The 63,492-nt window shown below is 37.2% G+C and overlaps 2 protein-coding genes and 1 pseudogene across 7 annotated transcripts; 2 read left to right on the top strand and 1 right to left on the bottom strand.

Annotated features, from left to right (window-relative positions):
- The first annotated feature begins 8,600 nt into the window (after nucleotides 1-8,600).
- Nucleotides 8,601-15,073, top strand: LOC110793832 (guanylate kinase 3, chloroplastic). 6 transcript variants are annotated; one of them, XR_002534815.2, is made up of 4 exons: nucleotides 8,601-9,709; nucleotides 10,457-11,295; nucleotides 11,590-11,667; nucleotides 14,689-15,073. XR_002534815.2 is itself a non-coding variant. In XM_021998761.2 (2 exons), the coding sequence occupies exon 1, from the start codon at nucleotides 8,762-8,764 to the stop codon at nucleotides 9,671-9,673; it is 912 nt and encodes a 303-aa protein (XP_021854453.1). In that variant the 5' UTR covers nucleotides 8,602-8,761; the 3' UTR covers nucleotides 9,674-9,709; nucleotides 14,689-15,073. The 6 variants fall into 6 exon arrangements, 1 of the variants encoding a protein (XP_021854453.1); XR_008930191.1 differs by lacking the exon at nucleotides 14,689-15,073 and adding an exon at nucleotides 12,360-14,679; XR_008930192.1 differs by lacking the exon at nucleotides 11,590-11,667.
- A 2,950-nt stretch (nucleotides 15,074-18,023) lies between these two features.
- On the top strand, nucleotides 18,024-21,216 carry LOC110793834 (uncharacterized). Its single transcript, XM_021998762.2, has 2 exons — nucleotides 18,024-20,424; nucleotides 20,641-21,216. The coding sequence occupies exons 1-2, from the start codon at nucleotides 18,376-18,378 to the stop codon at nucleotides 21,064-21,066; spliced, it is 2,475 nt and encodes an 824-aa protein (XP_021854454.1). The 5' UTR covers nucleotides 18,024-18,375; the 3' UTR covers nucleotides 21,067-21,216.
- A 25,091-nt stretch (nucleotides 21,217-46,307) lies between these two features.
- LOC110778658 (L-gulonolactone oxidase 5-like) lies at nucleotides 46,308-61,393 on the bottom strand (annotated as a pseudogene).
- Nucleotides 61,394-63,492: the final 2,099 nt, after the last annotated feature.

Below are 63,492 nucleotides of genomic sequence, written 5' to 3'. Positions count from 1 at the left end.
GAAGAAAACATAAAATTTTAATAGTTGATTATTATGAATATGATTAATTAATTATAATCTTGATTACTAAGTTTAATGATTATTTGATTGTAGTTAAAATGGGAGATTTGATGAAAAGACAATTCAATGTGCTAGAATTGTCTGGGCACAATTTTCTGGAATGGAATGTTGATGCACAGATGAACTTAAAGGCCCAAGGACTGGATCATACCATAAAAGATATAATGGTTCCAGGCACCACAGAAATCAAAACTGCCACCGAGCAGGAAAAGGCCAAAGCCACAGTCCTCATAAGGCATCATTTACATGATAGCCTGAAAACTGAATATCTGATGGTGGAGAATCCCAAAGAGTTGTGGGATAGTCTTAAAGAAAGATATGGACACCATAAAAGGGTGCTCCTGCCAAAGGCTCAATTTGACTGGACTAATCTGAGGTTCCAGGATTTTAAATGTGTTAGTGAATATAATTCCACGTTATTCAAAATTGTATCATTGCTGAGATACTGTGATCAAGCGGTCACAGAAGATCAAATGATAGAGAAAACCCTCTTCACCTTTCATGCGAATAATATTCTATTGCAACAACAATACCGAGAGAGGGGCTTTAAGAGATATTCTGAGCTGATTTCTCTATTGTTGGTTGCTGAACAGAATAATGATCTTTTGTTAAAGAACCATAATCTTAGACCAACTGGGTCTATGGCATTCAATGAAGCGAATGCCGTTGAAAGCTCAAACCCACCTGAGGCAAATGTTGCCCATAGAGGTGGACGTGGAAGATTTAACCACCGCGGTAGAGGACGCGGAAACCACCGTGGCCGTGGTCGTGGTCGTGGCAGGGGTTATCTGGGCCCTAGAAATAATAATCACAAAGGGCATCAACAAAGAAATCAAAAGCACACCCCCTCAAAAGAGAAAGACACATGTTTTAGATGTGGCATGACTGGCCATTGGGGGAAAACATGCCGTACTGCAAAACATTTGGTAGATCTGTACCAAGCCTCCATAAAAGGCAAAGGAAAAGTTGCTGAGGCAAATTATGTAGATGAGGAAAATCCCTCAGGGTCAAGCTTTGATGTATCTGATTTCTTCAATGATTAACCCTGACAGTGTTAATGATCTGATATTTGGGGATAATAGTAACATATAAATACCCCATCTAAACTATGTCATGTATCGTTTTTTTTATATATTTTTCGATTACCTTGTTATGAATTTCTAATTTTCATGAATAAAGTATTTCATTATAATCGTTTCTCTAAACTAATTGCATATTTATTTATGAAGATATGAATCTACCTGAAGTTGATTCAAAGTACCAATGTCTTTTGGACAGTGCAGCAACACATACTATCTTAAAAGATAGGAAGTATTTTTCAAAACTAACAATGTACCAAGCAAATGTCAATACAATTTCCGGGACAACAAAGCTAATAGAAGGATCCGGAAAAGCTTGCATTGTGCTCACAAATGGAACAAAATTGACTATTAATGACGCTTTATATTCGAGTAAATCTCAAAGAAATCTCTTAAGTTTCAAAGATGTGCGTCAAAATGGATATCATCTAGAAACAATGACAGTGGATCAAAAAGAATATTTATGCCTCACGGCAGAAAAATGTGGCAAGAAACATATTTATGAGAAATTGCCAGCATACTCTTCAGGGCTATATCGTATGGATATACGACCAATTGAAATATATATGATATCTAACAAGAAGTTAGATAACAAGAATTTGCTTACATTATGGCATGACCGTTTCGGTCATCCTGGAACAGGAATGGTGCACAAGATTGTAGCAAATTCAATCGGGCATTCAATAAGGAATGTTAAAATACCCCGATCAAATGAATTAACATGCTCTGCATGCTCGCTTGGCAAACTGATTATAAGGCCATCCAAAAACAAAATTGCCACTGAATCTCCATCATTTTTAGAAAGAATTCAGGGAGACATCTGCGGGCCAATTAATCCTGCAAGTGGACCATTCAGAGATTTTATGGTATTGATCGATGCTTCAACACGATGGTCACATGTGAGTCTCTTGTCAAGTAGAAATGTTGCATTTGCAATTCTACTTGCCCAGATCACCAAATTACGAAATCAATTCCCAGACCACACAATAAAGAAAATAAGACTCGACAATGCTGGGGAATTTACATCCCAAACTTTTAACGATTATTGCATGTCGATTGGGATTGTTGTTGAACATCCAGTGGCTCATGTACATACACAAAATGGTATCGCTGAGTCACTGATCAAGAGGCTACAATGGATTGCAAGACCATTGTTAATGCAATCAAAATTACCATCATATGCTTGGGGCCATGCTATTTTACACGCGGCAGCATTAATAAGATTGAGACCGACAGCTTATCATGAGTTCTCACCTCACAGTTGGTATATGGCCGAGAACCAAATGTCTCACATCTAAAAATATTTGGTTGTGCCGTGTATGTTCCCATTGCTCCACCCCAACGCACAAAAATGGGTCCACAAAGAAGGTTGGGTATGAGTCCCCATCCTTAATTAGATACCTTGAGCCAATGACTGGCGATTTATTTAAAGCAAGGTTTGCTGACTGTCATTTTAATGAGTCAGTATTCCCAGCCTTAGGGGAGATAAAGTGGACCAACGGAAAAAGGAGATTGAAATCACATGGAATGCAACACAACTGTCAATATTTGATCCACGAACAAATTCATGTGAACAAGAAGTCGAGAAAATTATTCATTTACAAAGTGTTGCAAATCAATTGCCTGATGCATTCACGGACACAAAGAAGGTGACAAAGTCACATATACCAGCAGAGAATGCACCTGCACGCATTGAAATTCCCACTGATAATAAGGCCATTGAAAATGAGTCTATGGCACGACGAAAACGTGGAAGGCCATTTGGTTCAAAAGATTCTAAGCCAAGAAAAGTAAAGAGGCCTGATGGAGTAACAAATAAAATCAATATTGATCCTCCAAAAGAAGGTCATGAAAGACCAGATGAAGAGGAAAATAAAGATAAAGATGATCCTCCTAAAGAGGAGGAAGAAAAACATAAAGAAATCGATAACGATGAAATTTCAATAAACTATGTTTCAACCAAGAAACATTACAACCGGAAAAATGTTATCGTTGATCAAATATTTGCTTACTCCATTGCAATTGAATTGATATCTGATAATGATGACCCTGAACCAAAAACAGTGGATGAATGTCGTCGCAGACATGATTGGCCAAATTGGAAAGAGGCAATTCAGGCAGAACTGAAATCCCTTGAAAAACGAGAAGTTTTTGGGAAAATATCCACTACACCAAAGGGTGTAAAACCTGTCGGACACAAATGGGTATTTGTGAGAAAAAGAAATGAGAACAATAAGGTCACAAGATACAAGGCAAGGCTAGTTGCCCAAGGTTTTTCTCAAATACCAGGGATTGATTATGAGGAGACATATTCTCCAGTAGTTGATGCAACTACACTAAGATTTCTGGTAAGCTTGACAGTTTCGAAAGAACTGCAAATGCGATTAATGGACGTTGTGACCGCATATTTGTATGGGTCACTTGATGCAGACATTTATATGAAAGTCCCTGAAGGACTAAAATTACCAGAAAACCACAAGGCTAAAGAAATGCTTTCCATAAAGCTGAAAAGGTCACTTTATGAACTAAAACAATCTGGAAGAATGTGGTATAATCGTCTTAGTGAATACCTTGTGAAAGAAGGATTAAAAAACAACCAAATCAGTCCCTGCGTTTTCATTAAGCGATCCCAGTCAGGATTCGCTATCATTGCAGTATATGTGGATGATTTAAATATCATTGGAACTCCACGAGAACTTGAACAAACTGCAAAATACTTGATGAAAGAATTTGAAATGAAAGATCTTGGAAAAACCAAATTTTGTCTTGGACTACAAATTGAGCACTTGAAAGAGGGAATTTTTGTCCATCAATCAAATTACACAGAAAGGGTACTAAAACGCTTTTACATGGACAAATCACATCCAATGAATTCCCCTATGATCGTTCAATCTTTGAATATGAAAGATGATCCATTCAGACCTCGAGAAGAAAATGAAGAAATTCTTGGTCCTGAAGTACCATATCTAAGTGCAATTGGCGCTTTAATGTATTTAGCTAACAATACTAGACCCGATATTGCTTTTTCTGTGAACTTGTTAGCCAGGTATAGCAATTCGCCAACAAATAGACATTGGAATGGAATAAGGCATCTATTCCGTTATCTACGAGGAAAATCAGATCTTGGTCTACTATATCAGTCAAGAAAAGACGCCACCCTCATTGGATATGCAGATGCTGGATACTTATCAGATCCACAGAAGGCCAAGTCACAAACTGGATATCTGTTCACTTATGGAGGTACTGCAATATCCTGGAAATCAACGAAACAAACATTGACCGCTACATCATCAAACCATGCGGAATTGATTGCTCTTTATGAAGCTGGACGAGAATGTGTATGGCTAAGGTCAATGATCAGTAATATCCAAGAAGGATGTGGAATGAACTCAGTAACAGAAAATCCTACCATCATCTACGAAGACAATACTGCATGTATCGCACAAGTAACTGAAGGGTACATCAAGGGTGATCGGACAAAACACATATCTCCAAAGTTGTTCTTCACACACGATCTCCAGAAAGAAGGAACGATAAACGTCCAACAGATTCAATCGTGTGACAATCTTGCTGATTTGTTTACCAAATCTCTTCCTTCAAAGAGGTTTGAGCAGTTGGTACACAAAATTGGAAAGCGTCGTCTTCGTGAGCTATATTAAATTGAGGGGGAGTATTATATGCACTGCACTCTTTTTCCCTTAGATCAGGTTTTTATCCCACTAGGTTTTTTCTGACAAGGTTTTTAATGAGGCAGTATATAAAAGCATATAATCACAAAACTAGTACATCGTTAAAGATGGACATTCAAGGGGGAGTGTTAAGAGTCAAACATTTACACTACAAAATGTGAATGTCCAACCTTGCATTTAATGAATTGGCAAAATTTCTTGCCTCCTACTCTAGGTAAACTAGGTAGTAGACATTGAATAGTGGAATTCACCACTATAAATACCAATGTAAATCATTTGTAACAAATCAATACAAGCAACACATTTTGCATACCGAGAGTTTGTATCATATCAGATATAAACTTTGCTTATTTCCTATTACCTCACAACACTTTCATGTTTTTCTTATTGGATGATAAGAGAATATTGTCTCAACATTTGAGAATGAGTTTCAAATTTTAACTAGTAAAGTAATACTTCTTAAATATTAAAGGCAATTCATTCCATCTCTCCATGTGTCGCGATGACTTGCCAAGTGACATGGTATCGTTGCACCCAGAGGCGGATTTTCCAGGGGGGCCAACTGGGGCCTGGCCCCCCATAAGCCCAAAAGGTTCAGTTCTATATGGAAATCCAAAGCCCAATAATTTTAAACCAAAAAAAAAGGTTCAATACTATATGAAAGTCCAAAGCCCAATAATTTTAAACCAAAAAATCAACATTCTTCCAACTTGTAACATCTCTGCCAAATTTGATTTCCCAGAAGCAGGCCCACTTCAACTTTTTATTTTTTTCAATTACTTTATGACTCTATATGAGGATGTGTTGCGGCTTTGCCGGCTTGTGCCTGTATGGTACATTGCTACCCAATTCAAGACGTTCGAAAATCAATTTTTTAATATAATTTTATTTTTTCTTATACATTGTTAAGTATTGTTACTATATTTCTTTATCGGCAAGTAATGCACAAAATGCATAATTTGTGAAAAAAAATACTTTGGTACTACGTATTTAAGGCAGTTACTGGGGATTATATTTATTAGAGAAATGCTTATATAAATATATTTTTATTATTTAGGATGGTGTGTAGAATTGAGGATTTAAGGTTTGTAAGGCTGTGATTAAAAGTTGAAAAAAATAGATTGGAGGATTGGATCGGAGTACAAATTTAATATTAATGGTTTAAAGTAGTAAGAACGAGTATTACAATAATGATTTTCTTAAGCATGATTTAGTGACCCTAATTTTTTCCACATGAGATATTTTTCTATATTATAATACATACGATGAATTTTGAAATAATATTCTTATGCTATACGAAGTATATTTTTTTCTCTAGTTATGGAGTATTGTTATCTTATAGCACTACAAGAAATTGTACTATTAACGACAGGAAATCCCGTCGCGAAAGGCCAATAATCGTTGATTAACGACGGGATTTCCTGTCGCGAACCCGTCATAAAAGGGGGCCGTCGTTAATAGGAATCCCGTCGTAAATCCGCCGTAAAACCGTCGTAAAAGACATTTGCGACGGTTATTCCCGTCAGTGTTTGGTTGTTAGCCCCGTCGCAAAAGCCTTTTGCGATGGGATTTTCGACCCGTCGTAAATAGGTTGTCGTTAAAGATACAAATTCTTGTAGTGTAGTTATGTTACATCATTTACGTTTCAAAATTTCGTTGGCCCCCCCAAGAAAAATGTTGAAGATCCGCCACTGGTCGCACCATGTTATACACACAAATAATTGATTATTTGTCCTCACATAAAAAACATTTTGGTGGGAAAAAACTGCACCAGGAAGTGACATGCATCATTCATGGTGTCTGTTTTATCCAAGGCAAAACATGCCATCTCTCCATGTGTCGCGATGACTTGGCAAGTGACATGGCATCGTCACACCATGTCATACGCACAAATAATTGATTATTTGTCCTCACCAAAAAAATATTGTTATCCATCTTCGAACCCATGACCTCTCATATGTAAATGCAAAGTTTTATCCATCACTCTAACAATACAACTTATAACTCTAAAACAATTAAAAATAGAAAAATCATTGTTTTGATGTATACAAATTTAATGCCCAAATTTACGTATTTGAGTAACAATTTACGATAACAATGTTTTTTCCTTAATTTTCATTCTTTACTAATCATATCATATATATATGTTATAGAAAATTATTTAGATCAAACATAAACCATTATATTAACAAAGATAAAATAGAAAAAAATAATGTCGGGCTTTATTTCAGCTAATCAAATGCGTTTTTCCCCCTCTAATATGTATTTTACAAACTTTCATATAAGGCGATCTTATACAAAAGACCACATTAGTGTCATATAAGTTAATCACTAGAATTAATTAGTTAATCACTGAAACAAATTAGTTAAATACTTAAACCAAATAGTTAAGCAATGCAACTAATTAGTTAAGCACTAAAATTAGTTAGTTAAGCAATGAAACAAATTAGTTAAGTAATGGAACCAATTAGTTAACCAATGAAAGTGGTATTACCGGTAAGACGGTCGTCTTACACAAAAGTTGCCGTATGTATTATGACAGTGTAACTCAATAAAAAAATGTAACTTAAAAAATTTCTAAAGTTGTAAGTAAAGTACAAAAAAAAAAGTTTTACACAAATAAAGAAAATTAATCAAAATTTTAGTTTACCAATTGTTGGTTAACCAATTTTATTCTTATACTGCCAAACTATATGCAACACTCCGGGATATCGCTGGGGCCACTAACTAGTCTATACTAATATATTAAAAGGCGTTGAGAATAAAGTTTATATGCCATGTAGGATCTCTTGTTTATGCCACATCATATACTCACCAAGGTTATGTGATGTTATTGACAACCAAAAATCAATACAATAAGGTTCAAACACAAGGCCTCAATTTTGGAGAATAACTCTCATTACCATCTTAGCCAACCACTAATTGTTGTTTATCCATGCACATTAATTTATAAACACATGTTCTGAATCATCATAAACTGTGTTAAAACAGCTATCCATCTCTTGTAGGTGGGTAATTTATAAACACATGTTAACATGAAATCTAAAACAATCAAATTTTTATGTTACCTTTTATTTCTTTTGGACTATATTGGAATAAAAATAACAACTAAAGCAATACGAAAACCACAAACTAAACATGATATCATAGTTCTCATACGCATCACCTACATGTATTTTGATAAAATATATATTGAGATGAAAAAGAATCTCGAATTTTAATTATTCAAATAGCAAGGGGCATCGCTCGAGCCACAAACTAGTTTAGTGTTGAAAAGTGTTTGGGACTTGGGAGATTCACCTACTCATGAAAGGAATCTCCTACTTCGTACTCCCTCCGTCCTTTAATACTCGCACCGCTTTCCTTTTCGGGTCGTCCCTTAATACTTGCACCGCTTCTATAAATGAAATTTTTTACCAATATAATATTATTTCTCACACTTACGTACTACCACACATACACCCCTACTACCTACAAAAAATCATTTAAAAATCCACATCCCCCACTCACCATTCCCCACTCCCCACCCCTTACACATTTCCCACCAACTATATTAGAAAAATACCCTACTATCAACAAACAACTATTAAATTAATAAGTCAATTTAAATGTCTTAAACTCCGCACCGGTCTTAACCGGTGCGAGTATTAAGGGACGGAGGGAGTATATGTCTCTGGATATGTTGGATTTAGTAAAATGCATTAACCAATTTCCAAAAATAAAATATAAATAAAATATAAATAAAATAATAACAGAATGAGGCATGCTGTTTACTTGTTTAGGTTCTTCTGAAATTTCCAAATTGCAAATTGATTGGTCTCGAAACTTGGCAGCTCAACCCAGACTCTGGCTCCCATTTCTCTCTCTCTCCTGTCGATGCTAAAAGTTGTTACATATCCTCAGTAATTTCCGTCACACATATACATAAATTCGATGCTCGTTAGAAGATTCTGTGTCTCTTTATCTCGTTCAGAGATCAACCCAATTTGCAACCCCAGCAAATTGTTCAATTTCCGCACAAACCCTCAAAAAATTCGCATTTTTTCTTGCCAAAATCCGGCGAAATTGGCCCTTCAAGCGGCTAATATCATAACCCACAAATCCTACTCCTCAAATTCCCAAATGGGTGATGCCCGGCGACCCCTTTCGGTGCCGATACCGGACATCGAGAAGGCAGACCGGTCTGAGCTGCTTCGAGCCCTTGAAACGTCGTTGGGGTCGTCGTTCAGTTCGGCGCCATTGGTGCCGAATCCAAACCCTTTGATTATAGTCATTAGCGGGCCGAGCGGGGTAGGGAAAGATGCAGTAATCAAGAGATTGAGGGAGGTGAGAGAGAACATACATTTTGTTGTTACTGCCACTAGTAGGCCTATGAGGCCTGGGGAGGTTGATGGGAGAGATTATTTCTTCGTTTCTAAAGACGAGTTTCTGGGAATGGTGGAGAAGGGTGAGTTATTGGAGCATGCTTTGGTGTATGGGGATTATAAGGGCATCCCAAAGCAGCAGATTAGGGAGTTTATGGCGAAAGGGAGTGACATTGTGTTGAGGGTTGATATTCAAGGGGCAGCTACATTGAGGAGGATTCTTGGGAATTCGGCAGTTTTTATATTTGTGGTGGCAGAGAGTGAGTATGCAATGGTGAATAGGTTGATTGGGAGGAAGACTGAAACGAGGGAGATGTTGTTGGTGAGGATTGCCACGGCTCGGGAGGAGGTTAAGCATGCTAACAATTTTGATTATGTGGTTGTTAATGCGGATGGGCAGCTTGAGAGTGCAGTGAAGCTTGTAGAGTCTGTGATTGATGCTGAGAAGGCTAGAGTTAGTCCGAGGAATGTGAGGATATAACATTTGTTGAGCTAGTTTTTTGTTGTTCTTGGTGAGGTAATAGCTTTTTCACTACTTTTATGTAATTGTGATTTTCCAATTTCAATGTTTGATGTTGTAAATAGTTTGTGAAAGCGTGCTTCAGTTTTTATGATGGCTGTTGACTTTTACTTTTATATACAACATAATTTAAGCAAGTGGTGGAACTTATTCTTGTCACTAATTCGGTTTTCTGTATGTGAGATAATTTGTTTGCTCTTTGCACTGTGAGAAATTTGTTGAATTGATTTTTCTTCCTCACAAAACAAAAAAGCTCTTAATTATTATCAGTGTTACCTGGATTCTGGTACATTTTGGAATTCAGAACAGTGCCAGGAATGCCACAATTTAGTACTTGGTTATGGCAAATTAGTCCACAATTGTATTACTGCAACACATACTAGTTCGTATCTCCTAGAATGTTGTTTGCCGTAGGGAAGGGGGTTTAGTGAATCAGGTAAGAATGACAATTGTTATGATACATGAATCAACTTCTTGCTGTTACGCGTTTCTTATTTGGTCTCCAAGTTCCTAGGAAACGCACGTGGTTCAAGCCTTAAGATATTTAATAGATTTCTTCTTTTGGGATTCTTTTAACCTTTCGCTGAAAAGGGATTGGTTTGTGTGTCGTTCATAGTTTTTGTCAATTTTAGTTGTGGGCCTCTCACTAAAAACCTTGTGGATACAAGATTCAGTTGAATTCCTAAAAGTTTTTTTCTGGATCGGTTGAGATACACCTGACATTCTGCAGTTTTCAATTGCTAGGTTATCTGAGAAAATTAGCTGGAGTTAGTTTCTCGTAATTGTTCTTTGACTTCATGGGGCTGTTAGGTTTGAGGTATTCAAGAAAGGAAATGAAGTTAGTAACTTGTCAGTAATTATTCAATGCTCTTCCACAATTTTATCCATCAACTTTCTTTAATCTTCCAATTTGCCTTTTTGGTTTATCCTAAACATCTCCTCACCATTTCCCTGTTCCCCATCTACTCCTGATGGACCTTATTTCATAGGAAGGTTGCAAATAGAAAACTCAGAATTAAAATATAAAATAAAAAGGTTCTATCCTTCACCATAAATACCCAACCATCACTTCATGCCCAGCCCCACCATCCTTTCACCACACTTCCCAGTCCCTGCCATCCTACCGTTGCCCCAAAATGCCTTTTGCCTGCATCCTGTTCTCCTTTTCCCGCCACCCCTGACTCACTGCTCCATTGGCCTTTGTTGGGCCTCTCTACCACTGTCATGATTGTCAGGGGTGGCATCATGTTAGAAACTTGTCTTCATGACTTCTGGCCCATAGTGGAATGTGTGAAATTGTGCTGGCCACAAGCAAGAAGAGCATGACGGTGCATAGTCAGGACGTTGGAATAAGAAACACTATCAGCCAAGGAATGGTCTCAGAGAACCTGGTTTAATCGTGTACAAAGATGGGCTTGGAAAACACTTGGGTAGCAGGATGGAGAACCTGCGTCATATGTTCATATCGTCGAGGACCTAAGTTAGTCGAGCAAAGTGGGCCATATATTTTACATCGTAGGAAATCATATCTCATTTCCTGTGTGTAAGCCTTCTTTGTACGGAGTAATCAGAAACAGTGTTTGGTAAGTTGAGTTTTTACTAGTTAGATTAATTCATCCAGAAATTATTGTCTTTGGTAATAACTTAATAAGTTTGAAGTTAAACTAAATTTCTTCTTGATTTTAATTTAATTGATCCTTGAAGATTGAATTAGAATGGTTACTTTGTGTAAGGAGATCAGCTAGTACTTGTTTCTAATCGGATTTGCAGATCATATCCCTTTTTTCAGTTTCAACTTACAAAATTACAAAACCTAATAGAATGTACCATTTTTTTAGACTTTATATATGTATCCAACCTATTACTACTGTGTTCAGGAACCTGTTTCCTAGCTTGTTTCCTGGACCTCTACTGTTGCATCCAGCTGCATTGAAGTAGTACCTGAGCACAATTTGGTGAGTCTTTTTGGCTTTCCAATGATGTTGTAGTGGGTTAAGCTCATGTTTTTCCCCCTTAAAAATTGCTGTGGGCTTTCTTTGTGATTTAGAGAGTGATGGGGACACATTGAAAAAGACTAGAAGCTATAAGTGAAATTTATTGCAGCTGTAAAGATAAATATGCAACTTGTGTTGGTTGAAATGAATATGGAAGAGAGATTTCGTGATGTAGAGCTTTCTTGACACACGAAAGTAGAAATACTAGAATTTGAGAATTTCGGTTGACAGGAGTCAACCTCTGGAGAGCTGGAGACAGACAGCTTAAGGAAAAAAAAACTGCTTAAGAAGATGCAAGAAGTGAGCTTCATAAGTTTGTTGGAGAAAATAATGAGATTTTTTGAGGAAAAGAAAGCGAAGAGGTTTTTGGATTAATGGAAAATTTCAAGTCTTAACTTTATGATCAGTGTTCAAGTTTTTAGAAAGGTGGATTTAACTGCAGTCAAGAGAGATGTAAATATTCTGCGGAGGTTGAACATCCAGAGATTTAGGTAGCTCTGGGGAAAGTGAGCCAATTGCAGAGGGGAGGGCAGGTTTTGGAATGATATTTTTTACATTATAAATCAAACAGAAGATGAGATAATAGGTTTTTATTTCTCAGTTGAATTAAGTATGTTATTCAGTTTCACTTTGTTGATTAAATTCCTTCCCAGTTGTTGATTCCTTTTCCTCAGCCTTCCATGAACCAAATGAGCTAATAATGTTTTTGAAAGGCATCAGAGTGGTCCAATAAATGCACCATCTAATTTTGTAAGTGCTATCTGTTTACTGCATTTTCTTGCTTTATTTGCTTCCCCTCCTCAGTGTCCAGTCGTTTTAATAGACAACATCTATGATTCCTAGTTTCTGAGACAGAAGGGTTTGTCACTTTTCCTCAAAGTGGTGGTTGGCTCTTTCTCTACAGTTCTCTGAGAATTATATCTTACACCAGGCTTCAAATTTTGTTTGACTACCTATCTAAAAGCATTAAGTTTTTACGACTTCATCTAGAAAGACAGGAGAATAGGATGCAGGGGATATGGATTGTCTTGGTAAAATGAGTCACAGGAGGATTGACCACAAGCAAATTAGCAATAAGTAGGCGAGGGTGTTTTTTTGGTGTGTGTATACAGTTATACACTAGCTAATGTGATCTATTATGCTATGTAATTCTGTGGTTTTGCCCCAATCATGTAGTAACTGTTTTAGACTACAATTTTCTTTCCTATTTTAACTTTTTACAGTGATTTTATTATGGTAAGTTTATATTAGTAACAACCCTGTTTTTTCTGACTTGGATGACCTAAACCCTAGTCAAATACAGAGTAGCTCTTAATGGCCTATGCTCTCCGATTTATCATGTTGACCAATAGGAGGGTTGTGTGATGTTATAATTGTCCGAATATGATTATTTCATACTTTGTTTCAATGTCTGCTTGATTTATGAGTTCATATGTTTTTTTTTTGTTTCAGTTTTTCTCATTGGTTTATGATTCACCAAGGAAGTTTAGATGACCAATGAGAGTCTATGTTAATTTGTACATTTTCAGTTAGCCATTTTAACCAATATCAACCGCCTTTGTGGGAGTAAATTAAACCCAACCTTTGAAGGAATGTTTATACTTCATCTGTTTTATAATTGCACCATTTGGATTTTAGACTATTTAAGCATTTCCTTTGACCATTTTTTGGGGATTCATATGTAAGAAAAAATATAGTCATCTGACATCGTGGTAGATTCGTCTCAATATATAATTCTTAAATATAATTTTTACAAAAGATAAGTGAAGATATCTATGGTTTAATTTGTGCATTGGTATGCTTGAAATCTCCAAACGTTGCAATTGTCGGAAACGGAGGAAGTATTTTTTCCGGACCACTAGAATGGTTTTACAAGTTCAGAAGCTTGTTACATCTCTGAGTGCATTTGAGATTAATTTGTCTAAGCTGCTTTTCAGGTTGCGTAAAGGCTGGCTTTTAGAGGTTTAAACCTTTTCCTCTTCATAGAATTAGCTAGTGGAATTCACATGGGATATTCTTAGACCTCTTAGCTACTTTAATCAAATGTTAATTAGCCCTTACCCTTAGAGCCATTTTTTTGGTGAACCTTTTGATAATTAGTTCATGACCCTGCCAGTTTATGAGCAGTTGTGAGAGTATAACTTTATGGTGAGTTGGCGAGGGACTAAACATGTCACTTGGTTCTCAGAAGATTGAGTTTTTAGAGTAAAAAAAAAAGCATAAATCCAGAAAAAAAGAGTATTAGCGAGCTACCCAAAAGGCTGAAAAGCTCACAATTCCTCCCATATATCTCCAGAGACCTGCCAGTAGGAGAAGCAGGACTTCTGCAGGGTTTTTCTTCCATTTTTCTCCAAGCACATGGCCTTCAAACCTGCAGTCGTCTTCTAGAGCTAGACAAAGTCTCCCAGATTGACTTCTCGAAGCAGTTGTAGATATTCCTCATTATTTTCTTAAAGACAAGGGTAAATGGTATTGGTTGGTGGACTTGCTAAACCCTTGAGTTGCATAGGAAGGTGTTCTAAGCTACTATAGCCAAGTCTTTCAAAATGTTGGTAGGTATTAATATATGATTAGAATATTGTTAACTTGTTCATTTTGATGATGGCTTATATGTTTACGACGTATGTTATATTGGTGAGAACGTCAACTTTATAATGGAACTTGTCGTCCAAGTATGTTGGCATGTGAAAATAGCTTGATGGACTTGTGATTGGTTGTTGGCATGTGGAAATAGTTTAGGGATGAATTTATGATACAATTATTTTAAGCACAAGGGACTAAGGGAGTGTTGTATACTTTCATCTGTGTTCTAGCGTATCCCTTCTCCGTGTAATTGTTCAATAGTTGCTTAGTTCAAATGACATGAGTCTTACTTCCTGAGTACTGGAGGTTAGGTTATCACATCTGCCAAAATATTTCCTGTTGTGCCTCTTGAATTCCACGTTTATATAACCTGTTGATTTTCCTGTTGCATTTTTATAGGTCAGAAGGAACCTGTTTTTTAAAACTAGTGCTGACTCCTAGTCCTGGATTAGAGGCCAAGTTTTGGTAATTCGAATAAGCAAGAGTTTCCAAATATATGGATGCACAGATCTTTTTGTCCTTGGGGTTTCTTTTGGCATATGATGATATTCATACACATCTTTTTGGCTGTTGCTCCCTCTAATCTTGTAAGATTTATAGAGTGATTCCTGAAATATATTATTTGAAAACTGTCATGTATCCTTTTGCTTTAGCATAATGCATAGTCTATATTTCAAAATTAGGGTTCTACTTCTACAGTTGTATTCATGGAGTCATGGTGTATAGAAAATAGCTTATTGTTTCAACTTTCAAAGCCATATATATTATATACTGCCCTGGTAAATGCTTCTTCTTCACTAATTACAGGAATCCGATGAAAATAATCTTATGTAGTAAAATGGTACAGAAGTTAATAGAAAGGTTATTTTTCGCTATATAATATAGGGTATTTTTTTTTTTGGTGAAATCACACACACGGGTCGGATATGGTGATAAGTAATTCCAAATAAAGGGAGTATATGCGACTATTATCTCTCTCTGTACACGACTTCTCCTATCTTTTGTACTCCGTAATATGCTCTAGACTTATCCTATCAATAAGCAGTTTACTTAAACTTCTAGGAAACTTGACTACTTTTATGGTGCTATGATTTTTCTGCTCCACAATGACTCTTTGGCATTGAAGAACTTAAAGAGATCCCCAGGTTAAAGCTTATTTAAAGCATTTCTTTTCCACAGAAAGGAATTTTTGAGGAATGATCTAAAAGCTCATAATAAGCGACTTTGGTTTGACTGCTGCCTGACTGCATATAACACCTTTGTACATCCATCAGAGGTTTAATATGATCGATGATGTCTCAGAACCTTTTACCGGCTTGGCTTGTGTTCGATTCTCGTTCCAAGTATCAGGGAGCGAGGTTCAGGGGGTTAATAAATCCATGAAAATCATGCTCATTAGTCTATGGTGCACAAAGTTAAATATGAATGTATTTTGTTAATCACACAAAGTATATGATTATTGGGTGATTGGACGAACCAAAAGCCACAAATTTAGATTTTAATAAATTACGTGAAGAGAAATGCATCATATTAATGAGTTTAGGCCACAAGTACATCTTTCAATAATTTGTGTACAAGAAATAGTCTCATGTTAAGCAAAGGAATACTTTTGAAACTTCTTTATCCATCAAAAAACAATCAAGAAGAAAGACAAAAACAAAATTTGGCTTACACTAAAAGCTAAAGCAAATTTATACGTAGTAATGGTATGTACTATGTAGTATGGGATAAGGCCAATATGGTAGGGAATCTACAATTGAAGGAAAACAAAAAATCTTTAACTTCACACAAGAAAATTCCTACCTAGTAATCCTTCTGCTACGATGTTTATATCTAACTGGAATTTGGCGAATGACCTTTCCATCACCAAGTATTATTATTGGCTGGCCAAAGAACGTTACTTTGATGTCACAAGTCGTTGAGTCAGCACGCGACATAGAGAGTTGATTTATCTCAAAAATTAAATTAACATAAATCCGACTATTGGTGGTTGAAATTATGGTATATGTGTAATACTCCGTACAAGTTAACTGAGTGATACTTACTGTATTAAAAAATACTCCCTCTGTTCCTATTTGAGATTTGGGGTGAAAATTAAGTAAATGAAATCTTATAATGATTGGGTGGGTATAAGAGAAAGTAATAAAGTAGTGAAGGAAAGTAATAAAGAAATGAAACAAATTGAAGATATTTTTAATAAAGTAATAAAAAATCATAAAAGTGGGGTTGGGTGGGTGAATGGGGAAATGTAAATGAATTAAATATGGGATGGTGGGAAATTTATGGTAAAAAGTCATGTCCATAAATAGAAACCGGAAGAACATATAGGAACGCCCGAAATAGAAACGGGAAGAACATTTAGGAATGGAGGGAGTAATAGTGTTGTGTTTATGAATTTAGTGTCTCTGTAAGGTTATTTGGACATTTTGACATATTTGAATAAGTTATTAAATACTCCATCCGTCTCTTTTTGTTTTTTACGTTTTCCTTTTTGGGTGTCCCTAAATGTTCTTTACATTTCCTTTTATATTATCACATAAATGATTTAATATTCTATCAAAAGTTGTGTCCAATTATTATTTTAATCAATTAAATTCATTGGGTCATTTAATGTTTCACACTTTTCCATTGGGACATTAAATTTTTCTTATTTTCCTAATATCAGAATTTGATAAGAGTGAAAACATTATAAATAAACGTAATTTTTCTCGTTTACATAAAAACTTAGAAGAATCTCAATACACATTAATTAGTCGTTAAAACGCGTGCAAAATATCAAACGTAAAAAACAAAAAGAGACGGAGGAAGTAGTTTAATACAAAGTCGTTCTAGACATTTTAGTGCTTTAAATTTTTTTTTTTTTTTTTTATCATATCAATGTCCATATTCGAAACAACCAGCCAAGAGTTTCAATTTTGAACTCGAAGATTTGGTACTACAAAAGTTGGATATACAAAATACACAATTTGGAATAATTTTATTTTTTTAATTTTTTTTATTTTTGCAGAATTCACTGTTATAATATCCCCTCCAGGCTCCAACTATTACTACTATAATGGACAATCAAGCATGATTCTATACTTTTTACTTACCACATTCTTTCAACCAAAAATGGTTAAATCTACCTTTTTCAATAATAGTACATGATCCCTAACTTTGGGTTATCATCACTAATCACGATATTAATGCACATATAAAATAATTGGACGCGACCCTACGTCACTTGTAACTGTAACACACTGGATTAAGATGGAATATGTTATTCCTTAATCCAAACATGTACTCCTCCTAATTAAAGGGCTATCCATTCATTTTACTTGTAAGTGGTAAGATAGATCAAGTCGATTCCATTGATTGACAGACCAGCATTGCTTAGTTAGGGATCTGAGTCTAACTTGATCTGATTTTTTAAAATATAACAAAAAATCAGATCCATGCAATTTATATCAATTGTACATGGGATGGGACTGTCTGGCGGTGTATTAGACCCACCCAGCGTCCCAGCCTTGAGGAAATTTTACATTCGGTTCTGACTTTTACTTCTGTTTGAGTTAGTCGAGAAATCAGCATGACTCATCCAAGACTCGCTAAACAATCAACCAGAATATATTCTAATTATGCTAAGTTGAAAAGGTCAAACAACTTTTAGCTTCTGAATTCTGATATTGATAGATAAAGAAACTTTACGATTCATTATTGCTTCTTCAACAAGAGATAACATGCTTCCAAGCAAAAACACACACAAAATAAAACAAGCAAAACCTTAAAGTTGTAAGACAAACATGTATTGTCAAAGAAGCTAGGTAACCAAATACCAGCACATATTTTAACAGATAACTAATTCTCCCAGAAAAAACAAACATAACAAAAAGGGCAGCAACATAATCCAACACTCTACCACATTCTGCCTGTTTAACAGTTTTAGAAACGTGGTCCTCAACTTCTTTTACCCTTTTTTTATAACCAATCCCATGTGTCTCAATTCTTAATCCAAAATCCAAAATCCAAAATCCAAAATCCAAATACAAGCAGCAGCCATCATCAATCAGATAATAAGCTTTATATTTTTAATTTCTTAAGCAAATCATGTATGATGCTAGTCCTAAGGAAGCAGATGGGAGTGTACATTTGCAGATATCTGAGATGAAGAGACTCAGCGATGCATATTCGCAGAGCACGACAATCTTTGAACCAGAAAACAACAGCAGTAATGGCTATAGAGGTAGCAGTGCTGAGCCCCCTGCAGTAGATCACTCAGTTCCTGCCCCTGAGAAAAAGTTAACCCTTTTCGCTCTCCGTCTCGCTATTCTTGAGAAGGCAGCTACTGGGTTAGGGACTTTAGGCTTTATCTGGGCAACTGTTGTTCTTCTTGGTGGATTTGCTATCACTTTAGCTAAATCAGATTTTTGGATTATAACAATCATACTCTTGACTGAAGGAACAAGGATTTTTAGTAGAAGCCATGAACTCGAGTGGCAACGCCAATCCACATGGTCGCTTACAGGTGCTGGGATTAACAGTTTCCGGCTACTCAAATTAGGCTCCAATAAAATCTGGACAGCGCTTAATTCAGTCTTCAGAGGGCGGAGTCAAGATGGTAGGCAGATAAATGCTAGCAGAGGAGAAAGACAGCAAAAATGGGATAAAAGGCGTCTGCCAACTCGAAGATGGGCTACTTCAGATGTACCCCTTTTACCTTATTTTTCTTGGTTGTTTTTGTCAAGGAACATCAGCAAGATTCTTCAATGTCTTCAGATTTTAGCTGCAGCTGCTTGTGTAGCTCTTTCATTAATGAAGCTTATATTGCGTAACTTTGGAGAGATAGCAAAGGGTGATACAGATAAGAGGAACAGAAAAGATGCTCTGATGATCTTCTATAGCTTGGCTTTGGCTGAAGCTTCCTTATTTTTGCTTGAAAAGATTTACTGGGAATTGACAGTAACATGCAGTAAAATACTTGAACAGGTAAATGAAGAGTGTGAGTTTGGACCTTCAGGTATGATTTCAGTCAGGAGATTCTTCTATGATGCGTATTCAAGATGTGTGGATGGAAGTGTTTTTGATGGGTTGAAGATGGATATGGTGTCTTTTTCCATGGAACTTCTGGCTTCAAATTCACCAGAAGAGCAGCTTATGGGAGCTCGAATCCTTCGAAGCTTTGCAGGGAATAAGAGATTTTCTGATGACACTCTACAGAAAATAGGAATCACTTCCTCAGCAGTTGAAAGATTAGTAGAGATGTTGAATTGGAAGGACTGTGAAGAAGAGGAGATCAGGCAATCGGCAGCAGAAATCTTGTCAAAACTAGCAGGAGAAAAACAAAATTCCCTTCGAGTTGCAGGAATTCCTGGTGCTTTGGAATCGATTTCATCCCTTCTTTATGTTAGCAAGACCTCAAATTCAGCACTGGATGAAGTTGGTGAGAAATGTATCATTGCTGATCATGAACATTATGGTTTCTGGACATTCAATCATCTAGGACTACTACTTCTCAAGAAGCTTGCTCGAGACCATGATAACTGTGGAAAAATAGGGAATACAAGAGGTCTGTTACCGAAAATCATAGACTTCACATGTGCTAAAGAGAGACTATTGAAGGATGATCATGTCGCGGCATCTCAAATTCAAACAATAAAGAGGTCCCTGCAAGTAATAAAGATGCTAGCGAGCACAACAGGAAGCACAGGGAAACAGCTTCGTAAAGAAATTTCAGAGATTGTTTTCACATTCAACAACATCAGAGACATACTAAGGCATGGAGAGAAGTATCCTGATCTTCAAAAGCTCGGGATTGAAATACTTACAAGTTTAGCAATGGAAGATGACGCAACAGAGAGGATCGGAGGCACAGGAGGAATTCTTAAGGAGTTGCTCATTATATTCTTCAAAGATGGGATGCCTATTTCTCAGGTACATGTTAGAACTGCAGCTGGTGAAGCATTAGTCATGCTCGCATTAGAGAGCAAGCAAAACTGTAACTGTATCTTGAAACTAGGCGCGTTAGAGAAGCTTGTGAAAGCACTAGAAATTCCACTTGTTCGTCTAAATGCAGCAAGGATTTTAAGAAATCTATGCACCTATAGTCTGGACGATTGCTTCCTCGAGTTAAGGGGAGTTTCTGCAGCAGTACCCTCAGTAAGTTTTATTGATCTACTCGTCAGAGATTCTGTTTTATTGATAATATTCACATTCAATCCATCATTTAAGTTATTTTAACCCGATAAATGAAGCACTAAACTCAACTTATTTGAGCTTATCAGAACTTAATTTAGCGATATGAATTTATTGAAACTTATCTGAACTTTTTCATGAAATTTATTTTACTGATGGGTTTTCTATAATGATTTGCAGGTACTTAAGGGAATCCTTTCAGAAGAGGACAAGCTACGTGAAGTGATGGTTGGATTAGCAGCAAGAGCTTTCAAGTTCATGACTTACTCCGAATCAAGCATCATGTTTGAACAAGCTGGAATCAAAGAAACAGAAATAGCAAACGTACTAGTACAGATTCTGAAGAAACACACATACCCACCTCCCAGATTTCCTAGGATACGCAGGTTTACCATTGAACTTGCAATTTGGATGATGAAAAACAAGGAATCAAACGTTGGAGTTTTCAGAAATCTAGGACTCGAAAAGGAACTGGAGAATGTTTTAGATACAACCTCAGAGCTAGAAAGCTTCAACATATTTTCAGGAACAGTGGGATTAAACAGGTTCAAGACATCAATGCAGTCATTGGTTGACACTGCACAAAACTTGCTGTCAAATGATTGAAACCATGCAGAAGATTGATTTCACATTAGTTTTCTTTTTGGGATTGGAATTGTACAGATCAACAATTGATATACTTCATACTTATTTATTTGTAAATTGTACTTCCTCCATTTTTTTTAATTGCACCATCTTGGATTTCACACTTGCCAATGCACTATTTTAACCACTAGTATCTCTCATTATACATTTTAAAAAAATATAAAAATTTGATAATTTTAAAGTATATTTGGAGACGAATCTAACAAGATCCCACTTGAATATATTTTTCCTTACATATAAATCACAAAAAATAACTATATAAGAATATGTGAATAGTGCTAAAAACAAGATGGTGCAATTATAAAAAAATGGAGGAAGTAATATTTAACGACCTGTTTTATCATTTTGTGAATCTCTCTACACCAGAAATTTTCATGGTGGACCAGTTTTAGTCTATCTTTAAATCTTAGCTTAATTTTGTTACATACATTCCCCATTAAACGTCTCATTTCTCACTAAATGTTTGTGCCAAATAAACTTCCCATTTCTCAATTTAGATAGGCCTACAAATAAAATAATGTTTCAAAGCTGGATTCATGTAATTAGAACCAAGGAAATTATTCAAACTCACAACTTTTTGAATCTCGGATTAAGGAACATGTAATTTAAGTGCAAGATCTTTAACCGTCTATTGTGTGCCTCTGGGAAATCATTAGTATCCTGGAAAACTACTATGAAGCAGAAGAAGGAAATCAAAGTCACTGAACTGAAGTAGGATACCCATGTCTGTATTTAATTACAACAAATTGTATGGCTAACAAGCATTTTTGAGGATCTAGGGTTCTATGTGCCTAAGACAACTGATCTATTGTTACTCCGTAAATGGTAACTAAACTTGGTTATCGGGCGGGTCGGGTCAGAATTATCGGGTTATTAGCGAGCGGGTTATTAAATGGTTACTTTTAAAGGGACAAAATTAACAAGTCAATAGTGATATAAATGTAGCCATGTGGGTGAAGATTTAATAGCGGATCAATATCAGACGAGTTAATAAACTAATCAGAAATGGTGATAAAAAGAGAGTCAATAGGTAAATACGGAGTACTAATGTATTCATAGGTTTACTTTTGCTTATTTATTTTCTTTTACTAAATTATTGGGCTTATATTTTAACCTCTTTTTTTATCCGTTTTGTACATTTTGTTTTTGCACAATCTAAGATTAGGTTTCGAGTAATTTTCTTGTACTGATGTACTCCCTCCGGCCACAAATTATCTTTATTAAGGTTGGACACACATGTCATGATATCAAGAGTTTTAAGCGTTGTTTTTTTGGCCTTATTTTTATTGTTTATTAGGTAAGATCATACCAGACCAGATTAGACAAAAAACAAAAAAGCACTTACGTAAAACATTCAGACCATTCCAGCCTAGGACAGACCAGATCAGACAAGACGAGACAAAAAACTAGAAAAATCAGATACGACTAGATAAGATCAGACTAGACCATAAACGAGAAAAATCAGACCAGATAAGGTGAAGGCCGTAGTAGATGTGCCGGTGAGGCAGAGATTTTGGCAGATTCTGGTAGCCCGTAGGATCGTAGTTAGTGGGTGAGAGGGAAAATCAACATTTCATTAATAATTCAAATTAGTGGATAATTCCGAAATGACATAGGATAGTTTTGATTAGAAGTGTAGTTTTGATTAGTAATGAAACCGTACGTTATTTTTGTTTTCTTACAAATTCTACATGGAATGGAATAGGTTGTTTAACTTAATTCCAACGCATAGGAAAAGAGAGGCAAATAAAGAAGAGAATGAAGAAGAGGATTCAAGAACTGGAGGAGGAAGCTGTGAGGATATCTTTTTGAATCAAATAAAACAATCGAGATGTCGAATCGAGATATAGATGTGAGGAATAAGACGGTATTCAACATGTATAAACAGAGTAAAGTTGAGCAATATGTTGGAAATTCTCATTGGGAAACACAAAGGAAAAAAGGGTGAGTGAAAATTCAAGAGTCCCACATTGGAAAAACTCTTCATATTCCTCTTGTTTATTAATTGGGGAATGAGTGTAACTCTTGTTTAAGAAAGTGTGAGAATGGTATGGGTGGACACATCACACACACGCGCGCGCGCGCCGGGCCGGGCCGCGGGCCGCGGGCCGCGGGCCGCGGGCCTTGGTACTTGGTACTTGGTACTTGGTACTTGGTACTTGGTACTTGGGAATGCGGTTCGCGGGCGTGGGGTGGGTTTTGTGGGTCAACCCTATTCTTTTTGGTAACTGGACCGTTTTGCTTAAGTCATTGTTACGGGAATCTGTATTGATTACGTAACCGTTGGATTAAATTGCTCTCGGTTTTGGGCATACGTTCTGACTCCATCCGGCTTTGTGAGTGCACACAACGTCGGAGTTGCGCTAATCCTGGAGGGCGACCGCATTCTGTTCTACTGCACCGGGAGGTAGCGCGGAATCGCCTTTTAGGACAGTGGGTGTCCACGACGCAACCATTGTTCTTCGTTCAGTTCATCGAATCAGATAAGTTTGTTCTAATTTTCGCTTTAATCGCAACAATCTAAAAGACGAATATTATGGCTTTGACTTCCAAATTCATGATTCCTGATATGTCTAAGTTAGAACCTCTTGATGGCAAGAATTATAAACGTTGGGCTGTTAGGATGCGATTCTATTTAGAACAAATTGAGATTGCTTATGTGCTTGATGACGTTGTCGAACCTGATGATGAAACTGAATTGCATGCTTTTGAGTTGAAATTTGCTAAAGATGATAGGACATGTAAGGGCATGTTGCTGCATCATATGTCGAATACTTTGCTTGATATCTATATGGGGTTTAATCATGCTAGGGATATTTGGGATGCATTAGAAAAGAAATATGGAACTGATGATGCTGGTACTAAGCGTTATTGTGTCAGTAAGTGGTTAGCTTTTCAAGTCCAAGATGATAAACCAATTATTGATCAGATTCATGCTTATGAAAATATTTGCATTGCTATGGCTGCCGAGGGTTTGAGTATTTGTGATATTACCCTTGCTATAGTTTTAATTGAGAAACTCCCACCCTCTTGGAAAGATTTTCGTAATCAGTTAATGCATAAGAAAAAGGACCTTACCTTAGAGGAGCTTGTAGGTCACCTGAAAATTGAGGAGGAAAATCGTATTAAGGATAAGGGTCAATCTGTGTTTTCCGGGTCTGCTAAGGCTAACCTTGTAGAACCTAAGCCTCATGCATATTCTGAAAAGTTTAAGGGAAAGGGAAGTCCTTTCAAGCCTCAAGGGAAACCAATGAAGTATAAGTTCAAGGGCAAGTGTTTTGAATGTGGGAAAACTGGTCACAAGTCTGTAGATTGCAGATCCAAGAAGAAGTCGGATCAGAACCAAGCCAACCTTGCTGAAGCTAATGAAGTTTCTAATCCTAACCATTTTGTTGCGGTTGTTTCAGAAGCTAACTTGACAGGTAATGTTGCTGAATGGATCGTTGATACTGGAGCAACGAGACATATCTGCACCAACAAAGACATGTTCACTACCTACGAAAAAACTGATGGTGAAAATGTCTTCATGGGTAATTCAGCTTCTGCAACTGTTCAAGGCAAAGGGAAGATCGTTCTCACTCTTACCTCTGGAAAACTTATTACTCTTACCAATGTGTTGCATGTTCCAGAAATGCGTAGGAACCTGATTTCTGGTAGCTTGCTAATGAAGGCTGGATTGAAGCTTTCATTTGATTCTGATAGGCTTGTTATTACTCATAATGGGGAGTTTGTGGGAAAGGGTTTCTGTAATGGGGGTTTATTTACTCTTGATGTCAAACTTGAAATTATGAATAAGAATGCTAGTACTTCTTCTGTTTATATTGCTGAGTCTATTGATTTATGGCATGCAAGGTTGGGTCATCTTAACATTGCTTCAATTAAAAGGCTTAAACAACTTAACTTGATTCCCAGTTTTTCTAAAACTGATTTTGCAAAATGTGAAGTATGTGTTGAGGCCAAGTTTGCAAAGAAGCCATTTAAATCAATAGATAGACAAACTAAAGTACTAGAGCTTGTTCATAGTGACTTGGGGGATTTTAAAAATTATGAGAGCAGGGGTGGTAAAAGGTATTATATTACTTTTGTTGATGACTGCTCAAGATTCACCATGGTTTATCTTCTCAGGTCAAAAGATGAGGCTGAGGAAATGTTCCTCAAATACAAGGCCGAAGTGGAGAACCAACTTGATAGGAAGATCAAGAGACTTAGGAGTGATAGGGGTGGTGAATATGACCCTAACACTCTTAAGGCATTTTGTGAGCAGAATGGGATCATTCATGAGACAACGGCTCCCTACACACCCGAGCAGAACGGGATTGCTGAAAGGAAGAACAGAACATTGAAGAACATGATGAATTCTATGCTTATTAGTTCTGGGTTTTCTGATAACATGTGGGGGGAAGCTATATTATCTGCTTGTCATGTTTTAAACAGGGTACCTCACAAGAAGCTAGACAAGACTCCATACGAAATATGGAAGGGTCGTGCACCTAACCTAAGTTATTTGAAAGTGTGGGGGTGTCTAGCAAAGGTGGCTATACCCAGCTTCAAAAGGGACAAGATTGGTCCTAAAACGGTTGATTGTATTTTTATTGGTTATGCTTACCAAAGTGCTGCATATCGTTTTCTTGTTAAAGGTGCTAACAATTCTTATGCAGGTGGTAACATCATTGAGGCAAGAGATGCCGAGTTTTTTGAAACAGTATTTCCTTTGAAAATATCTTGTATCAATGATGTGCCTTCTTCTAGCACTTCTTCTAGTATGCCTGTTGTTGCTCCTCCCACCTCTGATGTGAATTCTGAATTGGAGCCAAGGAGGAGCAAGAGGGCAAGAAAGGAAACCAGTTATGGTGATGATTTTATTACTGCTTTCTTAACTGAACCTTACTTGATTGATGATGACTTTGTTTATGTCTTTATTTTGGAAGATGATCCTAGGACCTATGAAGAGGCTATGAAATCTGTTGATGCAGTGTTTTGGAAAGAGGCAATAGATAGTGAACTTCAGTCAATCCTAAGTAACAATACTTGGGAGTTGGTTGATCTGCCTAGGGGTTGCAAGCCCATTACTTGTAAATGGATCTTTAGGAAAAAATTGAAATCCACTGGATCCATTGACAAGTATAAGGCTAGAATTGTGGTAAGGGGATTCACCCAAAGGCATGGTATTGATTATTTTGATACTTATTCTCCTGTCACTAAAATTGCTACTATTAGAACTTTGATTGCTCTTGCTTGCATTCATGATCTTGTTGTGCATCAAATGGATGTTAAAACTGCATTCTTAAATGGTGATTTGGATGAGGAAATTTACATGGTTCAACCGGAAGGGTTTGTTGTTCCTGGTCAAGAGAATAAGGTTTGTAAATTAGTCAAGTCTTTGTATGGGCTTAAGCAAGCTCCAAAGCAATGGCATGACAAATTTGACAAGACTATGACAGGTAATGGGTTCCATGTAAATGAAGGTGATTCTTGTGTTTACTCTAAGCATGATTCTGATGGTTGTGTGATTATTTGTCTTTATGTGGATGATATGTTAATTTTTGGGACTAATTTGGATCGAGTAAATGAGACAAAAAGTTTTCTAAGTTCTAAGTTTGAAATGAAAGATATGGGTGAGGCAGATGTGATTTTAGGAGTGAAAATCAAGAGAACTCCAAATGGCATTTGTCTTAGCCAAGCTCACTATGTTGAAAAGTTACTTAAAAAATTTAACTCTTTTGACGTCGATCCAGTTAGGACTCCCTATGATCCAAGCATCCACTTAAGGAAAAATAATGGTGATCCTGTTAGCCAATCTGAATATGCTAAGATTATTGGTAGTGTTATGTTTCTGATGAACTACACTAGACCTGACATTGCTTATTCTGTGAGTAGATTAAGCAGGTATACTCATAACCCAAGTCATGAACATTGGGATGCTTTGAAGAGATTGCTCAGGTACCTTAAGGGTACCATGGATTGGAGTTTGCACTACTCCAAGTTTCCAGGAGTTTTGGAAGGCTATTGTGATGCTAACTGGGTTTCTGGCAATGATGAAATTAACTCTACCAGTGGTTATGTTTTCACCCTAGGGGGTGGAGCTGTGTCTTGGAAATCTTGTAAACAATCTTGTACTGCTATGTCTACTATGGAATCTGAGTTTATTGCTCTTGAATTGGCAGGTCATGAGGCAGAATGGTTGAGAAATGTGCTTGCAGATATTCCGCTGTGGGGGAAGCCAGCTCCTTCAGTTGCACTTCATTGTGATTCGCAAGCGGCTATTGCTGTGGCAAACAACCATGCCTACAATGGGAAGAAAAGGCACATTCGTTTGAGGCACAAGGCCATCAAAGAATTGTTGTCAAGTGGGGTGATATCACTAGACTATGTAAAGTCTGAAATGAACATTGCGGATCCGTTAACGAAAGGCCTATGTAGAAAACTAGTTTTGGAAACATCGGAAGGGATGGGCCTGAAGCCCGTTGAATGAATTGTAAAATAATGAACTCCTACTCACAGAGTTCAAAGGACGACATTATTGTTATAATTCGGAAGCACAAAATTTTATTTTTTGTCCATCCCCTAGATGTTATAATGTGCTTGCTACAATAGGAAAGAGGTTGAGCATACGGCTCTTAATGAACCCATACCATATGTTTGGTGGTGTGAATGTAGCTCACACTTGATGGGATTCACCTACGTAGGTGTGGAAGTGTGGCCGCTTCCTATGAGAATTGCGATATGGGCTATTCTCTAGAGCACCTATGAGCATATCCAGGTCGGACGTATGGCCAGTATAAGGCGTCACTTTATTCGCGGAGTCAGAATGTCATACATATTCAGTTGCGTGCTTTAAGTGACGGGTTTCTATCTCCCTATCAAGTTCAATACGAAAGTCACTTGGTAGGAAAGAGATCATAGCTTAAATGTCACTAAGTGTTAATTCAAGTCGAAAGACATTGACACCTATTCAATTGTTTTGTTTGCCCAAAACCAATATCCTTCTCCTTTCTTTTCTTTCTTTTCCGCATATTCGAACCTGTGGGGGATTGTTGGAAATTCTCATTGGGAAACACAAAGGAAAAAAGGGTGAGTGAAAATTCAAGAGTCCCACATTGGAAAAACTCTTCATATTCCTCTTGTTTATTAATTGGGGAATGAGTGTAACTCTTGTTTAAGAAAGTGTGAGAATGGTATGGGTGGACACATCACACACACGCGCGCGCGCGCCGGGCCGGGCCGCGGGCCGCGGGCCGTGGGCCGTGGGCCTTGGGCCTTGGGCCTTGGTACTTGGTACTTGGTACTTGGTACTTGGTACTTGGTACTTGGTACTTGGGAATGCGGTTCGCGGGCGTGGGGTGGGTTTTGTGGGTCAACCCTATTCTTTTTGGTAACTGGACCGTTTTGCTTAAGTCATTGTTACGGGAATCTGTATTGATTACGTAACCGTTGGATTAATTACCATTAATTACGTCCGTTACTACATTCAATGTCTCTGACCGTTTTTGGCTGTTGCAACATTCATTCCCTCAGCCGTTTTTGTCTGTTGAAATGCTTTCCTTCTAATTATTTAAATCAGAGTTTCAGTTCCCTTCTCACAGAAAATCATACACACAAAATACGAAAACACATTCTTACTCTCACACAAAATTGCTCTCGGTTTTGGGCATACGTTCTGACTCCATCCGGCTTTGTGAGTGCACACAACGTCGGAGTTGCGCTAATCCTGGAGGGCGACCGCATTCTGTTCTACTGCACCGGGAGGTAGCGCGGAATCGCCTTTTAGGACAGTGGGTGTCCACGACGCAACCATTGTTCTTCGTTCAGTTCATCGAATCAGATAAGTTTGTTCTAATTTTCGCTTTAATCGCAACAATCTAAAAGACGAATATTATGGCTTTGACTTCCAAATTCATGATTCCTGATATGTCTAAGTTAGAACCTCTTGATGGCAAGAATTATAAACGTTGGGCTGTTAGGATGCGATTCTATTTAGAACAAATTGAGATTGCTTATGTGCTTGATGACGTTGTCGAACCTGATGATGAAACTGAATTGCATGCTTTTGAGTTGAAATTTGCTAAAGATGATAGGACATGTAAGGGCATGTTGCTGCATCATATGTCGAATACTTTGCTTGATATCTATATGGGGTTTAATCATGCTAGGGATATTTGGGATGCATTAGAAAAGAAATATGGAACTGATGATGCTGGTACTAAGCGTTATTGTGTCAGTAAGTGGTTAGCTTTTCAAGTCCAAGATGATAAACCAATTATTGATCAGATTCATGCTTATGAAAATATTTGCATTGCTATGGCTGCCGAGGGTTTGAGTATTTGTGATATTACCCTTGCTATAGTTTTAATTGAGAAACTCCCACCCTCTTGGAAAGATTTTCGTAATCAGTTAATGCATAAGAAAAAGGACCTTACCTTAGAGGAGCTTGTAGGTCACCTGAAAATTGAGGAGGAAAATCGTATTAAGGATAAGGGTCAATCTGTGTTTTCCGGGTCTGCTAAGGCTAACCTTGTAGAACCTAAGCCTCATGCATATTCTGAAAAGTTTAAGGGAAAGGGAAGTCCTTTCAAGCCTCAAGGGAAACCAATGAAGTATAAGTTCAAGGGCAAGTGTTTTGAATGTGGGAAAACTGGTCACAAGTCTGTAGATTGCAGATCCAAGAAGAAGTCGGATCAGAACCAAGCCAACCTTGCTGAAGCTAATGAAGTTTCTAATCCTAACCATTTTGTTGCGGTTGTTTCAGAAGCTAACTTGACAGGTAATGTTGCTGAATGGATCGTTGATACTGGAGCAACGAGACATATCTGCACCAACAAAGACATGTTCACTACCTACGAAAAAACTGATGGTGAAAATGTCTTCATGGGTAATTCAGCTTCTGCAACTGTTCAAGGCAAAGGGAAGATCGTTCTCACTCTTACCTCTGGAAAACTTATTACTCTTACCAATGTGTTGCATGTTCCAGAAATGCGTAGGAACCTGATTTCTGGTAGCTTGCTAATGAAGGCTGGATTGAAGCTTTCATTTGATTCTGATAGGCTTGTTATTACTCATAATGGGGAGTTTGTGGGAAAGGGTTTCTGTAATGGGGGTTTATTTACTCTTGATGTCAAACTTGAAATTATGAATAAGAATGCTAGTACTTCTTCTGTTTATATTGCTGAGTCTATTGATTTATGGCATGCAAGGTTGGGTCATCTTAACATTGCTTCAATTAAAAGGCTTAAACAACTTAACTTGATTCCCAGTTTTTCTAAAACTGATTTTGCAAAATGTGAAGTATGTGTTGAGGCCAAGTTTGCAAAGAAGCCATTTAAATCAATAGATAGACAAACTAAAGTACTAGAGCTTGTTCATAGTGACTTGGGGGATTTTAAAAATTATGAGAGCAGGGGTGGTAAAAGGTATTATATTACTTTTGTTGATGACTGCTCAAGATTCACCATGGTTTATCTTCTCAGGTCAAAAGATGAGGCTGAGGAAATGTTCCTCAAATACAAGGCCGAAGTGGAGAACCAACTTGATAGGAAGATCAAGAGACTTAGGAGTGATAGGGGTGGTGAATATGACCCTAACACTCTTAAGGCATTTTGTGAGCAGAATGGGATCATTCATGAGACAACGGCTCCCTACACACCCGAGCAGAACGGGATTGCTGAAAGGAAGAACAGAACATTGAAGAACATGATGAATTCTATGCTTATTAGTTCTGGGTTTTCTGATAACATGTGGGGGGAAGCTATATTATCTGCTTGTCATGTTTTAAACAGGGTACCTCACAAGAAGCTAGACAAGACTCCATACGAAATATGGAAGGGTCGTGCACCTAACCTAAGTTATTTGAAAGTGTGGGGGTGTCTAGCAAAGGTGGCTATACCCAGCTTCAAAAGGGACAAGATTGGTCCTAAAACGGTTGATTGTATTTTTATTGGTTATGCTTACCAAAGTGCTGCATATCGTTTTCTTGTTAAAGGTGCTAACAATTCTTATGCAGGTGGTAACATCATTGAGGCAAGAGATGCCGAGTTTTTTGAAACAGTATTTCCTTTGAAAATATCTTGTATCAATGATGTGCCTTCTTCTAGCACTTCTTCTAGTATGCCTGTTGTTGCTCCTCCCACCTCTGATGTGAATTCTGAATTGGAGCCAAGGAGGAGCAAGAGGGCAAGAAAGGAAACCAGTTATGGTGATGATTTTATTACTGCTTTCTTAACTGAACCTTACTTGATTGATGATGACTTTGTTTATGTCTTTATTTTGGAAGATGATCCTAGGACCTATGAAGAGGCTATGAAATCTGTTGATGCAGTGTTTTGGAAAGAGGCAATAGATAGTGAACTTCAGTCAATCCTAAGTAACAATACTTGGGAGTTGGTTGATCTGCCTAGGGGTTGCAAGCCCATTACTTGTAAATGGATCTTTAGGAAAAAATTGAAATCCACTGGATCCATTGACAAGTATAAGGCTAGAATTGTGGTAAGGGGATTCACCCAAAGGCATGGTATTGATTATTTTGATACTTATTCTCCTGTCACTAAAATTGCTACTATTAGAACTTTGATTGCTCTTGCTTGCATTCATGATCTTGTTGTGCATCAAATGGATGTTAAAACTGCATTCTTAAATGGTGATTTGGATGAGGAAATTTACATGGTTCAACCGGAAGGGTTTGTTGTTCCTGGTCAAGAGAATAAGGTTTGTAAATTAGTCAAGTCTTTGTATGGGCTTAAGCAAGCTCCAAAGCAATGGCATGACAAATTTGACAAGACTATGACAGGTAATGGGTTCCATGTAAATGAAGGTGATTCTTGTGTTTACTCTAAGCATGATTCTGATGGTTGTGTGATTATTTGTCTTTATGTGGATGATATGTTAATTTTTGGGACTAATTTGGATCGAGTAAATGAGACAAAAAGTTTTCTAAGTTCTAAGTTTGAAATGAAAGATATGGGTGAGGCAGATGTGATTTTAGGAGTGAAAATCAAGAGAACTCCAAATGGCATTTGTCTTAGCCAAGCTCACTATGTTGAAAAGTTACTTAAAAAATTTAACTCTTTTGACGTCGATCCAGTTAGGACTCCCTATGATCCAAGCATCCACTTAAGGAAAAATAATGGTGATCCTGTTAGCCAATCTGAATATGCTAAGATTATTGGTAGTGTTATGTTTCTGATGAACTACACTAGACCTGACATTGCTTATTCTGTGAGTAGATTAAGCAGGTATACTCATAACCCAAGTCATGAACATTGGGATGCTTTGAAGAGATTGCTCAGGTACCTTAAGGGTACCATGGATTGGAGTTTGCACTACTCCAAGTTTCCAGGAGTTTTGGAAGGCTATTGTGATGCTAACTGGGTTTCTGGCAATGATGAAATTAACTCTACCAGTGGTTATGTTTTCACCCTAGGGGGTGGAGCTGTGTCTTGGAAATCTTGTAAACAATCTTGTACTGCTATGTCTACTATGGAATCTGAGTTTATTGCTCTTGAATTGGCAGGTCATGAGGCAGAATGGTTGAGAAATGTGCTTGCAGATATTCCGCTGTGGGGGAAGCCAGCTCCTTCAGTTGCACTTCATTGTGATTCGCAAGCGGCTATTGCTGTGGCAAACAACCATGCCTACAATGGGAAGAAAAGGCACATTCGTTTGAGGCACAAGGCCATCAAAGAATTGTTGTCAAGTGGGGTGATATCACTAGACTATGTAAAGTCTGAAATGAACATTGCGGATCCGTTAACGAAAGGCCTATGTAGAAAACTAGTTTTGGAAACATCGGAAGGGATGGGCCTGAAGCCCGTTGAATGAATTGTAAAATAATGAACTCCTACTCACAGAGTTCAAAGGACGACATTATTGTTATAATTCGGAAGCACAAAATTTTATTTTTTGTCCATCCCCTAGATGTTATAATGTGCTTGCTACAATAGGAAAGAGGTTGAGCATACGGCTCTTAATGAACCCATACCATATGTTTGGTGGTGTGAATGTAGCTCACACTTGATGGGATTCACCTACGTAGGTGTGGAAGTGTGGCCGCTTCCTATGAGAATTGCGATATGGGCTATTCTCTAGAGCACCTATGAGCATATCCAGGTCGGACGTATGGCCAGTATAAGGCGTCACTTTATTCGCGGAGTCAGAATGTCATACATATTCAGTTGCGTGCTTTAAGTGACGGGTTTCTATCTCCCTATCAAGTTCAATACGAAAGTCACTTGGTAGGAAAGAGATCATAGCTTAAATGTCACTAAGTGTTAATTCAAGTCGAAAGACATTGACACCTATTCAATTGTTTTGTTTGCCCAAAACCAATATCCTTCTCCTTTCTTTTCTTTCTTTTCCGCATATTCGAACCTGTGGGGGATTGTTGGAAATTCTCATTGGGAAACACAAAGGAAAAAAGGGTGAGTGAAAATTCAAGAGTCCCACATTGGAAAAACTCTTCATATTCCTCTTGTTTATTAATTGGGGAATGAGTGTAACTCTTGTTTAAGAAAGTGTGAGAATGGTATGGGTGGACACATCACACACACGCGCGCGCGCGCCGGGCCGGGCCGCGGGCCGCGGGCCGTGGGCCGTGGGCCTTGGGCCTTGGGCCTTGGTACTTGGTACTTGGTACTTGGTACTTGGTACTTGGTACTTGGGAATGCGGTTCGCGGGCGTGGGGTGGGTTTTGTGGGTCAACCCTATTCTTTTTGGTAACTGGACCGTTTTGCTTAAGTCATTGTTACGGGAATCTGTATTGATTACGTAACCGTTGGATTAATTACCATTAATTACGTCCGTTACTACATTCAATGTCTCTGACCGTTTTTGGCTGTTGCAACATTCATTCCCTCAGCCGTTTTTGTCTGTTGAAATGCTTTCCTTCTAATTATTTAAATCAGAGTTTCAGTTCCCTTCTCACAGAAAATCATACACACAAAATACGAAAACACATTCTTACTCTCACACAAAATTGCTCTCGGTTTTGGGCATACGTTCTGACTCCATCCGGCTTTGTGAGTGCACACAACGTCGGAGTTGCGCTAATCCTGGAGGGCGACCGCATTCTGTTCTACTGCACCGGGAGGTAGCGCGGAATCGCCTTTTAGGACAGTGGGTGTCCACGACGCAACCATTGTTCTTCGTTCAGTTCATCGAATCAGATAAGTTTGTTCTAATTTTCGCTTTAATCGCAACAATCTAAAAGACGAATATTATGGCTTTGACTTCCAAATTCATGATTCCTGATATGTCTAAGTTAGAACCTCTTGATGGCAAGAATTATAAACGTTGGGCTGTTAGGATGCGATTCTATTTAGAACAAATTGAGATTGCTTATGTGCTTGATGACGTTGTCGAACCTGATGATGAAACTGAATTGCATGCTTTTGAGTTGAAATTTGCTAAAGATGATAGGACATGTAAGGGCATGTTGCTGCATCATATGTCGAATACTTTGCTTGATATCTATATGGGGTTTAATCATGCTAGGGATATTTGGGATGCATTAGAAAAGAAATATGGAACTGATGATGCTGGTACTAAGCGTTATTGTGTCAGTAAGTGGTTAGCTTTTCAAGTCCAAGATGATAAACCAATTATTGATCAGATTCATGCTTATGAAAATATTTGCATTGCTATGGCTGCCGAGGGTTTGAGTATTTGTGATATTACCCTTGCTATAGTTTTAATTGAGAAACTCCCACCCTCTTGGAAAGATTTTCGTAATCAGTTAATGCATAAGAAAAAGGACCTTACCTTAGAGGAGCTTGTAGGTCACCTGAAAATTGAGGAGGAAAATCGTATTAAGGATAAGGGTCAATCTGTGTTTTCCGGGTCTGCTAAGGCTAACCTTGTAGAACCTAAGCCTCATGCATATTCTGAAAAGTTTAAGGGAAAGGGAAGTCCTTTCAAGCCTCAAGGGAAACCAATGAAGTATAAGTTCAAGGGCAAGTGTTTTGAATGTGGGAAAACTGGTCACAAGTCTGTAGATTGCAGATCCAAGAAGAAGTCGGATCAGAACCAAGCCAACCTTGCTGAAGCTAATGAAGTTTCTAATCCTAACCATTTTGTTGCGGTTGTTTCAGAAGCTAACTTGACAGGTAATGTTGCTGAATGGATCGTTGATACTGGAGCAACGAGACATATCTGCACCAACAAAGACATGTTCACTACCTACGAAAAAACTGATGGTGAAAATGTCTTCATGGGTAATTCAGCTTCTGCAACTGTTCAAGGCAAAGGGAAGATCGTTCTCACTCTTACCTCTGGAAAACTTATTACTCTTACCAATGTGTTGCATGTTCCAGAAATGCGTAGGAACCTGATTTCTGGTAGCTTGCTAATGAAGGCTGGATTGAAGCTTTCATTTGATTCTGATAGGCTTGTTATTACTCATAATGGGGAGTTTGTGGGAAAGGGTTTCTGTAATGGGGGTTTATTTACTCTTGATGTCAAACTTGAAATTATGAATAAGAATGCTAGTACTTCTTCTGTTTATATTGCTGAGTCTATTGATTTATGGCATGCAAGGTTGGGTCATCTTAACATTGCTTCAATTAAAAGGCTTAAACAACTTAACTTGATTCCCAGTTTTTCTAAAACTGATTTTGCAAAATGTGAAGTATGTGTTGAGGCCAAGTTTGCAAAGAAGCCATTTAAATCAATAGATAGACAAACTAAAGTACTAGAGCTTGTTCATAGTGACTTGGGGGATTTTAAAAATTATGAGAGCAGGGGTGGTAAAAGGTATTATATTACTTTTGTTGATGACTGCTCAAGATTCACCATGGTTTATCTTCTCAGGTCAAAAGATGAGGCTGAGGAAATGTTCCTCAAATACAAGGCCGAAGTGGAGAACCAACTTGATAGGAAGATCAAGAGACTTAGGAGTGATAGGGGTGGTGAATATGACCCTAACACTCTTAAGGCATTTTGTGAGCAGAATGGGATCATTCATGAGACAACGGCTCCCTACACACCCGAGCAGAACGGGATTGCTGAAAGGAAGAACAGAACATTGAAGAACATGATGAATTCTATGCTTATTAGTTCTGGGTTTTCTGATAACATGTGGGGGGAAGCTATATTATCTGCTTGTCATGTTTTAAACAGGGTACCTCACAAGAAGCTAGACAAGACTCCATACGAAATATGGAAGGGTCGTGCACCTAACCTAAGTTATTTGAAAGTGTGGGGGTGTCTAGCAAAGGTGGCTATACCCAGCTTCAAAAGGGACAAGATTGGTCCTAAAACGGTTGATTGTATTTTTATTGGTTATGCTTACCAAAGTGCTGCATATCGTTTTCTTGTTAAAGGTGCTAACAATTCTTATGCAGGTGGTAACATCATTGAGGCAAGAGATGCCGAGTTTTTTGAAACAGTATTTCCTTTGAAAATATCTTGTATCAATGATGTGCCTTCTTCTAGCACTTCTTCTAGTATGCCTGTTGTTGCTCCTCCCACCTCTGATGTGAATTCTGAATTGGAGCCAAGGAGGAGCAAGAGGGCAAGAAAGGAAACCAGTTATGGTGATGATTTTATTACTGCTTTCTTAACTGAACCTTACTTGATTGATGATGACTTTGTTTATGTCTTTATTTTGGAAGATGATCCTAGGACCTATGAAGAGGCTATGAAATCTGTTGATGCAGTGTTTTGGAAAGAGGCAATAGATAGTGAACTTCAGTCAATCCTAAGTAACAATACTTGGGAGTTGGTTGATCTGCCTAGGGGTTGCAAGCCCATTACTTGTAAATGGATCTTTAGGAAAAAATTGAAATCCACTGGATCCATTGACAAGTATAAGGCTAGAATTGTGGTAAGGGGATTCACCCAAAGGCATGGTATTGATTATTTTGATACTTATTCTCCTGTCACTAAAATTGCTACTATTAGAACTTTGATTGCTCTTGCTTGCATTCATGATCTTGTTGTGCATCAAATGGATGTTAAAACTGCATTCTTAAATGGTGATTTGGATGAGGAAATTTACATGGTTCAACCGGAAGGGTTTGTTGTTCCTGGTCAAGAGAATAAGGTTTGTAAATTAGTCAAGTCTTTGTATGGGCTTAAGCAAGCTCCAAAGCAATGGCATGACAAATTTGACAAGACTATGACAGGTAATGGGTTCCATGTAAATGAAGGTGATTCTTGTGTTTACTCTAAGCATGATTCTGATGGTTGTGTGATTATTTGTCTTTATGTGGATGATATGTTAATTTTTGGGACTAATTTGGATCGAGTAAATGAGACAAAAAGTTTTCTAAGTTCTAAGTTTGAAATGAAAGATATGGGTGAGGCAGATGTGATTTTAGGAGTGAAAATCAAGAGAACTCCAAATGGCATTTGTCTTAGCCAAGCTCACTATGTTGAAAAGTTACTTAAAAAATTTAACTCTTTTGACGTCGATCCAGTTAGGACTCCCTATGATCCAAGCATCCACTTAAGGAAAAATAATGGTGATCCTGTTAGCCAATCTGAATATGCTAAGATTATTGGTAGTGTTATGTTTCTGATGAACTACACTAGACCTGACATTGCTTATTCTGTGAGTAGATTAAGCAGGTATACTCATAACCCAAGTCATGAACATTGGGATGCTTTGAAGAGATTGCTCAGGTACCTTAAGGGTACCATGGATTGGAGTTTGCACTACTCCAAGTTTCCAGGAGTTTTGGAAGGCTATTGTGATGCTAACTGGGTTTCTGGCAATGATGAAATTAACTCTACCAGTGGTTATGTTTTCACCCTAGGGGGTGGAGCTGTGTCTTGGAAATCTTGTAAACAATCTTGTACTGCTATGTCTACTATGGAATCTGAGTTTATTGCTCTTGAATTGGCAGGTCATGAGGCAGAATGGTTGAGAAATGTGCTTGCAGATATTCCGCTGTGGGGGAAGCCAGCTCCTTCAGTTGCACTTCATTGTGATTCGCAAGCGGCTATTGCTGTGGCAAACAACCATGCCTACAATGGGAAGAAAAGGCACATTCGTTTGAGGCACAAGGCCATCAAAGAATTGTTGTCAAGTGGGGTGATATCACTAGACTATGTAAAGTCTGAAATGAACATTGCGGATCCGTTAACGAAAGGCCTATGTAGAAAACTAGTTTTGGAAACATCGGAAGGGATGGGCCTGAAGCCCGTTGAATGAATTGTAAAATAATGAACTCCTACTCACAGAGTTCAAAGGACGACATTATTGTTATAATTCGGAAGCACAAAATTTTATTTTTTGTCCATCCCCTAGATGTTATAATGTGCTTGCTACAATAGGAAAGAGGTTGAGCATACGGCTCTTAATGAACCCATACCATATGTTTGGTGGTGTGAATGTAGCTCACACTTGATGGGATTCACCTACGTAGGTGTGGAAGTGTGGCCGCTTCCTATGAGAATTGCGATATGGGCTATTCTCTAGAGCACCTATGAGCATATCCAGGTCGGACGTATGGCCAGTATAAGGCGTCACTTTATTCGCGGAGTCAGAATGTCATACATATTCAGTTGCGTGCTTTAAGTGACGGGTTTCTATCTCCCTATCAAGTTCAATACGAAAGTCACTTGGTAGGAAAGAGATCATAGCTTAAATGTCACTAAGTGTTAATTCAAGTCGAAAGACATTGACACCTATTCAATTGTTTTGTTTGCCCAAAACCAATATCCTTCTCCTTTCTTTTCTTTCTTTTCCGCATATTCGAACCTGTGGGGGATTGTTGGAAATTCTCATTGGGAAACACAAAGGAAAAAAGGGTGAGTGAAAATTCAAGAGTCCCACATTGGAAAAACTCTTCATATTCCTCTTGTTTATTAATTGGGGAATGAGTGTAACTCTTGTTTAAGAAAGTGTGAGAATGGTATGGGTGGACACATCACACACACGCGCGCGCGCGCCGGGCCGGGCCGCGGGCCGCGGGCCGTGGGCCGTGGGCCTTGGGCCTTGGGCCTTGGTACTTGGTACTTGGTACTTGGTACTTGGTACTTGGTACTTGGGAATGCGGTTCGCGGGCGTGGGGTGGGTTTTGTGGGTCAACCCTATTCTTTTTGGTAACTGGACCGTTTTGCTTAAGTCATTGTTACGGGAATCTGTATTGATTACGTAACCGTTGGATTAATTACCATTAATTACGTCCGTTACTACATTCAATGTCTCTGACCGTTTTTGGCTGTTGCAACATTCATTCCCTCAGCCGTTTTTGTCTGTTGAAATGCTTTCCTTCTAATTATTTAAATCAGAGTTTCAGTTCCCTTCTCACAGAAAATCATACACACAAAATACGAAAACACATTCTTACTCTCACACAAAATTGCTCTCGGTTTTGGGCATACGTTCTGACTCCATCCGGCTTTGTGAGTGCACACAACGTCGGAGTTGCGCTAATCCTGGAGGGCGACCGCATTCTGTTCTACTGCACCGGGAGGTAGCGCGGAATCGCCTTTTAGGACAGTGGGTGTCCACGACGCAACCATTGTTCTTCGTTCAGTTCATCGAATCAGATAAGTTTGTTCTAATTTTCGCTTTAATCGCAACAATCTAAAAGACGAATATTATGGCTTTGACTTCCAAATTCATGATTCCTGATATGTCTAAGTTAGAACCTCTTGATGGCAAGAATTATAAACGTTGGGCTGTTAGGATGCGATTCTATTTAGAACAAATTGAGATTGCTTATGTGCTTGATGACGTTGTCGAACCTGATGATGAAACTGAATTGCATGCTTTTGAGTTGAAATTTGCTAAAGATGATAGGACATGTAAGGGCATGTTGCTGCATCATATGTCGAATACTTTGCTTGATATCTATATGGGGTTTAATCATGCTAGGGATATTTGGGATGCATTAGAAAAGAAATATGGAACTGATGATGCTGGTACTAAGCGTTATTGTGTCAGTAAGTGGTTAGCTTTTCAAGTCCAAGATGATAAACCAATTATTGATCAGATTCATGCTTATGAAAATATTTGCATTGCTATGGCTGCCGAGGGTTTGAGTATTTGTGATATTACCCTTGCTATAGTTTTAATTGAGAAACTCCCACCCTCTTGGAAAGATTTTCGTAATCAGTTAATGCATAAGAAAAAGGACCTTACCTTAGAGGAGCTTGTAGGTCACCTGAAAATTGAGGAGGAAAATCGTATTAAGGATAAGGGTCAATCTGTGTTTTCCGGGTCTGCTAAGGCTAACCTTGTAGAACCTAAGCCTCATGCATATTCTGAAAAGTTTAAGGGAAAGGGAAGTCCTTTCAAGCCTCAAGGGAAACCAATGAAGTATAAGTTCAAGGGCAAGTGTTTTGAATGTGGGAAAACTGGTCACAAGTCTGTAGATTGCAGATCCAAGAAGAAGTCGGATCAGAACCAAGCCAACCTTGCTGAAGCTAATGAAGTTTCTAATCCTAACCATTTTGTTGCGGTTGTTTCAGAAGCTAACTTGACAGGTAATGTTGCTGAATGGATCGTTGATACTGGAGCAACGAGACATATCTGCACCAACAAAGACATGTTCACTACCTACGAAAAAACTGATGGTGAAAATGTCTTCATGGGTAATTCAGCTTCTGCAACTGTTCAAGGCAAAGGGAAGATCGTTCTCACTCTTACCTCTGGAAAACTTATTACTCTTACCAATGTGTTGCATGTTCCAGAAATGCGTAGGAACCTGATTTCTGGTAGCTTGCTAATGAAGGCTGGATTGAAGCTTTCATTTGATTCTGATAGGCTTGTTATTACTCATAATGGGGAGTTTGTGGGAAAGGGTTTCTGTAATGGGGGTTTATTTACTCTTGATGTCAAACTTGAAATTATGAATAAGAATGCTAGTACTTCTTCTGTTTATATTGCTGAGTCTATTGATTTATGGCATGCAAGGTTGGGTCATCTTAACATTGCTTCAATTAAAAGGCTTAAACAACTTAACTTGATTCCCAGTTTTTCTAAAACTGATTTTGCAAAATGTGAAGTATGTGTTGAGGCCAAGTTTGCAAAGAAGCCATTTAAATCAATAGATAGACAAACTAAAGTACTAGAGCTTGTTCATAGTGACTTGGGGGATTTTAAAAATTATGAGAGCAGGGGTGGTAAAAGGTATTATATTACTTTTGTTGATGACTGCTCAAGATTCACCATGGTTTATCTTCTCAGGTCAAAAGATGAGGCTGAGGAAATGTTCCTCAAATACAAGGCCGAAGTGGAGAACCAACTTGATAGGAAGATCAAGAGACTTAGGAGTGATAGGGGTGGTGAATATGACCCTAACACTCTTAAGGCATTTTGTGAGCAGAATGGGATCATTCATGAGACAACGGCTCCCTACACACCCGAGCAGAACGGGATTGCTGAAAGGAAGAACAGAACATTGAAGAACATGATGAATTCTATGCTTATTAGTTCTGGGTTTTCTGATAACATGTGGGGGGAAGCTATATTATCTGCTTGTCATGTTTTAAACAGGGTACCTCACAAGAAGCTAGACAAGACTCCATACGAAATATGGAAGGGTCGTGCACCTAACCTAAGTTATTTGAAAGTGTGGGGGTGTCTAGCAAAGGTGGCTATACCCAGCTTCAAAAGGGACAAGATTGGTCCTAAAACGGTTGATTGTATTTTTATTGGTTATGCTTACCAAAGTGCTGCATATCGTTTTCTTGTTAAAGGTGCTAACAATTCTTATGCAGGTGGTAACATCATTGAGGCAAGAGATGCCGAGTTTTTTGAAACAGTATTTCCTTTGAAAATATCTTGTATCAATGATGTGCCTTCTTCTAGCACTTCTTCTAGTATGCCTGTTGTTGCTCCTCCCACCTCTGATGTGAATTCTGAATTGGAGCCAAGGAGGAGCAAGAGGGCAAGAAAGGAAACCAGTTATGGTGATGATTTTATTACTGCTTTCTTAACTGAACCTTACTTGATTGATGATGACTTTGTTTATGTCTTTATTTTGGAAGATGATCCTAGGACCTATGAAGAGGCTATGAAATCTGTTGATGCAGTGTTTTGGAAAGAGGCAATAGATAGTGAACTTCAGTCAATCCTAAGTAACAATACTTGGGAGTTGGTTGATCTGCCTAGGGGTTGCAAGCCCATTACTTGTAAATGGATCTTTAGGAAAAAATTGAAATCCACTGGATCCATTGACAAGTATAAGGCTAGAATTGTGGTAAGGGGATTCACCCAAAGGCATGGTATTGATTATTTTGATACTTATTCTCCTGTCACTAAAATTGCTACTATTAGAACTTTGATTGCTCTTGCTTGCATTCATGATCTTGTTGTGCATCAAATGGATGTTAAAACTGCATTCTTAAATGGTGATTTGGATGAGGAAATTTACATGGTTCAACCGGAAGGGTTTGTTGTTCCTGGTCAAGAGAATAAGGTTTGTAAATTAGTCAAGTCTTTGTATGGGCTTAAGCAAGCTCCAAAGCAATGGCATGACAAATTTGACAAGACTATGACAGGTAATGGGTTCCATGTAAATGAAGGTGATTCTTGTGTTTACTCTAAGCATGATTCTGATGGTTGTGTGATTATTTGTCTTTATGTGGATGATATGTTAATTTTTGGGACTAATTTGGATCGAGTAAATGAGACAAAAAGTTTTCTAAGTTCTAAGTTTGAAATGAAAGATATGGGTGAGGCAGATGTGATTTTAGGAGTGAAAATCAAGAGAACTCCAAATGGCATTTGTCTTAGCCAAGCTCACTATGTTGAAAAGTTACTTAAAAAATTTAACTCTTTTGACGTCGATCCAGTTAGGACTCCCTATGATCCAAGCATCCACTTAAGGAAAAATAATGGTGATCCTGTTAGCCAATCTGAATATGCTAAGATTATTGGTAGTGTTATGTTTCTGATGAACTACACTAGACCTGACATTGCTTATTCTGTGAGTAGATTAAGCAGGTATACTCATAACCCAAGTCATGAACATTGGGATGCTTTGAAGAGATTGCTCAGGTACCTTAAGGGTACCATGGATTGGAGTTTGCACTACTCCAAGTTTCCAGGAGTTTTGGAAGGCTATTGTGATGCTAACTGGGTTTCTGGCAATGATGAAATTAACTCTACCAGTGGTTATGTTTTCACCCTAGGGGGTGGAGCTGTGTCTTGGAAATCTTGTAAACAATCTTGTACTGCTATGTCTACTATGGAATCTGAGTTTATTGCTCTTGAATTGGCAGGTCATGAGGCAGAATGGTTGAGAAATGTGCTTGCAGATATTCCGCTGTGGGGGAAGCCAGCTCCTTCAGTTGCACTTCATTGTGATTCGCAAGCGGCTATTGCTGTGGCAAACAACCATGCCTACAATGGGAAGAAAAGGCACATTCGTTTGAGGCACAAGGCCATCAAAGAATTGTTGTCAAGTGGGGTGATATCACTAGACTATGTAAAGTCTGAAATGAACATTGCGGATCCGTTAACGAAAGGCCTATGTAGAAAACTAGTTTTGGAAACATCGGAAGGGATGGGCCTGAAGCCCGTTGAATGAATTGTAAAATAATGAACTCCTACTCACAGAGTTCAAAGGACGACATTATTGTTATAATTCGGAAGCACAAAATTTTATTTTTTGTCCATCCCCTAGATGTTATAATGTGCTTGCTACAATAGGAAAGAGGTTGAGCATACGGCTCTTAATGAACCCATACCATATGTTTGGTGGTGTGAATGTAGCTCACACTTGATGGGATTCACCTACGTAGGTGTGGAAGTGTGGCCGCTTCCTATGAGAATTGCGATATGGGCTATTCTCTAGAGCACCTATGAGCATATCCAGGTCGGACGTATGGCCAGTATAAGGCGTCACTTTATTCGCGGAGTCAGAATGTCATACATATTCAGTTGCGTGCTTTAAGTGACGGGTTTCTATCTCCCTATCAAGTTCAATACGAAAGTCACTTGGTAGGAAAGAGATCATAGCTTAAATGTCACTAAGTGTTAATTCAAGTCGAAAGACATTGACACCTATTCAATTGTTTTGTTTGCCCAAAACCAATATCCTTCTCCTTTCTTTTCTTTCTTTTCCGCATATTCGAACCTGTGGGGGATTGTTGGAAATTCTCATTGGGAAACACAAAGGAAAAAAGGGTGAGTGAAAATTCAAGAGTCCCACATTGGAAAAACTCTTCATATTCCTCTTGTTTATTAATTGGGGAATGAGTGTAACTCTTGTTTAAGAAAGTGTGAGAATGGTATGGGTGGACACATCACACACACGCGCGCGCGCGCCGGGCCGGGCCGCGGGCCGCGGGCCGTGGGCCGTGGGCCTTGGGCCTTGGGCCTTGGTACTTGGTACTTGGTACTTGGTACTTGGTACTTGGTACTTGGGAATGCGGTTCGCGGGCGTGGGGTGGGTTTTGTGGGTCAACCCTATTCTTTTTGGTAACTGGACCGTTTTGCTTAAGTCATTGTTACGGGAATCTGTATTGATTACGTAACCGTTGGATTAATTACCATTAATTACGTCCGTTACTACATTCAATGTCTCTGACCGTTTTTGGCTGTTGCAACATTCATTCCCTCAGCCGTTTTTGTCTGTTGAAATGCTTTCCTTCTAATTATTTAAATCAGAGTTTCAGTTCCCTTCTCACAGAAAATCATACACACAAAATACGAAAACACATTCTTACTCTCACACAAAATTGCTCTCGGTTTTGGGCATACGTTCTGACTCCATCCGGCTTTGTGAGTGCACACAACGTCGGAGTTGCGCTAATCCTGGAGGGCGACCGCATTCTGTTCTACTGCACCGGGAGGTAGCGCGGAATCGTCTTTTAGGACAGTGGGTGTCCACGACGCAACCATTGTTCTTCGTTCAGTTCATCGAATCAGATAAGTTTGTTCTAATTTTCGCTTTAATCGCAACACAATATCGTATGATAGATGAACTTTCTAAAGCGAGAGACATTCTACAAAAGTAGCTGCAAAAACGTAGTCGGAAGTGGAACAACAAGGTTGCAGTCTACGGGCCTTGCATAAAGTACAACCAGGGGCGTGGCAAAGAAAATGGGGGCCCTGTGCGAACTCGAAAATTGGGCCCTTTTTGAAAATTAAAAGGAAATTTTGATTTAAAAATTCACTTTAATCAATTTTCTTAAAACAATCTCGGGTCTAGATTAACGGGAATAATCTTAACCGTAAGGGCTGGTGTCTCTTTAATTAAATGGACCTTATCGGTTGGCTAAAATGGCATGTGTTTTGTTTTAAATACATACGTACTGAGTCAACATAAAAAATAGTCCAATATATTTATTTATTATGTGTAACTATTTGACTAGAAAGTATAACATCTGGTATAATTGTAATATACATACTCGCTGGGCAAAAATATACGGAGTATTACTAAGTAGGATTTTTTGTCATTTAACACCTTAAAAAAACTAGTTTTTGTAATTTAACACCTTACTTATTTTTTATTGTTTTTAAACACCTTAAAAAACAAAAAAAAAATAGAAATCAACACCACTTGACAATTTTTTTTAGAAAAACATTAGTTTTTAACTATGCTAAACTTCCCTAGGCATGATATGGTGGTAAACAACTTCTTCTACCATCAAATTATGCTTTGGAATTTATAGCATGATTAAAAATCAACGTTTTTTTCTTATGAAAATCGTTAAGCGGTGTTGATTTATAAATTTTTAGATTTTTAAGGTGTTTAAATATAATATAAAATAAGTAAGGTGTTTAATTACAAAAACTAATTTTGTTAAGGTGTTAAATGACAAAAAATCCTACCAAAACATTAAAATCAAAACTTTCAAAAACAAAACAGGATTCGAACTCTGGACTCCTGCAAGGAGTAACACTCTCATTACCACTACTCCATCGATAGCCCATTTGTTATTTTTGTTTCTTAAATAATATATACATATATATGTATATATATATATATATTTTAGGGGCCTTTTTTTGGGGGGCCCTGTGCGGTCGGCCCGCTCGCACCCCCCAAGCGCCGCCCCTGAGTACAACACCATCGATCCAGAGTTTTACAACAACCAAAGAAACTGTTGTTGTACAAGAATTCTTCATGTTTTCTAATACTTTGGCCACTTCTATCAACAACAATAATCAAAATCTTGTTATGTCGGACTAGTAACTAGTTTCTTGCAATCTTGTTACTTAATTAGTTAATCTTGATAGCAACAATTTTGTATTCATACTGATTTTAACTTTAATTTCATCATATCATATGTGAATATAATTATAATTTTGTTCAAGATTCATCTCTTTGTTTACTATCTCCAGTTGCTTTGTTATTAATTTTGCTTAATTTACTGCCCGAAGATTGCATTTTATTTTCATACCCAATTACTGGGTAGCCAGTGAATAAGAAAGATACCTACGAGTTTGGTGTAAATTGTTTTATTGAAATTAAAATGTGAAACCAATTAAAGTAAGAACAAAATACATGATGTTTTAATAAAAAAGAAAATACTAGTGAGAGGAAAATGTATGATTGTTATGATTAAATATTTTTCAAGTTTAAAACTATTTTTTCCACAATGAAATTAAAAGCTCAAAAAGTCCCCACAAAAATATATTCTTAATCCTATATTTTTCCACTATTGAGTGTGTGTTCTATTCATTAATTTCAACTTATCTAACTTTACTTCAACTCATTTGTATTATTTTAGTTGTGAATTGTACTTGTTATGAACTTATCTTATCTTATATTAGCTAAATTTATATTTTTCCTGAAATAGGTGGGAATAAGGTGAACAAAATAAGGACTATTCATAATTCATCTAATCATTTTTTTCGACGAGATGTACTTATTAGAACTGATTTGAATTTTTTTTAATTATAAATTGCATTGCATTTGAATATCCCTTATTTACGAATGAAAAGCTAATTTTCTTTCTCGTACGTAGATAAACTAAAATAGGTCGTAGTAATATGCAAGTCCAAATATGTCAATAGTTTATTTGTGAAAATAACAGAACAATCAAAGCAACTATTAGATGGAAGAATAAAGAGACATAGAGGAATAGGAGTATGACGTACCATTATTAGTGAGGCCATATGCACTTTGAATAAAAAGTTGCACGATTGTGTTTGTAGTAATGCATCTTAACGTTCTAAGTCCATTTGATTCATAAGTCTCCTCTGAATGATGCAAACGTAATAATACATTAGATAAATATTTCCTTTCTTAAATAATAATAATAATAATAATAATAATAATAAAATACTTAGGTTAAAAAAAGGTCTAAGGTTATTATGGTAAATTACATTTTGGTGTCCACTATAAAATGCCTTCATTCACAATTATGTTAATCAAATTGTATTAAAATAAAAAAGTTAATACTCCCTCCGTCCCAGATTAGTTGTTACACTTAACTTTACATAAAATTTTAGGTGATATATGTTTGTTTGGTTATCAATTGTTATTTTATTGAAAAAGTAGATGCGATAGGAATTAGTGAGGTATTTTTTTAATTGAATGAGAGAGGGTGTGTGGACCAAAAAAAAAAAATTTAGTGGGGAAAGAGAGACAATATAATAATTGTGGGGTCATTCCTATTTTAGAAGTGTAACAACAAATCTGGGACGGATGAGGAAAGTGTAACAACTAATCTAGGACGAAAAGAGTAATTAATTCTAAAATTTAGGGAAAGTTTAATGCGAATTTGCAACCTATACTACTTTCCTGAATCCTGAGGGATGCAATCTTATTGAGAAAAAGTCAAAGCAAAATTATTTAGTGATAACAATAATTCGGTAAAAGATGCAAATAATACATTGAATATATCCCTTTATAAGATAGGAAGTAAATATGAATACACTAAAAATGTAGTATATACTTGGAAGTATATGAGTTACCTGTATTTCTTGAATTATACAATTTATAATGCATACGAAGTATTTACTTTTCAAGATTAGTAGAGTAGCAAACAATACCGGTTCTAATTTTGCTTTGATGAAGTTTGTACAATTTCCTTGACTATTGTTTGTAGTGATTATTTGTAAGAACACAATTTTTATGGCACATATCGTGTGCATATAAGACTGGTATAATATATGAGTTACCTGTATTTCTTGCGGATTCTAAAGCAAATTTAGGCGTAGATCGGAAGCCTAAGAAGTCGTAAACACCATTTCCAGGTGTTGTGATGGGGACCCGATTGTCTATCCGATATATGGCTTTACGTTGGCTAGGTAGCCAAACTATATCAGCAAACTCATGTTGGAGCCCAAAATTAGGGGCTTGAACCTAGAGCTGTCAAAACAGGTCATCGGGTCGGGTTTGGGTCGGGTCATCTCGGGTTTCGGGTCATGATCAGGCCGGGTCGTGTCGGGTTAATATTTCATTCGGGTTGAGTTCGGGTTCGGTCGGGTCGATTTAAGGTCGGGTCATATTGGGTTTTTTCCTATCCCGGGTTCAGGTCGGGTTCGAGTCGGTTCACATTTCGGTCAGGTTTGATTTCGGGTTAGGGTCTTATCGGGTCGGGTTTAAGTCGGTTTGTAGCAGATAATTTCGGGTTCGGGTCTTATCGAGTCGGGTTTAAGTCGGTTTGCAACACAGTTATTTTCGGGTTCGGATCTTAGTTTGGATCGGATAATAATCAGATCAAATAGAATTCAGATCGGGTCACTCTCAGGGACGGGTCAAACTCGGGTCTGATAATTAACCTATACATTTTAAGGATTTTATATTCTAAAAATTTTTGTTTAACTTATTTTAGAGTTAAATTTTTCAATATTTAGCAATAAATAATTAAAATAGATATATCAATGAAGTTAATATTTGGTCGTGTCATTGATAACTCGGGTAAATCGAGTAGCGGGTTCTCACAGGTCGGGTCTATAGCAGGTTTCATCGAGTTACAATCGGTTTCGGGTTGACATCGGGTCGGGTATCAAATCGGGTTCGGGTCATTGTTCGGTCAGGTCAGTTCGGTTATCGGTCATTTTCGGGTCGGATGTCGGGTTCGGGTTCGGGTGTTACAACATCGGGTTAAAATCGGTTATCGGTTTTTTCGGGTCGGGTACAGGTCGGGTTTCGGGTTACCTGTTTTACCGTAATTTCGGGTCATGGTCGGTTACGGGTTCGGTCGGTTCAGGTCGGGTTTTCGGGTCGGGTCAGTTTTTGACAGCTCTACTTGAACCCCCAAGTCAAGGTCTTCTCTTGTAACAAACGTCATATTCCGCTTGAACATTGGTTCTAATTTCAAGGTTACCTTCAGAAACAAGTTACGGAGTACTACGTTAATTTTTGTGTACGTGGTTATATAGTTTAGATGCATGGTTGAGTTTAGGGATGGCAATGGGTCAGATCTGGACCGGGTCCGACAGGATCCAGATCCAGACCCGCTTTTTAAGAGGTGGATCCAGATCCGACCCAGATTCGATGGGTCCAAAAAAATCAGATCCAGACCCAGATCCACTGGGTCTAATGGGTCTAATGGGTCTAGGGTCGGATCTGGATCCTAAATGGGTCTAAGCGTATTTCTTTTCCAAAAAAATTTGTCCCTCATTTTTCTCATATTACGTAATTTTTTCTCCCATTTTTTGTATGTAAACGTAACGTTGCTTTAATAAAACCACTAAATATGGAATATTCGTTAATTTTGTTTAGGAAAAAAATCATATTACCCTGTAATACAATAAGTATTTAAAGTTTCTAATATTATTATGTATATGTCACGTCAAACAATTTTTAAATAGTTTAGTATCATAAGAATTGAATAAAGTTTAGCACGTAAAGATTGAATTATATTTAAATTTTAATATTTTTTTAAAAAAAATTTATATAGGGTATGTGGGTCGGATCTGGACCGGATCTGGATCTTTAATTCTTGGACCCAGACCCAGACCCGCCCCTTTGAACAAAGACCCAGATCCGCCCCAAATCCACAGGGTCTAATTTTTTTGGACCCAGACCCTTAAAAATGGACCGAGTCCAACCGGATCTGGATCGGGTCTTGGACCCATTGCCATCCCTAGTTGAGTTGTTCATGCATCTGCATTTATATAATTAATTATATACCTCATTCGTTTAGAATCGACGTAATACTACATACTACCGTACTACGTACCTCTGTTTCAGAAAGATCTTTATAGTTAATATTTGGACAAATATGGATAAATTAGGAGAAATGTGTAAAAAAGTGGGTGGGTGTAAGAAAAAAATGAATAAAATAAGAGAAAGTGAGTGAAAAATTGTAGATATTGTAGGGTAAGAAGGATAGGGTATATAGTAAAATTCATGTCAAAATATAGAATAAGTAAAGTGTAAAGAACATTATAAAACGGATTAAAACAAAAAGTGTAAAGATCTTTTTGAAACGAAGTTAGTATATTATAAATATGATGAATAAAATACTTTTCTGAAAGTTATAGAAAATCAAACAGTTGATACGTACCTGTGATATGACACCAAGAACACCAAGAGAGACCTTTGCTGCATCGAGATCTTTATCATCGAGATTTTTACTTATTCCGATGGTTAAGCCCGCCCAGTAAGGTGCATTTGACAATGCTAGCTTAACTTTGGCTGCTTCGTCTATCAACTGCTTTAGCAACATTCCGCTTTCTACGGTTATTGTTTCTTCAACCAAATTTATGTTTATAATCTTGTTCGATCATTTTCTTTGTGCTTATTATTAGACCGTCTTCTCCATCGGGGCATACCAACTTTGTCGTGCTGTGACCATCAGACCATATTTCATTGCTACCTGTTGGACATCAAATTCTTCTAATTATTCCATACTATTTCATTTTCTAATTTTTTTTTTTTGTATCAACTACTTTTGATCCGACAAGCTTTCATAGTGGATTAAATGTACTATGTGCTTTCATATATAGTGGATTAAATGTACTATGGGTTAATTAATTTTGTTGATTGCATGATAATGATGTACTCATATATAACCTTTAAAACTAAATATATCAATTTAGAAAAGTGTTCAATAAGTTCTACTCTGATTTAAATCTTGAAAGATGATAATTAGACCGTGACAAAAATGTGTGTACTCAATTGTATCTACACAATTTGGTTAGAAATTGAGAATGGAGACTTTACCACAAAAACTCTCATAGTGGGACCTTTATAATTCAAACTTATTATTCGTCACCTAACTTTCGTACTTAACACATACTCTGTTAAAGATGGCTGTGGCCGGTCCGGCCCGATCCGGCACGAAAAAAGCACGGCCCGGCACGAGCACGCAAAAAGCACGGCCCGACACGGGCACGAAGTCGTGGGTCGTGGCCCGGGCCTGGGCCTTAATTATTTGGAAAAGGCACGGCACGACAAAGCACGTTGAATTTAGTCAAATTAGCTTTAGGCACGACGGGCCGGCCCGACCCGATACGAAAGCACGTGGGCCTGGTGTGGACCCGACCCGGTTAGGCCCGCGGCCCGTGGGCTTGGCACGAAGCCCGGCACAGCCCGGCCCACAGCCATCTTTAACTCCGTATACTCAGTAGTATTAAACTTGAGTCAAACTTAATATTCGCGTAACTCAGCTCGTTTTCTTAATTACATCATATCTATTCTAATAAACTTTAAACTTTTCAAGATATTTTCCTACGTTATACTTATATAACCTTTCTAGTCAACCTTACAAAACTAAATTTATATAGGTTGTTGCCCAATAATTTTATCATCAACAAAAACAATTAATCAATAATCTTCGTACCTTTTCCATTTTTTTTAGTTGTTTTTATTTTGATTAAATATGTTTGTTAACACACTAATATTTACACCTTTTGTTTTTTCCGTTTCATAATATATTATCTTTTACATTGTGCTTTGAACATGAAAATTTACTATCTTACCATTCTTACCCCACAACATTTAGGAGACGTTTTGTTCGCACAAAGGTATGGATTTGAAATCAGGAATATATGGAATCAAAGTGGTATAAGAATGAAATTTGATTCCTAATACCATGTGTTTGGTTATATTGGAGAATGAATATATTTATCTTATTTGACACCTAAAGGTTTGGTATGAGCCATTTCCACCTTCCCCCTCTCATACCTTGTGGGTTTGAGGTATGCGTTTAGAAAGTTGTCGAAAATTTCTAAACCAAACAAAGGTATGAGTTTTGCCCATTCCAAACTCATATATCATACCAAAAATCAGCGAACCAAACGCCCCCTTAAAAATTTTCACTCAAATTTTCTTATTTTATTCATTTTTTTTTTACATTTACCATATTTTTACACATTTCTCTTACTTTATCCACATTTCATCATATTCATCCGCCTTTTTACACACTCTTTCTCATTTTTCTTAATATTCGTGCAAATAATAAGACCATTATAAAACAGAGGTAGTATTAGTTAAAACAGCGCGTCTCCTGTGAGACCAGTCACACCATCAACTTGATGGTGTGACGAGCGCGAAACCAATAGCGTACCTCCCCTAAAACTATATAAAAAAAAGTAACAGATCTAAACTATAGAAGTAACATACCTAAACTAAAAAAGTACCTCCTCTAAAATTATATAAAAAAAGTAACATGTCTAAACTATAGAAGTAACATACCTAAACTAAAAATGTACCTCCCCTAAAACTATTCCGTATAAAAAAAAGTAACATGTCTAAACTATAGAAATAACATACCTAAACTAAAAAAGTACCTCATCTAAAATTATATAAAAAAAAGTAACATGTCTAAACTAAAAAAAAAAAATACCTCCTCTAAAATAATTAAAAAAAAAAAGTAATATGTCTAAACTATAGAAGTAACATACCTAAACTAAGAAGGTATCTCCCCTAAAACTACTCCGTATAAAAAAAAGTAACATATATAAACTATAGAAGTAACATAACTAAACTAAAAAAGTACTTCCTCTAAAATTATAAAACAAAAGTAACATGTCTAAACTATAGAAGTAACATACCTAAACTAAGAAGGTTTCTCCCCTAAAACTATTCCGTATAAAAAAAAGTAACATGTATAAACTATAGAAGTAACATACCTAAACAAAAAAAAGTACCTCCTCTAAAATTAAAAAAAAAAAAGTAACATGTCTAAACTATAGAAGTAACATACCTAAATTCGCAAGTGTGAACTGATCTCACCATCAGTTGATGGTGAGGACAGTCTCATATAAGAATTTGGGTAGTTCAAATTGTAAAGTTGAAATGTGAAACTATATATGAGATGAATCTAACAAGATCCATTTATTTTTATTTTCATCTGAATTGTTTCAAATTATTTTATTTTAGCTTACTTTCTCTAAATAATAATATCATTTTTTTCCTGTGTCTGAAAGTGACTAAACTAACTCAATATTTTGTTTGAAATTTTATGAGTACGTATCCTTTAGACTTATTGTATCTAATACTTTATCCGATTCAAAATAGTTGCAACACTTTATTTTTTGCACTATTCAATATTCACATAACTCTAATTTGTTTATTTTTGATGATCTATACTTTAGGAAAAACATATTCATCTGGGATCGTGTTAGATTCGTCTTAATGTATATTTTACGAAAATTAATTTTTTAACAATTTTACTTATCGGTAATTAAATAGATTAATTGTTCTATATGTGCATCGACAAACATGAAAAACAAAGTGTTGCAACTAAAAAGAATTGCGGGAAGTACTTCGTAATTAAATGATACTTCGTATAAATTAAAATAAATTGAACGAACCAACCCTCCCGTATCTCTTGCTTTCTTTTCCTTTTAATATATCGAAAATGATGACATGATATGCTTATGTGTCATGATTTAAATCGAAAATTAAAATATTTAACTTATACGGAGTATAACCTATCATACATGTTACAAAAAAAAGGTAGAAAATCTTAATAAGCTAATTTATTAATTTCCTTATGTATATCAACTACCTTATTTACATATTTTCATAGTAAAAATATTGCAGTGGTAGTAAAAATATTCTGATGACGCATAACCTACGTAACGCCTATATGTATCAATTAAACTCCGACACATAAAATTGCGACCTTTATCGTCACCCTTAATATATGTATACGAAATATATAGAATCATTCAAGTAAAAAGCAGTACGTCCAACACTAAGAATATTTGTTGTAGTATAACTTTCCAAAAGGTCTTGCGCGCACAAGGTGTACAATAAATTTATTGTACACCAAGATAACTTTTATGCAGTTTTTCGTAACTTTAACCTATTTTTCTGTAACTTTTATATTATAAAATTAAAAAGTTGATAGATAAACATTTTAAAGGGTTAAATGATTAATTTATACATTATTAGTGATTTTGAAGAAATAATTTTTATTGGAATGAAAAATTTTATCATTAAAAAATAGATAACTTTTACATATATAAACGTAACTTTTAAGTATTTTGAATCAACTTTTACTTCGGTGTACAATATTTATTATACACCCATTGTAAATAAGAATTTGTGATAACTTTTAGGGAATGCAGAATTTAGGGAAGGAAAATTATTGTATTAAGTTGATCTCAGCTGATTACAATATATATAGTAGCAAATAGTCTAGAACCTTCTTGAGGTTGTTAGTACAAGCTCCTTGTATTAAGGGAGTTGGTTATAACTGCTGCCACATCAGCATGCTTACTCAGCAATAGTTTGTTGTATTAATGCTGCTGATACAATGAACTAATCGAGCATAAACCACTACAAAAATTTGTATCTTTAACGACAACCTAATTACGACGGGTCAAAAATCCCGTCGCAAAAGCCTTTTGCGACGGGGATAACAACCAAACAATGACGGGAATAACCGTCGCAAATGTCTTTTACGACGGGTTTACGACGGATTTACGACGGGATTTCTATTAACGACATCCCCCTTTTATGACGGGTTCGCGACAGGAAATCCCGTCGTTAATCAACGATTATTGGCCTTTCGCGACGGGATTTCCCGTCGTTAATAGTACAATTTTTTTTAGTGAACTAAGGCTTAAGCAAGTAATCTAACAATGTAATTATGTAAAAAGTAAAACAAATGGCCAGGATTTAAGAAACTTAAGTGTATGTGTATGTATTATTAAGGTTGACTTTTGGAAAGAGGTAGTATTATGCATGCATGGTTGACTTTATTTTGTATGTACTCGTAAAATTAAATAGACGATACAGTATATGTTGGAGTTTGTTCCTCCAAAAAGGAATGCTTCAAAAGAATGAAAAATCAATTGTCTCACATTGATAAAAAAAACCCACATACTACCTTCTTTATATATTCCACTACCCTTTAATGATTTGTTAGAAGACTAGAGAGGTGGGACTAGTAACCACACACGCGAGCGCGCGCCGGGCCGGGCCGGGCTCGGGCGAGGGCGAATGGCGCGGCGCGTTCGCGGGTGTGGGTGGGGCTCCTTTTTATTAACCGTTATTATTTTTGGTCGTGTAATCTTTGCAAGATTGACGTAACGGTTAATTGATTTCTTTGACGATTTGATTTCCGTCAAAGATATTATTCCGATTGATTGCTTCAGTTACAGAATCAATCAAGGACTAATTGATTGGGTTTCCGTTTTTAGCTTAACCGTTTTGGCTATAAAACTTGACCTTCTCTTCCAGAAAAATACACAGAAAAATAATCTCTTCCTCTTCTCCGAAATGAAAACACAAAACCACCATTGTTCTGGGCATTGCTTAAGAGTGTTCTCAATCTAGTTCTTCGTCGTACACCGAAGGATTGGAGTCGTGTATCCCTGGGGTCGGTTGCTACGAGTCCGCGTGTACTTAGCGGGGCAAATTCGACTTTAGGGCAGTGATTGGTGTCACGCCACGACATTGTTACAGATAAGTTTGTTCTAATTATTGTTCTTATTAGTCATAGTTCCTACAATCTAAAGTCGAATTTTTTTTTATTCGTGAATTATGGCTGATCATATTCCTACTGCTGTACCCATTTCCTCATCCCTGCTTTCCCATGCTTTCATTCCTGATATGTCGAAAATGCAACATTTTGATGGGAAAAACTATAGGATGTGGTCTGATAACATGGAATTTTTCTTGGGTCAGATTGGGGTAGATTATACTCTTCTTGTTGATGTAGCCCCTGTTAATTCTATTAGGGATTTCGATAAGGATAATAAGACCTGTCGTGGTATGTTGTTGCATTATATGACTACTTCCCTTTACATGATTCATAGTAAGTCAAAGAATGCAAAGGATATTTGGGATGCTTTGAAATCTAAGTATGGTACTGATGATTTTGGGACTAAGAAGTATGCTTGTTCTCGTTGGTTAAATTTTCGTATGACTGATCATAAACCTGTTTTAGATCAAGTACATGAGTATGAGAATCTATGTGCTGATATTATTGCTGAAGGAATGAAGTTTTGTGATCAGTTTCAAGCCAATTGTCTTCTTGAAAAGCTACCTCCTTCCTGGCAGAATTATGTTCACTCCATGAAGCATAAACAGAAGGATTTCACCCTCCAGGAGTTGGTTTCTGGGATCAAGATAGAAGAGCAGAATCGCATCCAAACCAAAGGGAAATCTCAGGATCATTCCTCTTCTACTGCTAACCTTGTTGAATCTAAAAATGCAGGTTATAATAAAGGTTCGAAAGGCAAAGGTTCTAATCAACTTCATGGGACTAGACAAGCCAACAACAACTTCAAGGGAAATAGGCAATTCAAGGGAAACTGCTTCACTTGTGGTAAGTTCGGGCATATTGCAAAAGATTGCAGACAAGGGCATGGACCGAACAACAAAGCAAAGGAGAATAAAGCTCAAGCCAATCTTGTTGAAGATGAAATCATTGCTGCTGTGGTGTCGGAAGTGAACTTGGTGAGCAACGTAACAGAATGGGTGCTTGATACCGGTGCAACTCGTCATATTTGTTCTAGCAAGGAGATGTTCAAGGAGTACGAAAAAGTTTATGAAGGAGAATGTGTCTTCATGGGCAACTCAAGCACTGTGAGTGTTCTTGGCAAAGGAAAGGTTTTTCTGAAATTAACTTCCGGAAAAACCATTGCTTTGCAAAATGTCTTACATGTACCTGATATTCGCAGAAACCTCATTTCTGGTGCATTATTGAACAAAGCTGGCATCAAATTAACTTTTGAATCTGATAAACTTGTACTCACCAGAAATGGGGATTTTGTGGGAAAGGGATTTTGTAATGGGGGTTTGTTTGTGCTTGATGTTGTTTCTGATAATAAAACTCCTACTGCTTCTGTTTATATTGCTGAGTCTGTTTCTTTATGGCATTCTAGACTAGGTCATGTGAATGTTGCATCTATTAAACGACTTAAACAACTTAGTTTAATTCCTGACTTTAGCAGTACTTCTTTCGATAAGTGTGAAGTATGTGTGGAGGCTAAACACCCTAAGAAAGCGTTTAACAAAAGTGTGTCTCGTACCTCTTCTTTACTTGAGTTAGTTCATAGTGACTTAGGTGACTTTAAGAATTCAATGAGTAGAGGAGGAAAGCATTACTATATTACTTTTGTTGATGATTTTTCCCGATTTACTAAGGTTTATTTGTTGAGTACTAAAGATGAGGCTGAGGAAAAGTTTCTTATCTATAAGGCTGAAGTTGAAAACCAATTAAACCTTAAGATTAAAAGGCTGAGATCAGATAGAGGTGGAGAGTATGATAGCAATCCCCTTAAGAAATTTTGCGAAACTAATGGTATTATTCATGAGATTACAGCTCCTTATACCCCCGAACAAAATGGAATAGCTGAGCGGAAAAATAGAACCCTTAAGGATATGATGAATGCTATGCTTATTAGTTCGGGTATGCCTACTAACATGTGGGGTGAGGCCATTCTTTCTGCTTGCTATGTGCTTAATCGTGTTACCCATAAAAAACTAGATAAAACCCCTTTTGAGCTATGGAGAGGTTTTAAGCCAAACTTGAGTTACCTTAAAGTGTGGGGGTGTTTAGGAAAAATAGGACTTCCTGATTTCCAAAGGAGTAAGATTGGGCCTAAGACTGTTGATGGGATTTTTATTGGTTATGCTTCTAACAGTGCTGCATATAGACTCATTCTTAAGGATGCATCTGGTTTTGGTCCAATTCGTGAGTCGAGGGATGTTGATTTTTTTGAGCATATTTTTCCTATGAAATTGAATGTGCAAGCAAGTTTACCTGTTCCATGTCCATCTTCTTCTGTTGTGCATCATGACATTGCATCATCTAATGTAGAACCTAGAAGGAGTAAGAGAGCTAGAACTGAGTCTAGTTTTGGTCCTGATTTCATAACTGCATTTCTTATAGAGAATGAGTTTCTGAATGAGCATGAGATAGATGCATTTATTTTAAAAGAAAATCCCAGGACCTATGGGGAGGCTATGAGGTCTGTTGACTCTAGCTTTTGGTTAGAGGCCATAAATAGTGAGATAGAGTCTATCATGAGTAACAATACTTGGGTTTTGACTGAACTTCCTAGGGGTTGTAAAGCTTTAGGAAGTAAGTGGATTTTTACAAAGAAAGAGGATACTAATGGAAATTTGATCAAGTTTAAAGCTAGATTAGTAGTTGGTGGTCATCATCAAAAGAAAGGTCTAGATTTCTTTGATACCTATTCTCCTGTGACAAAGGTTGCTACCATTAGAGCTTTAATTGCACTTGCATCTATTCATGACCTTATTGTGCATCAAATGGATGTGAAAACTGCCTTTTTGAATGGTGATTTGAAAGAGGAGATTTACATGAAGCAACCAGAGGGATGTATTGCTCCTGGACAGGAAAACAAGGTATGTAAGCTCATTAGATCGTTATACGGTCTAAAACAAGCACCTAAGCAATGGTATGACAAGTTTCATCAAACTATTATTTCTGATGGTTTTTGTGTTAATGATTCTGATGCTTGTGTGTATTCTAAACTTGACAAGTCTGGTTGTGTTATCATATGTCTATATGTGGATGATATGTTAATTTTTGGAACCAATATAGATGTTGTTAATGCAACCAAGGCCTTCTTAAATTCTTGTTTTGAAATGAAGGATTTGGGAGAGGCGGATGTTATCCTTGGCATAAAAATTATTAGAACTTCATATGGGCTGTCTTTAAATCAATCTCATTATGTTGAGAAAATCTTAAAGAAATATAATCAATTTGATTGTACACCTGCGAAAACCCCATATGATTCTAATATTACTTTGAAGAAAAATAAAGGTGATAGTGTGTCTCAAGAACAATATGCCAAGATCATTGGAAGTGTGATGTTTTTAATGAATTATACTAGACCAGATATTACATATGCTGTTAGTAGATTGAGTAGGTATACTCATAGTCCTAATCGTGATCATTGGAATGCTTTAATAAGACTATTGAGGTACTTGAAAGGCACTATCAATTGGGGTTTGCACTATCATAGGACACCTTGTGTTTTAGAAGGATATTGCGATGCTAATTGGGTGTCAGATAATGATGAGATTCATTCTACTAGTGGCTATGTTTTCACTCTTGCTAGTGGTGCTATTTCATGGAAATCATCTAAACAAACTTGTATTGCTAAATCTACAATGGAATCTGAGTTTATTGCTTTAGAATTGGCAGGTCAAGAAGCCGAGTGGCTAAGGAGCCGGCTAGCTGACATACCATTGTGGGGGAAGCCAGCTCCATCAGTGTCCATGCATTGTGACTCACAAGCTGCAATTGGGGTAGCGAACAATCAGTCCTATAATGGAAAAAGGAGGCACATTCGCGTGAGGCGTGCAATTGTTAGAGATCTAATCAGAAATAATGTGATATCACTTGAGTATGTAAAGTCGGAGAGGAATATTGCAGATCCTCTCACCAAAGGCCTTTGTAAGAAAAATTGTGCATGAGTCAGCACAAGGAATGGGTTTAAAGCCTATTGAGGAGTGAATTGTGATGGATACCCATCTTGGAGAAATCTAAGTTCAATGGGTCAAACTAAGTCACAAAAGAACTCGCGTTTTGTATACTACTGCCATTCATATTAATAAAGTGATGTAGTATTTTGTTTTACTGTCAAATGTGTAAGGATGAGCCAAAGCTCTTAATAAGTTCATAGCCTATTGAGGTGGTTTATGACAGTATAAACCTGATGAACTTACCTATGTGAATATGGGGGCTACGCCCAACCCCCTATGAGGTCCCTTGGCTTAGGACCTCTAGAGCGTTCATGAAATACCAGGAACACTGACTATTAAAGTTCGCGAGAACACTACTTGTTTTGAGAAAAGTTTGGTGAGCTGTTGTGTTACTACAATCCCCATGCAAGGTTCAAGGATAAATCCACCTTATATGGCTGTATGACATACTAGTATGCACTAGGTATCAATTTAAGTCCACAAGACATTGATACTTGTAAAACTAAGTATCCCTTGCCCAGAACATCTTTCATTACCAAAGCCGTTCTTCTTTGAATCATGTGGGGGAATGTTGGAGTTTGTTCCTCCAAAAAGGAATGCTTCAAAAGAATGAAAAACCAATTGTCCCACATTGATAAAAAACCCACATACTACCTTCTTTATATATTCCACTATCCTTTAATGATTTTTTAGAAGACTAGAGAGGTGGGACTAGTAACCACACACGCGCGCGCGCGTCGGGCCGGGCCGGGCTCGGGCGAGGGCTCGGGCTCGGGCGAGGGCGAGTGGCGCGGCGCGTTCGCGGGTGTGGGTGGGGCTCCTTTTTATTAACCGTTATTATTTTTGGTCGTGTAATCTTTGCAAGATTGACGTAACGGTTAATTGATTTCTTTGACGATTTGATTTCCGTCAAAGATATTATTCCGATTGATTGCTTCAGTTACGGAATCAATCAAGGACTAATTGATTGGGTTTCCGTTTTTAGCTTAACCGTTTTGGCTATAAAACTTGACCTTCCCTTCCAGAAAAATACATAGAAAAATAATCTCTTCCTCTTCTCCGAAATGAACACACAAAACCACCATTGTTCTGGACATTGCTTAAGAGTGTTCTCAATCTAGTTCTTCGTCGTACACCGAAGGATTGGAGTCGTGTATCCCTGGGGGTCGGTTGCTACGAGTCCGCGTGTACTTAGCGGGGCAAATTCGACTTTAGGGCAGTGATTGGTGTCACGCCACGACATTGTTACAGATAAGCTTGTTCTAATTATTGTTCTTATTAGTCATAGTTCCTACCGTATAGAGTATAGACAATACCTTGATTTTTCTCTTCATCTTGGTTGCATCTCTAACATAGGAGATAAGCTGAGGTTCATTTTCAGGGTACACAACGTTGCCAACGTGGCAAGTGCTGCGATCAGGGAATGAGCCAACAGCGTTGGTGATGATGCAATTGGAGTTTCCGGAAAAGCATTTGATAGGCTCTTCCGGAGGACCACAATTAACAACATCACAATTTAGGATCAAATAGCTAACAACAGCTACCCAAATTGGCCACCCAAAGAGACTGCACGACATCGGAGAATGAAATAACTTCATACTAGTAGTACTCTATTCAAAGATATGGACACTATTCAACTTTGTACTACTTTGTAGTAGTACGTTGCAGTCTATATATAATTATGAACATATCATTGTTATGACGTTTTAATTATGTTACGTGTAAGTATGATTAGCTAATATTTTATTCTTAATTAATTCAGGGAGTTTAGTAGACTTCTCAATCAAGAATAATGCAAGTATTTAACTAGATTTTTAACATAATCACATTATTAAGAAAATGATCGCATACCACTCCATTTGAGTTCTCATTTCATTATGCTCAGTTCATGCTACGTACTCCATCCGTATTTATTTAAGAGATACACTTGGTCGGGCACGGGTATTAAGAAAAAGAATTGAATGAAATAAAATAATAAAACAAGTGGGGTTGGGTAGATATTTTAATAAGTAAAACAAGTGGGGACCATGTCATTTTAGGGGATGGAGGGTGGAGGTGGGGTGTAAATAGATTATTTAATTAGATGGTGGGGTTGATAAGTTACTAAAAATGGCAAGTGTATCTCTTAAATAAATACGGCCGAAAAAGGCAAGTGTATCCCTTAAATAAATATAGAGGGAATAATTTGATACATAATATCAAATTCAAGTGTATCCATATTGTTAATGACCAATTTGTTAATAAATAGTTTTATCTTAATAAATAGTTTTATCTTAATGACCAACTAGTTCGTTAATGACCAAATTTGAAGTTGAGGATAAATATGAAGGAAATAATGCCATTGGTCCAAGTTTGCATTTAATGCATTTAATGCTAAGTCTAATAAATGCGGTTCAGTATTTATTAACAAGTTAATAATTAAATGCGATCAAGTGATCTGAATGCCTGGTTAAAGGCCGCTTCAGTTCGAGTGGAATTAATAATATTAATCCACAACTTACTCTTGACTGAACCCGTAGGGGCACACAAATAGTGCGTGAACGGATCAAGTATTTAAGTGAATATAATATTCATTAAGTACTCTATTTATGGTCATTCGGAAATGAAGGATCTTGGTTCAGACGGAGCTAAAATCATCACAAGGCAAAGAAAGGGTATTGCCGGAAATGAAGATAGCTACTCATATTCTCAATTAATCCAGTCATCTTGAGAACATGTGGACCTACGAGTTCGTGTTCTTGAGTTTGGTGTCAAGAATTTGCCGATGAGTTTCAAATCTTTCGACTCGAGCAAGATTTTAGAATATTTTCTTAAACTCACTGATGATCGTAAAAGCATCTGAGTTGATGAACGTTTTATGTAGATCTGCACTCACGATAGAAAGCATTAGACATTTTACATCCTTAGCTTGTTGGCATCAATCCAACGATTGAGGGCTGCCTGAGCGACCCCGTTGCCAGCGGCTTCGGGCATCGCCTCATCTAGGACATACTCCTTTTCTTCCTACATTAGAACTATTTGCAAGTTCCGTTGCCAGTCAAGGAAGGTTTTCCGGTTCAACTTCTCTTTCTCGAGAATTGACCGAATGTTGAATGAATTGTTGTTTTCCATAATTAAAACTACAATTGAAAAGGATAAACAAATCAATAACCATTCATACATGCTCTTAATAAATTTAAATTAAAGCAAACATGCATAATTCAAAATTATAAGCATTTTATTCATGTTTTATGTGTCCGTCAGGTGTGAATATAATGAATCCAAAATCCTTAAAATCATTAAAGAACTAAGCATGCTTTGGCTTGTCTTAATTATAAAATATTTTAGGTAAGCAAATCCTTTGCCAATGTCTAGAAACTACTCTTGGTTGATAGGTACTGAAGGAAATATGTCCTTCACCCAAAATGCATTAAGTGTAATACCAAGGTTCAGATTAATTGCGAACAATTAATTCAGTGAGATCAAGTGATCGGAACAGCTAGCTGGCGCAATGCTTCCGATCAGTGAGTTCTAATGGATATTGAACTCACAACTTACTCTTGACTGAACCTACAAGGTCACACCAATGACACGTAACAGATCACCGGATTAAATGAATCGGAAATTCATTTAATAGCTTTTCGGGATTTAAGTTGGAAACGTATTATACGATACGACCTTTGTCGGAATCGTATAT

The sequence above is a fragment of the Spinacia oleracea genome, chromosome 3 (assembly GCF_020520425.1).
Source record: "Spinacia oleracea cultivar Varoflay chromosome 3, BTI_SOV_V1, whole genome shotgun sequence".
NCBI classification, from domain to species: Eukaryota; Viridiplantae; Streptophyta; class Magnoliopsida; order Caryophyllales; family Amaranthaceae; genus Spinacia; species Spinacia oleracea.
Note: the sequence above shows the minus strand (reverse complement) of the source record. Positions and strands in the feature narration are given on the sequence as shown.

What these genes read in the sequence shown, in the direction of transcription:
- LOC110793834 (XM_021998762.2), top strand. Translation starts at nt 18,376, where the DNA reads ATGTATGATGCTAGTCCTAAGGAAGCAGATGGGAGTGTACATTTGCAG. An exon ending in TTTCTGCAGCAGTACCCTCA is followed by an intron (nt 20,425 to 20,640) that starts GTAAGTTTTATT and finishes AATGATTTGCAG; the next exon opens with GTACTTAAGGGAATCCTTTC.
- LOC110793832 (XM_021998761.2), top strand. Translation starts at nt 8,762, where the DNA reads ATGCTCGTTAGAAGATTCTGTGTCTCTTTATCTCGTTCAGAGATCAAC.